The sequence below is a fragment of the Triturus cristatus genome, chromosome 4_1 (assembly GCF_964204655.1).
Source record: "Triturus cristatus chromosome 4_1, aTriCri1.1, whole genome shotgun sequence".
Classification (NCBI taxonomy): domain Eukaryota; kingdom Metazoa; phylum Chordata; class Amphibia; order Caudata; family Salamandridae; genus Triturus; species Triturus cristatus.
In genome coordinates, this window is record NC_140585.1 from 448,245,877 (window position 1) to 448,317,965 (window position 72,089).

Here is a 72,089-nt window from a genome sequence, read left to right on the forward strand (position 1 = left end):
GTCCACTGCTGGGAGTGATAGGCACCCACCCCCATGTCTCTGTCCACTGCTGGGAGTGATAGGCACCCACCCCTCACATGTCTCTGTCCACTGCTGGGAGTGATAGGCACCCACCCCCATGTCTGTGTCCACTGCTGGGAGTGATAGGCACCCGCCCCTCACATGTCTCTGTCCACTGCTGGGAGTGATAGGCACCGACACCTCACATGCCTGTGTCCACTGCTGGGAGTGATAGGCACCCACCCCCATGTCTCTGTCCACTGCTGGGAGTGATAGGCACCCACCCCTCACATGTCTGTGTCCATTGCTGGGAGTGATAGGCACCCACCCCCATGTCTGTGTCCACTGCTGGGAGTGATAGGCATCCACCCCCATGTCTGTGTCCACTGCTGGGAGTGATAGGCACCCACCCCTCACATGTCTGTGTCCACTGCTGGAGTGATAGGCACCCACCCCCATGTCTGTGTCCACTGCTGGGAGTGATAGGCACCCTCCCCCATGTCTGTGTCCACTGCTGGGAGTGATAGGCACCCACCCCCATGTCTTTGTCCACTGCTGGGAGTGATAGGCACCCACCCCTCACATGTCTCTGTCCACCGCTGGGAGTGGTAGGCACCCACCCCCATGTCTGTGTCCACTGCTGGGAGTGATAGGCACCCACCCCCATGTCTGTGTCCACTGCTGGTATTCCTCTGCAGCCACCCCTCACATGTTTGTGTCCACTGCTGGTATTCCTCTGCACCCACCCACCCACCCACTTGCCCCCTTGCTGTGGTACACTGCTGTCCTGGGCATACACCACCCCAAATTTACAGCTGATGTGCTGCACCAAGCGGTAGACCAACATTCGTGGCGTGTGTACGCCTTGTATCCATCATGTAATGGGGCCATAGGGGTACGGGTGGTATGGCCCGTACCCCTGCATTCATAGGGTGTGTACGGTCCGTACACGCGTACCCCTACATCGCCACTGCAATGGTGGTACGGACCGTACCCACACCCCCCAGAGCGTGGGTACAGTCCGTACCACCATTGTAGTGGTGATGTAGGGGTACGCGTGTACGGACCGTACCCACGCTCTGGGGGGTGTGGGTACGGTCCGTACCACCATTGTAGTGGTGATATAGGGGTACACGTGTACGGAGCGTACCCACGCCCCCCAGAGCGTGGGTACGGTCCATACATGCGTACCCCTACATCACCACTACAATGGTGGTACGGACCGTACCCACGCCCCCAGAGTGTGGGTACGGTCCGTGCCACCATTGCAGTGGTGTTATATGGGTACGTGTGTTCGGACCGTACCCACGCTCTGGGGGGCGTGGGTACGGTCCGTACCACCATTGTAGTGGTGACGTAGGTGTACACGTGTACGGACCGTACCCACGCTCTGGGGGGGCGTGGGTACGGTCTGTACCACCATTGTAGTGGTGATGTTGGGGTACGCGTGTACGGACCGTACCCACGCTCTGGGGGGCGTGGGTACGGTCCGTACCACCATTGTAGTGGTGATGTAGGGGTACGCGTGTACGGACCGTACCCACGCTCTGGGGGGCGTGGGTACGGTCCGTACCACCATTGTAGTGGTGATGTAGGGGTACGCGTGTATGGACCGTACCCACGCTCTGGGGGGCATTGGTACGGTCCGTACACGCGTACCCCTATATCACCACTGCAATGGTGTTACGGACCGTACCCACGCTCTGAGGGGCGTGGGTACGTCCCGTACCACCATTGTGGTGGTGACGGGTACGTGTCCACGTCCACTTCTGTTGTGGCGGGACGTGGGATTGGTGGACACGCCCCCAAAGTGACCAGACCATGGAGGTAAATAATGTGCAGGATATATTTGTTTTTTGTGGGGTGTCGGTTATCTTTCCTGCCCCTTGCCCCCCCCCCTTTGCCCCTGGGGGTTGTTCTGACCTTCTGCGGCATCTGCGGTGGTTTCTGTACACAAGGTCGTAGGCTATGAGGGCCGGGATGACACGTAGGATGGGGTCCATGGCTGTCCGTCGCATACCGGTGCTCCTTGTTCGCGTCGTCCTCAATTTCCCGGGAGTTTTTGGCTGCCGTAAACATATTATCCGTGCGGAGTGACGTAGGCACGGATCGTACTTGCTGGTTCGTAAAACGCTGCCTGACTCCGCCCGGACGTCGTGTACGCGCTGTACAGATTCAGATTTGTATGTATTTTTTTGCCGGTCGGTCTTTTGTACGACTCGTACGGAAATGGTATTTCTGTGCGAATCGTACTTGCGAGTTTGTAAGGTGTTTTTCCCGGGTACGAGTCGGATGGAGAAAACGCTCCTTACGACCATTTGTACCTGGGTTTTACAGGATCGGAATCGGCACCTAGATGTCAAGAAAAACATTGAAACAGTAGGGGTAGATAGAGATTTAGAGGCAGGACTAGTAAGTCTTGTAAATGGTGTACCTACCAAGAACAAGAAGATATGGCAGGAGTTAGTAGATGTTACCAAAGTTAAAAAACTTTATATCTGGAACAAAACAATGTTTACTATAGAAATGTGGAAAGCCTGCAAGATATCACACATATGGAGAATCAGACATTTCCATCAACAGGTCAGATTGAGAAGGTGGATCATAGCACAGAAGAAATTTATGAAGTTTATAGAATCTAGCCTTTGCATTCTAAAGAGGTTTTTTGTGAAACCATTGAGCTGTTTCAGTGAAGGAAGCAAAAGGAGCTCCATTAAGTTTGTGAGAAACACGTTTAGAAGCTTAGGGCCTCATGTACGTAGCCGAATACCGGTCGGTAACGGCCGATTTTCAGTAATTATACCGTTACCGACCGGTATTTAGGCTTGTGACATGTAGGGGGCACATTTCTGTATTCGGTAATTTACCGAATCGGTAAAATTACCGAATCGGTAATTTTACCGATTCGGTAAATTCCGAATACAGAAATGCGATGTAGGGGGAGTGTGTGGGTGTTGTTTGGAGTCTGTATTTACCACCAACTAATAGTTGGTGGTAAATAAAGAATGGATGTGTAAAAGCATTTTATAGCGCTTAGAAGTGTGCAATGTGGCAGACATACATGCCCTTAGGGCATGTATGTGTGCCACATGTGCACACATGGCCGAATCAGGGGTGCAACAGGGTGTCAATGTGACACCCTGCCACCCTTGCATGTGCTCCCCCATTACCGAATCGGTATTTACCGATTCGGTAATGAGGCATACCTTCCCATCAATGGGAAGGTATGCCTCATTACCGAATCGGTAAATACCGATTCGGTAATTACCGAATTTTTCCGAATCGGTAATATTTACCGACTCATTACCTACATTGCATTTACCACTTCATAAATACCGAATCGGTATGATTCGGTATTTATGAAGTGGTAAATGCAAGCCCACCTACATGAGGCCCTTAGTGTTTCGCAAATCCTTTTCCTACTGGATTAGGTGGCAGGTATGACAAGCGGCCTCTGCAAATAGCTGCACCTGAGTATGGATGTAGTGGACTTTATTCAGAACACCCTAGATGTTGTCAGTGTTTGTCCATATAGATGTCACCTATTTATTTAAGAGTGACTTTTGTGGCTCTCATATGCTGTGAATCATATTCTAAAAACAGGAGTTAATTTGCATAATATATCAGCAAGAGAACTTTTGGAAAAAGTTCAAGGAAAAGATGAGCACTTGGAATACAATTTATTATCCTAATAGCATGCCAGCGTGGAGCTAATGAATATTGGTATCGGCAGCATGGTGAACTCAAGTGCATGTTGAGGAACCTTAGAGCACCTACTTGGTTCCTAATGCTGAGTTGTGCTGAATATGCTTAGGATGACCTGCTAGAATTCTTACAGGAGGCAAGTTCAAATATAAAAGACATTCATATGAAGACACCAGGAGAATTGTTTTAACTAGACCCTGCAAATGTTTGCAGATATTTTAATCACCGATTTCAAGCAATGATGGCTTTCACCTTGAACACAACAAAACCTCCTCTTGGTGAAGTGATTGATTTCTTTTGGGGTGAAGATTTCCAAGCCAGAGGTGCTCCCCATATTCACATGATATTGTGGGTAAAAGATGCCCCACAATTTGGAACAGACAGTGATGAGTCTGTGTTGTCTTTTATTGAACAGTATGTAACTTGCTCCATCCCAAAGGAGAGTAGTGACAACATTTTAGCAAATGGGAAATTTGACACAATATGTAGTTTTGGATTCCCACGACCTGTCTTCTCACAAGGAAGAGTCAACAGCTTTTTGTCTGCAGTAATACACACACTTACAAGAAAATCACTGAAAAATACATACAACCTAAGAAGAACAGAGGCCGCCAAGTACATTAATGACTACTACTTTGTGATTCTGAAGATGTGGAATGCAAACATGGATGTGCAGTTTGTTGCAGACAACTCAATTGCTGTTGCTTGGTATGTTACATCTCATATAACAAAGTCAGAAAAAACTAAGATGAAAGTGATGTGGGAGGAGATTTCAGCATAAAAGTGTCTTATGAAGAAAGTGTACAGTTTTAGTTTGAAAATACTTTCTCACAGAGAGATAGACCCCTATGAATACGTAGACCGGTTAAGCTCAGCTTGTTTGTTTTCTAAATCTAGAGGCGTTCTATGGGTAAGTTTAGGACTTGCTAAGACTCGTAACAGAGTACTGAAGTATTTTCCTGAAATTCAATATCTTCCAGAATTTATTATTATTATTATTATTATTATTATTATTATTATTATTATTATTATATTATTATTATTATTATTATTATTATTTCTGATTTTGTATAGCGCCTGGTTACACTGTCAGTGTGTCCCCGCGCTGTTAGAAGAGCCAGTTGCTCCGTCAGTAAGACACGACGGGGCTAATCTTTAGGAAAGAGGAGTGTTTTAAGTTTCCTGCGGAAGATGAGCTCCGATGTTTCCACTCTTAAGCTCAAGGGGAGAGAGTTCCATTTATGTGCCGCCAAAGTACGAAAAGATCTACCCCCCATTCTGGCTCTCTTGTGTCTGGGGACAGCGAGGAGGCCTGCTCCTAATGAGCGGAGTTGTCGGGTAGGCGTATAGGGGCAGAGAAGGTTCCGAAGGAAGGCCGGGCCCTTGCCATGCATGATCCTGTGACCAATGCATAGGACCTTAAAGTCGATCCTTTCATTGATCGGAAGCCAGTGTAATATTTGAAGAGATTTTTTTGAGGCGGCTCTTCTGGACAGCCGGAGGACCAGGCGAGCGGCAGCATTCTGGATTGTCTGCAGTCGACGCCGACTAGTGGCATTGGCGCCTAGATACAAGGCATTGCCGTAGTCCAGTCTCGATGTGACAAGAGCATGGACCAGGGGCTACCTTGAGGACTCTGGGAGCAGATCCAGAGTCTTACGGAGTTTCCGTAGAATCGAAAAGCACGTACCAGCGACCCGTCTGGTGTGGTAATCGTAATTAAGCTTTGAGTCCACCCATACTTCAAGGATCTTGACCTGATCTCTAGGGGTAGGGAGAGGCCCCAGGGTTTGTGGCCACCAGGCAGATGACCAGACTGAGGGAGGTTTTCCTACAATCAGCACCTCAGTCTTATCTCCGTTCAGACGGAGGCAGTTCTTCGCCATCCATCCAGCCAGCTCTTGGAGGCATGATGAGAAGTTCGCGGCGGCTTGTTCAGCAGGTTGGGTCAGAGCGACCACCAGCTGAGTGTCGTCTGCGTATGTCACTACTTCCACCCCATAGCGTTCCGCAGTAGTAGCCACGGGGGTGACATATAAATTAAAAAGGGTTGGACTGAGGCTTGATCCCTGAGGCACTCCTTGACCGAGGTCAAAGGTGTCGGAGCGTGCTCCTCCTTGCTCCACCGAGAAGCTACGGTTAGTAAGAAAAGATTCCAGCCATGACCAGGCCGTGCCTGTCACCCCTCCTTTCTTCAGACACTGTAGCAACGTATGATGTGCTACAGTGTCAAAGGCTGCACTGAGGTCCAGGAGCACTAATGCCGCCACATGCCCGGCGTCCACGTGCTTCCTCAGTGCCTCAGTCGAAAAAAGGAGGGCTGATTCTGTGGAGTGGCGGGCCCGGAAGCCCGATTGGTTGGTATGCAAGAGGCCTCTGGACTCTATGTATGCTGAGAGTTGTTGGTTTACCAGCTTTTCCGCCAGTTTTGAGAAGAAGGGTAGGAGCGAAATGGGGCGCAGGTTGCTAAGCTGGGTTGCACTGATATGGGGTTTTTTCTTAAGAGGCAGTACGACTGCTTGTTTCCACCCGTGTGGGACCTTGCCAGTGTTGAAAGAGGTAGACAGTATATGGCCTACATACGGTGCCAGAAGACTCATGGCACTGGCCAGGAATTTGGCAGGGGCAGGATCGTGAGGGGAGCCTGATTTGATTCCTTTAGCAGTGGCTATCAAAAGGTCCTCTGTCGGAACCTGGTATACTGTAAGGCAGTCTTCGGTCTCTGCCTCCCAAATCGCTTCTTCCTGAGAAGGTAGAAGGTTGGAGCCAGTTCTGGCATCATCAGGGAAACTGGTGTAGATGTCGCGTACTTTTTTGTGAAAAAATTCCGCAATGACGTTACAAGATAGTGCTGAGGTATCGGCCTGCTCTAAAGAGAGGGGAGGTGTAGTGATCTCTTTATAGATCCTAAAGAGCTCCTTGGATGAGCAGTTAGCACTATCTATACGGTCAGCGTAGAAGGTCGCTTTGGTTTTCCTGATTTGGAAGTGGTATTTTTTTATGCTAGCTTTGTACACATCTCTTGCCTCTGGTGAATAGTCCTTTCTCCAGGCACGTTCGAGCCTCTTGCAAGCTGCCTTGGTTTCTCTAAGAGCTGTGCCGAACCAAGGTGCAGTTTTAGTTTGCCGCTCCGGGCACTTACTGGCCCAAGGGGCAGTGATGTTTAGGGCTTTAGTGATGTGTCCGTCCAAGGCCATGCAGGCCTTGTCAACATCCACTCCTAAGTCTGTGGGGGAACCATTCAGTAGGAAGTGATATTCAAAAGAATCCATGGAGAAACGGGCCCATTTCCTTTGTTGTTTATTGGCGCTATGGTGGGTTTGTATATGGTGAGTCTTGACTAGGAAGTGAAAGGGGACTAGGAAGTGGTCGGTCCACGGCAAAGGAATGGGTGAGTCCTGTTTCAGATCCTCCAAATTACTAAAAATGGGGTCAAGTTGGTGCCCCTGGCGATGGGTCGGGAGTAGGGAGGCTGAGTCCTACAGAGCAGATATTCTGAAGAGTAACATGCTAGATACATACTACCCAAGAAGAAGCCATCACCTGGAAAGGATGTGTCTTTATGAAATACTTCAACATTATACTTCCAGAAGTAATGTCAGTGAAAACATATATGAAGGAAAATTTACTGTGGCTTGATGTGAAGGATGTTTGGTGAGACCTAACAAAGGAAATGTAATGAACCATTGAAAGGTAAGTTGCCAAACTCCAGACGAAAGAGAGTTTTTCTATTTAGCCTGTTACAGTTGTTTAAGCCATAGTAAACTGAAAATGAGCTACTTGGAGAATTTGACATTTGTGAAAAAAAATAAATCCGTATTTGTAAAGCGTGAACTACTCACCCTTACGGGTCTCAAGGCGCTGGGTCTGTCATGAAAATTAAGTGAGCTATTGTCCAGAGTCACATGGTGCTGAGCTGCCGCCAGAGTCGGGGATCGAACCATGAATACTGTGCTCCAAAGTCAGCTACCCTGGCCGCTGCACCACTCCTCTGCACTCTAACACTCTTTCAATGCTTTGAAAGGCAGCATTGAGTGCTCTGTGTTTCCAGGGTATCTTCAAATGTTGAAAGATGAGATTGAATATAAAGAAATAATTGCTGCTGAGATAGCAAGAGAGAGTTCTCAGAGAAATCAAGGTTCAGCACCTGGAAGTCAAGATCCTCCTGGACAGCCAATCATTGAAAATAAAAAAATATTGCAATAGCTATGAATGAGGTGGCGAATGCAATGCAGCAAGTATGACAGGAAAATCTGGATCTAGAACTATTTATACAGTAATTGAATGCAGATCAGAAAGACATTTTTGAAGAGGTAAAGTAGAACATGGGTTTCTCCATGAGAATGAAAAGTGGGCATGTTCTACATATAAACCAGTTCTATTGTAAAATAGTGGTCAAGCTGGAAATGGAAAAAGCTTCTTGATTAAAGTACTGACAAGTTATCTACAGAAGATAACAGAGTCCAGTTCGTCATGTGTCGTCCCTGCACCAACATGCTTAGCTGCTCATAATGTTAAAGGAGTAACCATCATTGATTGTTAGTGCTGCCTGTTGAACATGACAACAAATTACAATACAACAAATGATCTGGTGATGCTTGTCAAGAAGTGGGAAGAGTATTAAAGAAATCTACTAATTATTGATGAAGTCAGTTTGGTGTCTAACCGAATGCTAGCTTTTATACATTCAAAAATGCAGCAAATACTAAAAACTGACTACAATGTACTTTTTGGAGGAAAACACTTATTAGTCTTTGGAGGCCTGCTGCAACTACCTCCTGTAAAACGACAACCTGTATTCAAGAAACTACTACATAGTGAAACAAGAAATTCACTAGGAAGTATTGGAAATGTGAACATTTGGGAAAACTTTCAATACAAAGAGTTAATCCAAAATATGCGCCAAGCATCAGATCTGCATTTTACATATATGCAAAAGGATATAGGAGTGGGAGTCCTCACCAAAGAGAGAAAGACAGTATTACAAACCAGTCTCATCAACATGTGTTTCCAAGTAATGTTTCAGCAGCTAAAGTAATGTACAATTTTGTTAAGGAAGATATGTTTATTGTTTGTTTGCTGGCAACTCTTGAGGAGTGTTGTAAATTTAATGAACAATTATTGCTACCGGAAGAAAAAAATGATTGTCTAAATTAGAGAAAATTATAAAATGGAACATCAAGGAGTTACAGTGCTACTAACAGAAAAACTGCAATCGAAATTGGATAGTTTAGAAAAGTCTGTGTCGAAAACTGCATGATTAGAAAAACAGTTATATATCTGTAACAATTGCCGGGCAATCTTATGTCGTAATTTAAATGTTGAAGAAGGGCTAGTGAATGGCGCAATGGGTAGAGTTTGTTAATTATCCGAACAGAAATTATGTGTAATACTGAGCCATAACATTTTATGATATTGCTGACGTTAAGCAGATTGGTAGATGTGTTGTACGTTTCCTACTTGTGAAAGACTTGTGTGTCTGACGAAGGCAGTTCCCAGTGTATTTAGCGTATGCAGTAACTATTCATAAATCACAAGGTTTAAGTATAGATACAGGTCTTGTTAATATTGACAGTAGTGTATTCAAAGAAGGAATTCCATATGTTGCTTTGTCGCAAATTAGAAAATTGTCTGGTTTATTTCTGATTGAATTTGATAAGAAGAAAGTAAGTGCTGATGTGTACTGTGTAACAGAGTATAATGGGTTAAGAGCTCAATAGGCACTTCATTTAGGCCAAAATCCAGAATGGCATCAAAAACACAGGCGGTAGAGGCAAACAGTCAGCAGAAACCATGCTAAAGATGCCAAGTCTAACACTTGTTCCCTCCAGTTGAAAAGTGGGGAGAACAACCGACCCTTTTGGGAGTTCTCATCACTAAGGCGGAAGAATCTGGACAGACCATCAGCATTGGCGTGTTCTGTTCCAGAGTAGTGTTCGACTCACTGTAGGGGGAATGGACCACCTCAATAGTTTTAAGTTCTCACCCTCATATGCATCAACCATCTGAGGGACCTGTGCTTTCTCTGAACCCGGGATTGAGTTCCAAACAAGTAGGCTCTTAGCTTCTTCAACACCCAGACCACAGCAACAGCTTCTCTTTTAATTAGTAGCCTCCTACTGATGAAAGCTATGTGTTGGTCCAAGCCCTCGTCGCTCAACTGTGTGAGTACTGCTCCCACACCATGCTCTAAAGCATCTGTCTACACAACTAACTCTTGGGAGAAGTTGGGTGCCTTGAGCATTTGTGCCATGCACATGGCACATTTCAGGGCATCAAAAATAGTCTGCCAGTCATCAGTCCAGATCACTTTTCTTGGCTGCATCCTTGAAGTCAGTTCTGTCACGGGGTAAAAATTGTACCATACCCCTTGACAAACCATCTCTAGTACCCGGTACTCCTGACTGGCTTCCAGGTTTCCTGCGCAAGTTTCCTGAAGAGCTCAGGTCCCTGAAGGCCAGCATGTAGCTGAACACATCTTGGGGGGTCTTACCAGGAGTTTTCTCCCAGCCCTCTTTCACCAGACTGAGAAGCCCTCTCACAGCGTGCCCATACAGTAATTCAAAGGAACTGAACCCTGAACATTTTTGCGGTACCTCTCTGTAGGCAAACAAGAGACATGATGAGAAGACATCCCACTAACATCTCTCAACCAACCCATTTCATTGGGTATGGTAAGGGGTGGGGAATTTGTATATTACCACACACTCCTCCCACAATACCATCATATACCTAGATATGAGGTTTGTATCACGGTCAGAGATTCCACCTCTCTGGGGACCCCACATGGTAAAAGATCCCCATCAATGCATGGCTCACCACAGGGGTCGTGATTGTCCTGAGAGGGACAGTGTCCGGGTAACGGGTGGCATGGTCCACCAAGATATACTTGTCACCTAGGGCTGTTTTGGGTTCCAGGGGCCCCACAAAATCAATGCCCACCTGCTCAAGAAGGAGTGATCACCACAGGAAAGGGTTTGATGGGAGCTTTACACCTCCCTCCAATCTTGCCACTTGCCTGGCAAGTCTGGCAAGTCCTACAATGTGCGTCAGTGCTCTTCCCCATTTGGGGCCGAAAGAAGTGGGTCACAAGCCTGTGAAAGGTCTTGTTGTGCTCCAAAGGTCCTGCCAAAGGCACATCATAAGCTAGACCCAGTAGGAAGGTCCTGAAGCAATAGCATACCACCAGCACATGGGCTGACCCAGGTTCAGCAACCTTAAGCTCACTGTATAGGAGACCATTCTCCTAATAGATCCAATGTGATGTGGTCTGATCACCTGCTGCCGCAAACCCTCAATAGTAGGGCACTCCATCTGCGCCTTCCAGAATTCGTCCCTGATGGGAGCCCCTTCCTGCTACCAATGGGTCAACTCAAGCAGGTCTCCCAATTCAGCCACGTGCTCCACTGTAAGTTCCAGGGCATCCCCCTTAAGGTCTGCCTCCTCTTGGACTATGGGAACGTCTGCTCTTCCTCCTTCTGGCAGGCACCTGGGCCACTGTTTCAGGCTCCAGGTCCTCTTGACTACTGGCTGCCTTTGACTGGGTGGTCACACTGGCCCACTCAGGCAGACCCAGCATCTTCAATTGGGCCTGGCGTTCCACCTCCTTCCAAGGGTAACTCTTCAGGACATTGTCAAGCAGACAGTCAACAGACACATATGGACTAACAACACCCTTCAAAGGAACTGAAACCCCCCTACTCAAAGGGAACCTGAGCCAACTAACACAGGCGCTCAGAGTTGTCTGCAGCAACTACAGGGTAAAGTACATTGGGGATCACATGCTCCTCAGACACCCATTGACACCTGACATATCCCTATCTCCTGATGAGATAAGGGTCATAACAGATGGCTCCCTAACCACACTAGGAAACCAACTCCTCCCCAGCACTACACTAACTAACCCTGATGATTGTGCATCAGTGTGTTCTGGTGGTGCCGTGGGGCACTTGGGATCATTCTTCATGTGACCCTCCTGACCACATGCATAACACTTGCGAGGACCTCAGTTGTCTGGCCTACCCCTAGGGGTCATTGCTTCCTACCACTGGCAGTGCTGGAAATCTTCCCTTTGGGAACTATTTTGGGGCCCTCTACAGAACTCCTTTTGGTTACTCTTGCCCCCCCAATCTTCTACTGGAGACGCTGGCCACCTTTGACTGGGTTTACCAAATACCCCTTGTGGACCATGGTACTCTTCCAGCGGTCAGCCTCCTGAGCAAGCTTCCTGGGGTCAGTCAGCTTACTAGATGCTGGCGCAGCTCTGGAACACAAAGACTACTCAAGTGCTGCCAACCATTCACGTTGTACAACCCCTGGTAATCAGTTACCTTTTTGCCCTTTATCCAACCATCCAGTGGTCTGCATAAAGATTTACACATTCAACCCATGTATTGGATTCACACTTCTTGAAACACCTAAACTTTTCCCAGTACTAATCAGGTGTGAGTCCATACCTTATGCATAAAGCCTCCTTCATATTGGGGTAGGTCAGGGCACCTGCCTCCTCCAAAGTTGTCCGGGTGTTCCTCCCATTGGCCTCAAAGTGTTTCAACAGGCCCACCCTCCAGTTTTTCTCAAGGACCTCATTCGTATGCAGTGCTGGCTCATAAAATACAAACCAAGCATAAATATCCTCCACTTACTGGAAATTCTGAACTAATTCTTTGGGAATGTATACCTCACCCCCTTGCACTGGCTGTGTGATGCCACCATTTGTACTGGCCTTGATGTCCAGTTCTCTCATGCTCAATTCATGTGCCAAAAGCTATTTATTTTCTTCTAAGGCACAAGCGTTCTTGCTCTCCTCTGCCTGTAGCCTCATGAACTCCAACTCATGATCCCTGACCCTTTGTCTTTCCTCCATTTTCTCCGGAGCTAAATTCCTGGAAGAATTATTGCTGCCAGCCGCAGAGGCTGCTCTCCCAACGGGCAAGCACTGGTATCTGAAGCTGTCCTGTGGCACACCACAACCACATCTGCATCATCTGCCTCCCCAGCTTCTCTGGCCTCCCACCAGGCACTCAAGGACTTCAGCAGCTCCAGTTTCCTAGAGGTGTTTTTAATGGGAAATCCAAAGTTTTCACAAAATTGCTTAATCTGATCTACTTTGTAAGTATGCAACATTTCAATGCTAAACTCCAATTCTGCTTCTTCTGCTGGTTTACTAATTAGAGACATGGTGCATGGATACTTCATGGGTCAGAGAAAAAATAGAACCAAAAACACAGTATATGGTTGCGTATTGGCCTACACTAAACTAGTGATGTACACCATTCACTGAGGGTCAAGTACAAATACAAGCTCAATCCTCACCACTGTGGGTCAAGTACAAATACAATTTCAATCCTCACCACTGTCCACCAATGTTAGAACTGAGGTTCTCTAACTGGCAGAGGTATGCACCTCTGTCTAAGTAGGGACCCTTGTTTCTAGTCAGTGTAAGGGGGACACACACCCTAGGTAACCTCTTTTCACCCCCTTGGTAGCTTGGCATGAGCAGATAGGCTTATCCCAAAGGCAATAAAGTATTTGTACTCAAAGCACACAGTAAAACAGTGAAAACACCACAAATGGACACCACATCAGTTTAGAAAAATAAAGTATGTTTATCTAAACCAAAACAATACCAAAACAACAAAAATCGAACATACAGGTAGTACAATAGGCCTTTTAGAACTGTTATCTCAAAAATAAAACTTTTAGAAAACAAATTACCACATAATGACAGGAATAAATCCAAAGTAAGGCGCCGAGCTTGAGGTGCAGTGTGTCGGGCATTGAGTCACACGGACCCTTAAACATACAGTACCTTGGCAAACAAAGTGCATGATGATGCACGGCATTGTGGAGGTTGAGGCCGGCTCCCTAACTGCCAAGTGGGAGGTGAGGTATCGTGTCTGCAAAGAGGCGACGTTTCATAACCAGGACAGGGGAAGTTGGTTGCGTCTGCAGTGAGGCGTCGGTTCCTGTGAGGCAATGCGAATTTGGCAAGTTCGTGGAGTCACCCTCAGCAGTTATCGGTGCCGCGGTAACTGGATGCAGGCGTTGGCGGAGTAAGTGCGTGCACTGGCATTGGGAAGGCCAATAACTGTAGGCATCAGCAGGCATTGAAGGACATCGGAGCTGTGGTGTAGGCCGGGCAGGTGTCATGCACTTCACGAATGGTGCCCCTGGCCTCGGTGCGGGTCGCGGCATCACAACAGCATCACTGATGGCTTCAGAGATTCCTTTTCTTGCTTCTCCTAGGTCTCTTTCAGCTCCCAACAGCAGGAACAACCTCCAGAGGCCCAAAATTGGAATAGGCATCTTCTGGCATGTCAGAACTCCCACCAATGGAGTTCAGGGGAGCTGGTGGTGAAGTCTTTGTGTCTCCGAGACTTCAGAACAGGAGGCCAGCGCACACAAGCTGTTGGAGATTCTTCTTCAAACAGGTTCATCAGCAAAGGTCCAGTCTTTGTCCTATCTTTTTCAGAAGCAGCAACTGCAGGTCAACCCCACACATCGCACGGCAAAGGGGGGTACTCCTCCTCACAGCTCTCCAGCTCTTCTTCTTGGCAAAGGTTCCTCTTAAATCTAACGTTTTTAGATTTAAGGTCTACTACTTATACCCCATTTATCTTTGTTCTTCTTTGTACTAGGGTCATGAGTCCAGTCCAAACCAGTTCTGTCCTCACTGGTGCATTATGACCACAGGGGATGGAGACAGCATTGTGCAAGGAGACAGGTCCTTTTCAGGTACAATGAAAACTCCTACTACTACTCAAAATGTAGCCAAGGTCCATTCAGCTCAGCTTTGAGTCATCCAGTAAGGGCCAGGCACACCTCAACCCCCCCCAATGGCTGCCTACATTGAATGCACATCCCCAACCCCTATCACTCCAAAAACCAGATAGGCAACCCACAACTAGGCAGAGGCACACAGAATGGCTAAACAAGAAAATGCCCACTTTCTAAAATTTGCATTTTCAAACACAGCCTTTCAATGGTGAAAAACAAAATTGGCAGTCTTTCACTATCAGGACATGTCACACACACCAGCACATGTCCTACCTTTCACATATGTACCCTGACCATGGGGGTACCTTGGGCCTACCTGAAGGGGTGCCTTACATGTAAGAAAAGGGAAGGTTAGGGCCTGGCAAGTGGGTGCACTTGCCAGGTCGACATGGCAGTTCAAAACTGCACGCAGACGCTGCAGTGAGAGGTCTGAGTTACATTTACAGAACTACTTATGTGGGTGGCACAACCAGTGCTGCAGGTTCACTAGTTGCAATTGATTTGCAGTCCTTGGGGACACTCAGTGCACTTTACTAGGGACTTACCAGTGAATCAAATATGCCAATCACGGATAACCAATTACAATAACAATTTGTATAGGGAGCACTTTCACTTTGACACTGATTAGCAAGGGCAAAGTGCCTAAAACATCTAAGCAGCAAAAACAAACTCCAGCACAGCATAAAAAATACAGGAGGTAAAGGCAAAAAGTTAGGGCAAACCACGCCAAAGATACCATGTCTTACAGCGACTAATACCCAAGGGTGTCCAGGTGCCCACTCAGGGTCAGAGACCACAGAATCCTGAACATTGGAGTAATAGGCTACAAAGCCAGGTTTTGTGTGCTTTCTGAACACTAACAATTGAGTTTCTTTTTTCAATTCCAGCAGGAGGGAATTTCAGAGTCTGGTGGTTCCCATCAGAAAACTTCTGCCACTCCATGCAGATTTTTTTTACTTAGGCACAATGAGGTTGTGAGCTCAGGCAGACCTCAGCGTCCGAGCTGGAATATAATGCTGAAAGGTGCGTTTAAAGTAGATAGGCCGATACCATGTTCTGCTTTAAAGGTGATACACAGGGCATTAAAGTCAATGTGTTTCTTCACCAGAAGCCAGTGTAACCATCTAAGGGCAGCGGCAGCAGATTTATGCTTGGGGATATCCAGAACCAATTGGGAGGCCACATTTTTTCACAATCTGGCTTTTAGTGAGACACTTCTTCCTGATGTTAACAAATAGGCTGTTACAGTAGTCAACCTTGGAAACAACAAGGACTTTGGTTACTTGTTCTGTGTAGATTATGAGGGATAAAAGGAAAAACCTTTCTAAGAAGTTTCAATGTGAAGAATGCACCTGAGGTGATGGCATTAATGTGGTCCTCAAAACAAAGTTTTGTATCAAAGGTTACTATCAAGTTCTTCACCTTGCTTACTTACAGGTGTAGGGAGAGAGCTGAATTCCAGTGGCCAGAAAGCTGGCCACTGTTCCCAAAGAGAAGGACCTCAGTTTTACTGGATTTGAGTTTCAAGGAATTGGAAGCCATCCAATGCCCAACTTGTAGCAGAAAGTTGTGAAAAAAGCATGGCAGTGTCAGATGGGTTTCTGGCCACTGATAATATATTTTGGCTATCATCAGCATAGAATATAGCCAAGAATCCCAGGTACTGGATCATTTTTCCCAATGGAGCGGCATAAATGTTAAAAAGAGTGATGAGCCCATGGGGACACCGCAAGGGAGTGTGAAGGTAGGTGACTTAAAATCTACCAATGCAACAAATTGTTCACGATCAGCCAGGAATGATTTGAGCAGTGAAAGTGCACAACCCTTGATTCCTATTAGGTTAAGATGTTCTAATAGTGTATTGTGGTTGTGACTGTAATCAGTCTGGACACCAATCCCACAGTTTATGTTGTCTAAATGCGCAGATCGTATATAGATTATAAGAGCTATACAACATTATCAAATGCTGCAGAGAGGTCCAGCAATACCAGTGCTACACTCCCTCCAGTGTCTACTGTCTGCCTGAACTGGTCTAATGTTGTGATCAGTGCCAGTTCATTGCTGTGACCCATACCTATACCCATACTGAGTAGGGTGAAGATGTCCATGCTTCTCAATAAAATCTGAGATTTGTGTGTTCATTGACTTTTCCACCATTTTCGCAGGGAAAGGGAGTATGGAAATGGACAGCAACTGTTTGGATTGGTGTTATCCAGGTTGGTTTTTTTTTTAAAGTGGAGGACTGATACTAACATCCATTGAGTGGAAAAGATACCTGAGGAGAACATTTGGTTAAAGATGGTTAGGAGATGTTTCGTAAATGCATCCAGTGCTAAATTAAATCTTTTGAGGGGGCAAGGGTCAAGGGGGGAACTGGACTTAGTTTTAAGAAGCAATCTTCTGACGCAATCAATGGTGAGGTGTGAAAAAGATGATAAAGTATAGGTGTTAGTCGAATCTACTGCAGTTTCTGGAATATCGTCTACAGTGACCATTGTAGACTTCGAACACTGGGTCAAAGGTTGTCCCAAACAGTGAATGCTTAAGAAGTTACTATAGATTGCATTGATCTTATCCTGGAAGAAAATGTCCAAAGAGTTATAAAACCATTGGCTGATATTTGTGTTTTTGACCTCTGGTGGTTTAGCAAGATTTTTCACTAGGCAAACAGTTCCTTGGATGAGTTTTTTTAGGCTTCTTTAAATGTAGTGTAAAAATCATCTTTTTGTTCCTTGAGAATTAACAATTTATAGATTATCAAAGACTTTCCGTAGAGCCATAGTGAAGTCTTTATTTCCTCTCCAACCAGTGACAAGTTTGTTTTTGAAACCTAAGGCTTTCTAAAAACAAGGGTTGTGAAGGCTTAAAACTCCAGTTTAGATATTTGTTTCTGGTGCTGTACTATTTGCAGATTTATTTATCGATTTATTAAAGGCGATAGCAGCCTCATTTAGGTAATTACAGCTATTACTGTAAAGGCACTCTAGGGGCAGATCAGTTTGTGTGTTGTCACCTGAGAACGGCTAGAGGATGCCATAGGAGGTTTAAGAGTGAACATGACCACATAACGGTCAGACCAAACCAGCGGGGAGAGGGTAAGATCTGGAGGGAGTTATTGTTTGAAAAATCCCCATCCAGTAGGTGGCCTGCCCAGTGTGTAACGCCCATAACGTGTTGAGAGAGACGTATGCTCTCCATTACATCAATAAGATAAGCAGCATCTCCATCTTGGGTGTCTTCTAAATGAATATTATAATCACCAAGAGTAGTAAAATCTGAAGACTAGACATCTAGCCAATTGTGTGCAAAAATGCTGCTCTGGGCCAAGGGGGCCGATATATAAGCGTGCCAATAAACGAGTGGTGGTTACTAAGTTGAATTTTAAAAGACAATGCTTCTGGGACTTAAGGAATATTTGGTTAATGAAGACACCTCTGAGTGTACTCCAGTAGATTATGGCTAGACCACCGCCTCATTTCCCTCCTCGATCTTGTCTAAAACTAGAAAAACCTGCCAGTACAGCTATGGATAGATTTGGGCCAGATGTCTCAACCACCCAGGACTCCATTATAAAAGTAATGTCAATGGCATGTGTTTCAATGAAATCTGAAAACTCAAGCGCGTGCTTGATCAGGAAGAATGCGTTGATTAGTGTGCAGCGAACTGGCTTCACGGGGGAGGTGCTTTTAGAGCAGGCGCTGTTCTCGCTGTGTGAGCTTTGGTTTTTAAATTCAAAAGTTTGAGTTTGCATTATGGAGTGAATGCTATTTCAAGGTTCTTATCGAGGCAGAAAGAAGGGTTAGAGCAGCTCTTACCTGAGAGATTCCAGTTGAGAAGTTGATCTCTAGAATATTGCATCAGAGTTTTGATCTGGGAGGGTGGACTGGCATAGTGCCTGGCGCTGAGCACGGTCCGAGCATGGACGGGCACAGATGTGCTTGCCTTTGGCGCACCTTCGGCGCACCAGCAGCGGTCAGCTGCATGCGTAAGCTGTGTAGACGCGCTGTTGGGGAATTAAATAGCCCTCCATGAAAGGGGCTTGTCTATCACAAGAGCGCTAAGAGCGTGAAAGCAGCCTAAAAACAAGTGGTCAAATGAGATGGGGACAAATCTAGGGTCCAGCCACCCTGCAAACCCCTCAGAGGCTCCCCTGTTGAGGAATGTTACTCGAAACGAAGTAAAAACAAAGAAATAGGTGCGAAATTCAAAAGCATAAAATGAACGAAACCAAAAAATCCCATTGTTTACTAGGAGCCAGGCAACTCCAAACTGGGGCTGAGTGCTTAATGCAAGCTTCCACAAGGAAAACAACAAGTATGCAGAGGATGTCGGTCCCAACGGTGCTCACCTGAGCTGTGTGGACGTGCTATTGGGTGAATTAAATAGCCTTCCATGAAAGGGGTGTGTTGATCACACAATCGTTGACAAGGTGTCCTTTTGGCACCCCCTAACTACTTGAGCAGGTGGGTCAGGGTAGGTTTACCCAGCCCCCTTATGACCTTGTTCCTTTTTTTACCCAACATGGTGATCAGTGCACTCTCTTCTGCAATGGCAGCCACAACTGAAAAGTTTCTGTGACAGTCAGTCAATCAGAATCCAGAGAATGGATTTGTGAAACCACAGGGAGGAGAAAAGTTTCCTATTCCAATGGTGTTGGTCTTGGCCCTTTATACAGGGCCACCCCCAGACTTTTTACCTTCACTCCTCTATTTTTTTTTTGCTGAGTTTGTTTTTGTTGGCTTTATGACTCTGCATGCCAGTGCTAAAGTGCTTGTGTTCTTCCCTTAAACCATGTTAGATTCACTTATAGCCAATCGACATACATAATTTACATGTACGTCTGTAGTAAAGTGGCACAACATGTGCCCAAGGCCTGTTAATTAAATGCTACTAATGGGTCTACAGCACTGATTGTGCCACCCACTCATGTAACCCTTTAAACATGTCTCAGGAATTTCACTGCAGCCGGTGTGTGCAGTTTTAAATTGCCATTTCGTATTGGCAAAGTAACCTTTTGCCAGGCTCAAACCTTCCTTTTTAATACAAACAAGTCACCCCTAGGGTAGACCCTGGACAACCCAGAGGGCAGTGTGCAACGTATTTAAAAAGTAGGACATTTACTTTTATGTTTTACATGTCTTGGTAGTGAAACATTTTTTAATTCATGTTTCACTACTGCAAGGCCCATGTCTCCCATAGGATAACATTGGAATGACCTTATTACATCCTATAAGTGTATTTTGCAAATGGGAACAGGCAACCAGTTCATGTTTGGCATTTATGGAATCAAAATTTTAAATTGTAACTTATGGTATAGTCAGATTTTAATTTGCGACTCTGAAAATACCACTTTTGGAAAGTTGACGTTTTCTTGCCTTAGCCATGTTTTGATTGCAGCCTGTCTCTGGGTCACATGACTTGGTGTAGCTGAAAGTTGGGCTTTGTGTATACCTCCTAGACAGCCACACACAATGGGGAGCTTTGGTTTCACTGAATGGGCCATCACTGTCAGGATGTGGGTAGGAGCTGGGCCAAACCCCACTTACAGTTGAATAGGCTGTGTCCTGTCACCACACAAAGGTCTGCACAACCCCTGTAGCTAGTCTGGAGCCAGGAAGGCAGGGCATCCGTGCACTTCAAAGACATGCCTCTAGAATCTTCTCCCCACATCAAAGGCACAACTGTGTATTTATTGCTAGACCTCAGACACCAAATCTTTAGTACACTTCTGTACCTGTGGATACTCTGCTAGGAAGAAGGGCTACTATGCTTCTAAAAAGACTGCCACTGTGCTGGACTGCTACTCTCCAAGATCTGATGCCCTGCTGTGCTGATCTGCTGCGAGCTTGGCTGGAAGAGAAGAACGGAACCTGCAATTTCATCTTGAACCCAGGACCCCAAAGTGACTGCAAAGTGACTCAAAGGGCTAGTCTGCTGGCCTCCTGATCTTAATCTCAGGGACATAAAAGGCTCCCCAACCAGCTCCTATACCCACAAGGTGTCCCTCAGGTCCTTGATTCTTGGTGTTGCTCAGCAAGCTTAAATCAAGCTTTTGGTCACTCTGTAACTGCAAATAGGCCTGTTCACACCAAGACCACACCACTTGCACAGGAAATCAGCACGAAGCACCGGCAGCCCATCTCTTCGCAATGCAACATCGACTGCTTGCGAGGGACTGCCAACGCAAAGCTCCAGCCTGCCCATCCATGATGCAAGGCCTGCTCTTTGCATCATGCCGACAGCCTCCCACAATGCTTTTCTTGTCCTTCGTGGCCCTCTCTAATGTGAATAGGACTCTTGGAGCAAATCTTTAGGAGGTAAAACTTTGGCGGTACTAAGCTGGGACTGTATCCAACCTGTAGTCCATTGTGGTCAGCCTGAAATTTTGACTTTGGCCTGGTTCAGCATGAACAGATAGCCACAGTTGTTGCTTTGTGATTATAGGTGCCATTTTACACTTTATTCTTTAAAAATTCATAACTGCAGCTCTACTGATTGGATTTTTGTCATTTTGATCTAATTTTATTTATTAACTTTTTCTCTATTATTCTAACCTGGTATGGGATCTTTTTGTGTGGTGTTTTCACTGTTTTACTGTTTGAAGTGTTGCACAAAACTTTACACATTGCCTCTTAGTTAAGCCTCACTGCTCTGTGCCAAGCTAACAGGAGGTTCAGCACAGGTTAATTTGGGGTTTGCTTGTGCCTTGTCCAACTAGCTCCAGAGGAGAGAAACGCTGAGGCTGAAGGAACATGACTGGAGGAGAGTAGGGCCGAGGCTGAGAGGGCCTTAGCCAAGGAAAAACTAGCCATGGAGGCAGAAAAATGAAAAGCTGAGACAGATTGATCCTTGGAAGAAAGAAAAATATTTTTGGCTCATGAACTGAGTCTCAAAGAGCTGGACTTGAAGTCCAAACAGCTGTTAGAGTCCAACAGAAATAGTGGCAGCACAACCACTATGACTAGTGCTGAAGGAGGAGTCCACATACTCAGATATGTGGTTCCTGACTTTGAGTTGCGGATGACATAGACACATGGTTTGAGGCATATGAAGTCACTCTAGAAATGCACAGAATCCCTGAGGAGGATTGGGGAGCTGGCCTCTCAAGGCCTATACCTATGGATGGGAAGGATGCCCTACTTACCATAGAGAAGGGGGACAGGATGAGCTATCAAACCAGAAGAGTGCAGGTTGAGGTTCAGGGACAGTCAGAAACTGTCACACCAGTCCGGAGGGGGTGGGGGGTGTTGTGAGTTACTTGTGTAAGGCAGAGGATGGTTGGGTGAAAGGTAGGTAAATACCTATTATGGGCTGTACAATTTGATCACTTCACCCACTGTTTTTCAGAGCAACAGCAACAGCTGGTTGACCGCAAGATTACCCAGGGAGCTTGCAAAGGAGGCAAGCCTCTGGGTTAGTACCAGTGTTCCAGAGTTCTGAGAAGGCATTGGGAAGTGATCCTAAGGTGGGTGCTTTAGGTCCACCCAACAGACGGCGGAGGTACACAGTGGCACAGGCAGGTCCCAGTATGGTGTGGGAGGGAAGGGTTTCCATGTCCCTTCTAAGCATAGGAGGGGCGATTTTGGTGGGAAAATGCCCAGAGCACCCTATTTCCGGCACCAGAGCTTGGGTTGCTTCTATATAGAGCACAAGCAAGGGGGCCTGGTGTATACCAACGAGACCATCCACTGGTTGGAGCGCCACAGTGTCAGGGGAGCTGGGTGGGGCAGCAAGCTAAGGCACCCTATCAGTTCTATTTTCTTTAGATCCCACTCCATATTGGTGGGTACAGAGGTCTATATGGAGAGGCAGGAGTTGGAAATAGTACACAGTGGGAGGACCAGTGGGTCAGGGGTTGCTAGCTCTGAGAAAAGAAGCACCCCAAGACTGGCCCAGGTTTGGCCACTTCTGACTTGGGGATGCCCCCTGCAGTGTCACAGAGACAGAGACCTGGGTCCGTGCACCAGGCAGACCACTGTATGACACAGACAGCGCATGTCACCCTTGGAAAGAGTGGTGGGTTGTTAGAAATTGGATTTTTGGTAGACTAGGGCGTGGGCCAAAGCCAGGCAAAAACTACCACTCTAGTTAGGATAAGGGAGTTACACTTCTAAAATAACCCCTGCTCACCCCCTTGGTAGCTTGGCACGAGCAGCCAGGCTTATCTTAGAGGTAGTGTGTAAAGCATTTGCACATAACCAACAGTGATACAGTGTACGCACTACAAAAGGACACCACACCAGTTAAAAAAATTATCCAATTTTTTTATACTTAAGACAAGACCAAATATGAAAACAAAATCCACAATACTATACCTAAAAATCTGCTGTTATCAAAATAAGTTTCAAACACAGTTCCTTGATGTCGATAGCTCCGTCCGGGCTATCACGGCTTCGTGAACAACAAATCCAGCAGTTCTGGCTGGTTGCGGGGTCATGGGCCAGCCACGGTGTCGGAAAGACCCGCAAACAGTACCTGTGAGAAATGCAGGGCGTTGAGACCCTTGAAATCACTCGCGTTGCAGGTCGAGCTCCTCTCTGATGGAATCAGGAGTGCTGGCAGGCGTAGGGTGCTGTGGTGCGAAGTGCAGCAGTGTGGCGTGCAGTGCCCCCAGGTCATGGAGCAAGCAGCGGCTCGGTGACAGCATCAGATGGCGTTGTATGTGAGACCAGGGTCACAGTGCGAGATAAAGGCGATGCTCGCCACAGTGCTAGCAGGTCACGGTGCAAGCAGCGGCGTCATTGTTGCTGCAGCGCTGTCGTCCGTCGACGGACTGGAGTCAATGGCGTCAGTGTCGGTAGGCCAAGGCTGCGGTGCGGAATGCGGGCAGTGCATCGTATAGCTTTACGAGCTGTGCCCTCGAATCACGTTGTAAGCAGCGGTGTCAATTTTGGCATGGGGCGACATCGTCAGTGACACCTAGGCTTCGTCGTGAAGCGAGGTGGTGCAGAGTGCGGTGCTCACAGGTCGCAGTGCGAGCAGCGATTCGGCGGTGGCGGCGGATAGCGTCGTCAGTGAGGCCAGGGTTGCGGTGCGGCGTCACGGCGGTGCTCTCTGCGGTGCCAAAGCTTCGGTGTGAAGCGAGGCGGTGCGGAGTGCGGTGCCCACAGGTTGCGGTGCAAGCAGCGGCTCAGTGGCGGCGTCAACAGGCTGCGTTGGTGAGACAAATGTTGCGGTGCGACATTGCGGCGGTGCCCTCTGTAGTGCCTTCAGGACACGGAGTCGGCAGCATCGTCGTAGACGTTGTCGAGTTGGTTTTCTTCTGGTTGCAGCACAAAACACACAGTCCCCAGTGCTGCGGTTAGAAGAACTTGAAGTCTTTGCTGTTCCTGAGACTTCGTGAACAGGGGGCAAGCTCTACCTCAAGCCCTTGGAGAGACTCACAAATTTGGTTGCAGAAAGTCCAGTCCAGGCCTTTCACTGCCCAAGACAGAAGCAGCCACTGCAGGTCAGCCCAGCAAAGCACTCAACAAAGCGGTCGTTCCTCTTCACAGCTTCTCCGGCTCTTCTTCTTGGCAGTCTTCTTGATCCAGATGAGTTCTTAAGTTCAGGGGCCTGGGTCCCAGTATTTGAATCCAAACATCCTTTGATCCTCTAGGCAGAGGGTGTCTGTGCCCAGCCAGAACCAGTTCTGCCTTCTCTGGTGTGAATTCCTGGCAGGAGGTGGAGACAGCATTGTCAGAGGCAGACCAGGCCCTTTGAGGTGCAAGGAAATCTCCTCCCCCTTCCCCCATTGCAGCCCAGGTCTAGTCAGCCCTTTCCTGACCCTACCTAGACTATTTGGAGCCCTCCTGCTCCCTAGCCTTCTATCATCCGAAACCCAGAAAGGCAATCTACATTCCATAGAGGCACGCGGGATGACTGAGCAAGAAAATACTTACTTTCTAAAAGTGGTATTTTCAAACACAGGATGTAAAAATCACCTTCAGTAAAAGATGCATCTTTAGATTCTGAGTTCAGGCGTACTAAACTTAATTTTCTTACCTAATTCCCCGGGCTCTTTATGTTTATAAAATGTTATAAACAAACTTCCCATTCTGTCCTATGGGGAACAGGTAGCCTTGCAATAGTGAAAAACGAAATGGGCTGTAATTCACAATCAGGACATGCCACACACACCAGGGCATGTCCTACATTTCACATACACTGCACCCTGTCCACAGGGGTACCTTGGGCCTACCTTAGGGGTGCCTGATATGTAAACAAAGGGAAGGTGGGGGACTGCCAAGTGTGTGCACTGGCCAAGTCGACATGGCAGTTACAAACTGCACGCAGACTCTGTAATGGCAGGTCTGAGGTACCTTTTCAGGGCTACTCACGTGGGTGGCACAATCAGTGCTGCAGGCCCACGAGTAGCATTTGATTCACAGGCCCTGGCACACTCAGTGCACCTTACTAGGGTCTAACAAGTAAATCAAATATCCAATCATGGAAACACCAATCCATAGCACAATTTACACAGAGAGCATATGCACTTTAGCACTGATTAGCAGTGGTAAAGTGCCCAGAGTCCTAAAACCAACACAAACCGGTCAGGAAAAGACAGGAGGAAGAAGCAAAAAGTTTGGGGATAACCCTGCAAAAAGGGCCATTTCCAACATGAGTTCTCCCTGGAAGTCCTGACTCAACAGGCACCTTTTCAGCATCATGGTACAGACACTGGGCTGAGTGGCAAGTCTCAGAATACCACCCCTGAACTGGTGCAAAACACCCAGGGCTGTCAGCCCCCACCCCACTCTGAGAAACCTCAGAGGTCAGAGAACCTTGGCTAGTCTGGGGCCTGGCTTTTGACACTGACCTCTATTGGTTGCTGCCCTTATGGGCAGAATTGTCTTGGGTTGGGAACAGAAGTCTGATCCATGGGGTGGACTGGGCCACATCACTTTGTTGACCATGGTGGTACTATCTACCTACTGTGATGCATCTGTGAGCAATTTAAAGTTAGGTGCTGCACAGATGGGGTCCACAGATGAGAAAGGTTCCCATGGGTCAGTTCAGTGGTTCAGGAGAGTATAAACAGAGGCATCCAACTGAGATCAGAGAGGCACAGAACTGACAAGTGCACCTGCATTAAAGGGTCTTCGTCCATTTTCTATCGCCTAAGGAGGAAAGCCCCTTGATTATTCTACCCTGGCTTTTGGATGGAGGGGGTTCATTTTGAACTTGGCAGTTTCTGCAGATTCATTTCCATACTTTTTGCCTTCACTCCTCCATTTTTGTTTACTGCATTTGTTTTTATAGGACTTAGGACTCTGCACACTTTACCGCTGCTAACCAATGCTAAAGTGCATGTGCTCTCCTCATTAAACATCTTAGGTTGGCTGATATCCAATCAGCATATTTAACTTCCTTGTAAGTCCCTAGTAAATTGGCACTACATGTGCCTAGGGCCAGTAAATTAAATGCTACTAGTGAGTCTGCGTCACTGATTGTGCTACCTATTTAAGTAGCTCTTTAAACAAGGTCTCAACCCTGCCACTGCAGCCTGTGTGTATGAAGTTTTAAACTGATATTTCGACCTGACAAAGTAAACCCTCAGGCTGGCTCAAACCTTCCATTTTAATACATATAAGTCACCCCTAGGGTAGGCCCTGGACATCCCAGACGGCAGGGTGCAATGTATTTAAAAAGTAGGACATGTTCTTTTACGTTTTACATTTCGTGGTAATGAAAAACTCTTAAATTTGTTTTTCACTACTGCAAGGCCCACCTCTCCTGTAGGATAACATTGGGATTTTCTTATTATATCTTATAAGTGTAATTTCCAAATGGAAACAGGTAATTATTTCATGTTTTGTGTCTCTGGTATCACAACTTAAAAACTTAACTTATGGTGAAGTCGTACTTTAAATTACAATTCAAAAAATGCCACTTTTTGAAAGATTGTATTTTCTTGCCTTAGCCATGTGGTGCCTAAAACCTGTCTATGGCTCACAAGACTGGGTGTGGCTGACAGTTGGGCTTTGAGTAGTCTTCTTAGACAGTCACACACAATGGGCAGCTTTGGTGTGACTGGATGGATCATCACTGGCAGGATGGGTGGGAAGAGCTAGAACCACCCCAGTTATACTTGAATAGTCTGTGTCCTATCTCCACACAAGGAGCTGAATTCCCCTTTAGTTAGTCTGGAGCTAAGGCCAGTAAGGCAGGGCATGTATGCACTTCAAAGGTATGCCTCTACAAGCTTCTCCCCACTCCAAAGGCACAATCGTGTACAAATACTGGACTTCAGACACCAACTCTTCAGTACACTTCTGGACCAGTGGATACTCTTCCAGGAAGAAGGACTGCTGTGCTGCTGCATGGACTGCCACACTACTGAACTGCTGCTTTAAAGTAACTGTTGTCATGTTGTACTGACCTGCTGCATGCAGCCCACTTGCTTTTAGGTGCTATTTTACACTTTATTCTTTAAATATTCATAACTCCAGTTCTACTGATTGGATTTTTGCCGTTTTTGTCTTATTCTAGTTTTTAGATTCTGCTCTATTTGTCTAACCTGGTGTGGGATATTTTGACAATTTTACAGTTTGAAGTGTTGCACAAATACTTTACACATTGCCTTTAAGTTAAGTTTCACTGAAATGTGCCAAGCTAACAGGGGGTTGACCACAGGTTAATTTGAGGTTTGCTTGTGCCTTACACTGACAAGGATTGTGGTTGATGTTTGACCAGGGCTCACACCCCAGTCAACCAACGACCCAATTTCTCACAAAGGGGATGCCTTTAATTGATGAAGTTCATTTGCAAAGTCCATAGACCTATAAAATGTAACCTCCTCATATACCACCGTAGCTTTTTACCTAAAACCTACTGAAAAGATATACACCAAACCAACAAAAGCACAGTCTTTGAATACATTTCCAAATGTGTAGCGAATTTCGTATAGTTTTATTCAGCATTTTTTTCTGTATTGAAAATAAAAAATCCTATTAGAATTAAAAAGGCAAAGGGCATTTTGGGACCCAACACCCATATTTTTCTTGGCTCCTGCTTGATGAATCGGTATAAAGTTTGCCATGAAGAAATAAGTGTGGATGTCCTTGTTTTTAGAATCTTTTGTTTAGATTCGTCAAATGGCACTAAGAGCCTTAAGAAAATAATAAATACCCGTCCAATGGAAACTCTGACCTAACCACTACTACACTGGATCTATCACTAACAATGTTATACAAATACATCAAACTATATAGAAATATTTAATAAATAACTATATAGATATAAATGTGTGTGTTTGATTAAAAAAATCAGAAATGTTAATTTTAGGAATGAATTTTAACATATAAATGAGAAATATAAACATTTAAACAAACACACATGTGTGTAAAGAGAAATTGACATGTGTGTGTGTGTTTGCATGTGTGAGTATATACATATTATCTACTGGCGGTTACCAGTTGATAGTTATAGTTAGGACCGTGTTTCCATAGGAAATCTGAAAATTCTATTTTAAATAACTTTGGGACCGGTTGACGAATCCTCGCGACATTTTCAAAACTAATGGGGCACTCCGCTCAGCTCCTACCCTGAAAGTCTCGGGAGGATTCGTCAAGCGGGGGCCGAGAAAAAAGGGGGGGTCCCAAAACACATTTTCCCCATGCATTTTCCCATAGGACCTTTAGTCGAAGGTACAGCCCGAACGGCTGAACAGAATTACTTGAAATTTGGCAAAGAGGTAGTCCTCAGGTCAGGGAAGTGCCTTTTGCATATATGGAGTCAATCTGTTCAGTAGTTCCTGAGAAAATTGAGTTAAAAGCACATAAATATCTATAGCCGCGCACCGTGCGCGCACCGTGCGCGCACCGTGCGCGCACCGTGTGCGCACCGTGCGCGCACCCTAACGTGCGCGAGCGTAATTCTGATCGGTGGTTAAATGTCAGCCAATGTTCGAATCGGTCGAAATCAGGAAGTGTCGGCCGCCAATTTGTTTGTTTTGAGTGCGAGAGTGAAAAAGGAAGGTGGCGAACGTGAAAAGGGGGCAGGGTAGAGAGTTCCTGACCCCCTAGCCTTTGTCAGGGGGTCCCTGAAGGACCCCGAAGGCAGAAAAAAACATTTACATTTTTTTCAAAAAATTGCGGGCTGCGCGCACGGTGCGCGCACGGTGCATGCACCGTGAAAAACCCTAAAAAATAAAAATCAACTTTTTAATACGTAGTTTATTGTAAAATAAATATATAAAAAATATAATAACACATACATAACTTAGCATTTAAAAAAACGTACAAATTCACTGAAAAACCATAGGTTTCACACATGTTATAGATAGGAATTAGCATTTAAAAAACCTTGCGAATTCATTCAAAAAACCATAGGTTTCACACATGTTATAGTTAGGTGGACATTTCACTCCTAAAAAAACAATGAAATTCCCCCGTTATAGTTAGTTCAGATAACTATAACTCGCGCGACCGCCACTCTATCACAAGGACGATGTCATCAGTGATGTCATGAGTGATGCCACTGACCAAGTCATGAGTGATGTAATATGTGACGTCATGAGCAGTGGATTGCGGGCGCGCGAGTTATAGTTATCTGAACTAACTATAACCGGGGAATTTCATTGTGTGAAAACTATGGTTTTTTAAGTGCATTTGCAAGGTTTTTTAAATGCTAATTCCTAACTATAACGTGTGTGAAACCTATGGTTTTTTCAGTGAATATATATATATATATATATCACCTACTGGCGGTTGCCAGTAGTTAGTTATAGTTAGGACCTATTGTCAATAGGGAAAGTGTTTCCCAATGGCGCCGGATGATGAACCTTTGCAAAATTTTCAAAACTAGTGGGGCGCTCCAGTAAGCTCGTATACTTAAAGTTTGGGGGTGATTCAGCAAGCGGGGGCTGAGTAAAAAAGGGGGGTCCCAAAATGCGTTTTCCCCATGTTATTTCCCATAGGAAAGTTTAGACACGGTTACAGCCAAAACTGCTGAACGGAATTACACTAAATTTAGCAAAAAGGTACTGCTTGGCTCAGAAAGCAAACTTGTTAAAAATGGTGTAAATCCGTTCAGTAGTTTTTGAGAAAATGAAAGAATAAAGATAGTGATATCTATGGCCGCGGTGGATCCGCGCACCCTTCCGATCACGAGCTACATTGTAATTGGGTCTCAACACTCCAAACCTGGAAGTGTTGGCAGCCATCTTGTGCCTCGGTAGAACCAGTAAAACAAAGGCAAAGAACAAGAAAAGGGGGCAGGGTAGAAGCAGGCCCCTAGGCCTGCTCAGGGGGTCTCACAAGGACCCCCAGGGACAAAAAAAGCATCTTTAAAACAAAAATGAAATTGGTCGAACTCACGCTGGGTGAGCGAATCCGGCCGCAAAAATGAAAAAAATGAAGGGCGGACTCCCGCGCTTCGTTATTAATTAGCCCCCGGGTGGGCCAAGTCCTGGGGGCATGTCAAAAAATAATTGCGGGGCCCCAGGGGGATCCCCTTCAGCCCCGGGGACTGCCACCCCCCTGGGGCTTTCTATAAATATTTGCAGAGGGGCACACAGCCCCCTCGTAGCCCAGGGGCTCTGATTTTAAAAAAATACCTGTGTGGGGGGGCCCCCCACAGTCCCCAACGTATTGCATAGGCCCCGGGGGATGGGGTCCCCGGGGCCAATAGAAATTAATTGTAGGAGTCGGGTTTTTTTTTTACAGAAAAATTAGGAGTCATGTAATTAGTGCGGCGCTCAGCGCGACCCCCCTAGTGTGCATGCGAGGGGTACACGACTGCTAGCGCGAAGATCTATGCCGGCTCCCGAAGGTCACGGGGAGCCAGCGGGACCGTGGGGGGATTGGGGCTCCCCCCACGGTCCCCAACGTATTACATAGGGCCCGGGGGATGGGGTCCCCGGGGACAATAGAAATTAATGGTAGAAGCCGGTTTTTTTTTACCAAGCGCGGCCCTCAACGCTGCCCCCTGGTGTGCACACGAGGGGTACGCAACTCCAATTCGCGCTGGGTGCGCGACTCCGATTAAAAATATTTAACAATAATTAATATAAACCTAGGTTATACGTTAGGATATTGGGTGGCTCTAAAAAGAGCCATTGTGTTTATTGGGAGATTTTTGTAGCTACATGTAAGTGCCGATGCAGAGTCTTAAGTTGTTGAGAAGGACTCTGTTTCCCTTATCTGTGAAATGTACACCATCAGTCCTGTAGATGCCATACATATTAAAACGTAGATTGTTGTTGTATATAGACCCCATACTATGGTCTCTGAGATAAGCAGAAACAGCTTTATCAACATTTTTTCTAGCTTTCTCAATCTGTGGACAAAATTGATAGGACCCCTTCCATTTCTGTCTTTGGCATATGTTAGAGTACACAAAGGCAGTTTGGGGGAAAAGCAACATCAATTCTGCAAAGGTGTCCTTCATTAGCATTTCCAGACCTACCCCAGTCAATGTTCCTAGGTCATTGCCACCACAGTGCACAATCATGAGGTCAGGTGGTTGGAGATGCAAAAAGGATTTAACCAATGGCATCAATTGGTGCCACTTAAATCCTCTTTGTCCAATCCATTTAATGTCTACATTTTGCAAAGCTAGGTCTTTGTCAATACCTATGCTTTCAGCATACCTTTTGCACCAAAATACATATCTGTGTACAATAATCCACACAGAAAGCATCTTGAAGGGATTTCTGTTGGTAATCAGAAGATGTCTGCAGCTGAGGTAGGCAGGTGGAAGAATAAAATTTATCTAAAATGGTGGACAAGATGCTGTTTTTAAGAAAGTAGAGATTTGATTGGCTGTTTAAGAACACTCTACATTGAAATATAGGGTGCATTTTGGAAAGGTACAGAAGAAAGGATAAGGGCAAGCATTGCAAAGCCAACCACACCTGCTGTTGTCATTTGCAACATTATGTGGTGAACTTGTGACCTGGCAGTAAGTTGTATGTTGCATGACCTGTTGCTATGGAAACTGACATTAAGGACAAGGGGCGAAGATGTCAGTTGGAAATTATTATTCTCTATGACCAATGGAAATTCTTTTTTCAATTTGAAAAACAATGGGAAGCAATGCCATTTGTTGCTTATGTTTATATGTATGGAAAAATAGAGGGAAAGTTTGCCAATATTGGTTCAACCTTGCAGAGTGTGTTGATCTACATTCTCTGTGTGAACATCCTGACTGAGTGTGTGAGATTTTGCATTCAACACATTTTTTAAATAGGTGAATTACATATTTTTTAGGTTTATTTAAAAAAGATTTGACAATTTTATGAAACTGTGTGTTTGCAATATATTATTAAATGCAGAGATGTATATTGGGATTATTTTTATTGTACTTTGTTTAAAAAACAGTATGTACAGTAATATATATATATATTTAAGTGTGTTGAAAGATATAGTTGAATGAAGGCTCTTATTTACTGTTCATTGGTTAAATATGTACTAAGAAGGTGTAGTTTCTAAAATATTCATATAAGGTGTAGTGTATTATGCATGATTATTTCTTCTGTGTAAAAAGGTATAGTTTAAAAATATTGTATTATTATAGATAGTTTGGAAAAAGCAGGTACAATTGTGCTGTTTGCAAGATGATCATATAAGGTGTTAATAACTATGATTCTGTTATTAGTTTGTACAGATTGGGCAGTTATAAAAATCCTCATAAAAAAAGTGTTCTTTATTACTCTTCTTTATTAAGTCTGTTGAGAGGTACAGTTTGATGATATTGCATATTTCTAGAATTAATGGACAATATGTAGCTCAAAAGAAAGTCAGTACATTTCATTCTTTCTGGTATGTAGTACTTATTTCCTTAAGTACATAGTATGTCATGAGTCATGTATTTGTTTAAATTGTATTTACATACTTGTATGTATATTCATTGAATTAATGAGAGTTACCTGATACATTAGAGGACTGCAAAGGTAGTGAAAATGTGATTTTATAACTGAATGAGAACTGATTTTGTGGTTCTAGAATGTCTAATTTCGTAGTTAGTATGTAAGTATGTAAGTAAATGTGCACAATCTATGCGGTCCCCTAACCCCCTGCACACTACTGATTCACTCCTGCAAAAATCCATGCAGTAGCAATGCAGATCAGCAATCACACTGTCACTCCCTGTCCACTCCTCCTATCATCTCGACAGAACCATGTCCGTATCTACTCTCTGTGCCAAAACACAAGCACTTAAAACTCACCCTCCTGTCAACTACCAGAACTCTCTCTATTCAGTCACTGTCCATACAGCTGTACAATGCCTCAGGCATTAAGACACGCAGTGCTACACTCAAATGTGCGCAATGTATGCAGGCCCCTAACCCCCACCAGAGTACTGATTCACCCTTGCAATAAGCCAGGTAGTATTCATTTGGTGCCCCAATCAGACTCGGACTCTCTATTCACTCCTGCAATCATCCTGACAGAAGCATCTTCTTATCTAATCTCTGTGCCAACACACAAGCACTTACATACTCTCCCTGCTGTCAACTGCCAGCACTCTAACTATCCACTCAGTATCCATGCACTTGTAGAATGACTCAGGCATTAAGACACCCAGTGCTACAGTGAAATGCACGTAATCTATGCAGGCCACTAACCCCCAGCAGACTACTGATTCACCCTTGCAATAAGCCAGATAGTATGTATGCAGTGCCCCAATCAGACTGTCACTCTCTGTCCACTCCTGCAATCATCCTGACAGAAGCATGTCCTTATCTAATCTCTGTGCCAACACACAAACACTTATAAAGTCTCCATGCTGTCAACTACCACCACTCTAACTATCCACTCAGTATCCATGCACTTGTAGAACGACTCTGGCATTAAGACAAGCAGTGCTACAGTAAAATCTGCATAATCTATGCAGGCCTCTAACCCCCAGCAGAGTACTGATTCACCCTTGCAATAAGCCAGGTAGTATTCATGTAGTGCCTCAATCAGACTGTCACTCTCTGTCCACTCCTGCAATCATCCTGACAAAAGGATGTCCTTATCTAATCTCTGTGCTGACACACAAGCACTTATAAAGTCTCCCTGCTGCCCACTACCAGCACTCTAATTATCCACTCAGTATTCATGCACTTGTAGAATGACTCACTTACCAGCGAATTCAGCGCGATGTCGGCTCGATCGTGGCGCGACCCCGGAAACACGTGCGTGGAGAGTTTACGCACAGTATGCGCCTACATCGTGAATTTCATAACTTTACTTTCGACAAAATTATATTACAAATAATACTTTAAAAATAATTTATAATTAATTTTAGACGAACACTCACACGAAAAGTTTTATTTATAATTAACAAATTCCGGCAAAGTTGCGACCCCAGCGCAGATTTTCAAAATGGCTACTGTAATGCGCGTAGCCATCGTGTAGGATGTGCAAAGGGTGCGCGACTATTGTGCAATACAAAAAAAATGAATGTAGTTTTCCAAACTAAAGATTATTCACCATTTTTAAATGTATATATATTCACTGAAAAAAACATAGGCAATGCACTGCTGATGACGCCATATATTATATCACTCATGACATGGTCAGTGACATCACTGATGGCATCACTGATAATATCTCAAATGACATTTATTTATTTATTTATTTCTGACATTTATTGAGCGCGAACGAATACCCGTAGGCGTCCCGGCGCTAGATTATAGCAGCTATCTTTCCCCAAGATATGGATAGCATCGGAGGATCTTGGTCAATGTTACTGGTTAAACAGCCAAGTTTTCAGTTTCTTCCGAAACAGGGAAAGTGAGGGGCTGGTTCTAATATGTTGTGGCAAAGTATTCCACATCTTGGGAGCCGCAACTGAAAAACGGCGGTCACCCCAATAGACTGTTTTGGAACGTGGAACCACTAATTGGTTGAGAGTTGTGGATCGAAGCTGTCTAGCCGGTCTATAGAGTACAAGCTGGTCCTTAAGAGGGCATGGTCCTTGATCATGAAGTGCCTTGTAAAGTATACAAAGTGATTTAAACTTGATCCTGTTTTGGATCGTCAACCAATGGTATGTCCTGATAGTATCAGAAATGGGTGCAAACTTAGGTGCTCGAGACAGCAGACGTGCTGCTGCATTCTGTATTGTCTGCAATATTTTAGTTACTCTAATTTGGGCATTTAAAAAGAGTGCATTGCAGTAGTCTAAGGATGAAAGTACTAAGGAACTGACCAAAGTTTTAGCAGCAGCATCTGGTAGGAAAGGAATGATTTTCCTTATCATTCTAAGTTTATGATGGGCTGTAGCTGCTACTTTGTTTGCGTGTGCCATGAAATTAAGATGATGATCGAAAATTACTCCCAGATTCCTGACCTTAAGGGTCGGGCTAGGAGGGGTACCGAAGGCTGGTGGCCACCAGGATACAGGCCAAATCGGAGAGAGGGATCCAAAGATGACCACCTCCGTTTTATCGGAGTTTAGCTTCAGGCAATTACCTGTCATCCACTCTCCAATCGCCCTCATTCCAATTTGGAAGCGCTCTGCCACTTCCAGCCCGTCACCTTTAATGACCATCACCAGTTGCGTGTCATCTGCATATGAGGTTAGGCTCATCCCGTATGCTTTGATGACCCGTGCAAGGTCCGACACATAGATGTTAAATAGTGTCTTGAGAAACCCCACAGGGAAGTGACATCTTGGCCGATTGATATGGCCCCAGTGTGACCACCTGCGTTCTATCGGCCAGGAAGGAAGAGAGCAAGTCTCTCGCAGTGTAGTGGATGCCCATCCTTCCGACATGGTCCATCAGGATCTTGTGATCGACCGTGTCGAAAGCTGCCGAGAGATCCAACAATACAAGTAATGCTGTCCCTCCTTGGTCACGGATAAGGGCGGTTTCCGTACCGTGATACTTACGGTAGCCAAACTGTGTGTCGTCCAGTAGCTGATGTTTCTCTATATGCTCTGATAGCTGCTGGTTCATGGCTTTTTCTGCCACTTTAGCTAGGAAAGGGAGGCTTGCTATGGCCTATAATTCTTGAGTTCCTCCTTATCTAAACTGGGTTTTTTCAGCAGGGGTTTGACCAGTGTGGTTTTTAGGGAATCTGGATAAGTCCCAGAACTCAATATTGTATTGCAGACATGAGTGATGATCGGAACAGTGGTGTCCATCACCATAGAGAGAACTGAGGAAGGGCAAGGATCCAGAGCCGATCCCGTTTTAATTGACGTAATAATGTTTTTTGTTTGATCAGTAGTTAGAGCCCTAAAACTGGACAGGATGTTTCCTGAGGAAGTGTAAGAGGGAGAGGCTCTGGTGATGTTAATTTTTGAAGTAAAGGCTTGGTATATATCATTAACCTTGGAGAAAAAGAATTCTGACAATGTGTCACAGAATGATTGTGACGGGGATGGATTTAGATCTGGTGCATTACCAGATAAGGTTTTAGTAATGTCATATAGTTGCCTACTAGAATTTTTGGCATTTTCAATTTGTTCCGAAAAAAAAGTTTTTTTGGCTGCAACAATCATTAGTTTTGTAAGTGGCCAAAGATTCTTTATATTTGATCTTGCTCTCGGTGTCGTAGGTTGTACGCCATTGCCTTTCCCTATTCCTACTTAATTGTTTTTGGGTTCTTAATTCCTCTGTGTACCACGGAGCGGTCGGTGTGCTTCTATTCCTAGAGTGGTGTTTAGTAGGTACTAGGTGATTTGTGGCATCACCAAGCCATTCATGTAATTGACGAGTGGCGGTATTGGGTTCGTTGGATAGATCTGGGCAAGTTTTGTCCAGTAATATTTTTAATTCAGTTTGGTTTAAATTCTTCCATACATAAAAAAGCCTGGCTTAGTAGATGTAACCTTCTTCCTCAGTGATTCCTTGATAGTCAGTCCGCTAAATATGGCAAAATGATCCGTCCATGGCATGGGTAGAATGTTTAATATATGCAAGCCCTCTACGTTTGAAAAAATGCCATCCAGCGTATGTCCTGCCTGGTGAGTGGAAGAGGTAACCAGTTGTCTGAGGCCCATTATTTCTAAGTCTGATGTAAGGGCGGCGGTATCCCTATCATTGGCTTGTTCTAAGTAGAAATTCATGTCACCCATAATTGTCGTAGACTCTTCCGTGGCTATCGATTCGATAATCGCGTTTAAGTTGGTCAAAAAAGCTGCTCTTGTCCCAGGGGGTCGGTATAGGAGGACTCCCTTAAAGTTAAAAAGGGCTGTGAACTTTATATTAAAGTGCATGGCTTCACATGATGTAACAGGAATAGATGACGTTCGGACCTCGAACCGATCTCTTGTTATAATGGCCAGACCCCCTCCCTTTTTGCTAACCCTGTCCTGTCGATATGCCTTGTAGCCGGAAGGGACTGCAATTACTAGATCGGGGGCTGATGCCTCGTCAGTACATGTTTCAGCGAGTAGGCTGACTTGTGATGTAAGGGAGCCGGAGCAGGGGTCTTGGCCCTGTGCGCGGGCCAGGCGCGGACGGGCGCAGACGGGCTTGGCTTTGGCGCGCCCGCTGCGCCCGCCCGCTGCACGGACGGGTGTTCATGCCCTTATATCCGGTGTGAGGAGGGTGGGAGGCGGCCAGCAGCTGCAGCGCTACCCGTCCCTCACCCAAGATGGCCGAACCCCTTCTCCCCAAGCGCCAGGAACTGGAAATGCGTGCTGGGAATCGGGCTCGATGGGGCGGAAATACGTGCAGGTAGTTATTACATTCAACTAAACATGCACCAATGCAGTAACAGTTTTAAAAATAAACTCAATATTTTAAAATGTGAGCAGAGCAAAGCCCCCGGCTTCCGCCTCAGGGGAGAGACAACTGAGAAGTCAGCGCGCAGCGCTGTTCGCTTGATTAAGTACTCTGGGAGGGCGGGAGGGGGCCAGCAGCTGCAGCGCTACCCATCCCTCACCCAAGATGGCCGAACCCCTTATTCCCAAGCGCCAGGAACTGGAAATGCGCGCTGGGAATCGGGCTCGATGGGGCGGAAATACGTGCAGGTAGTTATTACATTCAACTAAACATGCACCAAATGCAGTAACAGTTTTAAAAATAAACTCAATATTTTAAAATGTGAGCAGAGCAAAGCCCCCGGCTTCCGCCTCAGGGGAGAGACAACTGAGAACATCATCCAGTGACTGTGTGTTTCTGTAAAGTTTAAATATGTTTAATATATATAGGGGAAAGGCGTATTGAAGAATGAGTGGGTGTATAAGTGTCTGAATGGATGATTTAGTAGGTGCGTGACTGACTCTATAAGTGAGTGATTAAACGTATCTTACTGAATGCATGGGTTAGTGACTAAACTGTGTGAATGTCTGTATCCGTCTGTCTGTTGGTGTGTAAGCGGCTGCATGGGTTTGTGAATAGCTACATGAGTGTCTATATGGGTTAGTGATTGGTTGTCTGAGTGTCTGTATGGGTGCCTGAGTGTTTGTGTGGGTGTTGTGCGTGTGACTCTGTGCATAGATGTGTGAGTGGGTGATTCACTGGGTGCATGGTTTCAAGAGTGCATCTGTGATGGACTGTATTGGTGGGTGAGTGTGTGTATGGGTGAGTTAGTGAATGAATGTATATCTCAGTGGTACATGTGTGAGTAAATACATATGTGAAAGGCAGTATATATGTGTGTTGGAGTATATAAATTGCTTTAAGTGAGAATGTGTGATTGTGAGAGTGGCTGTGTGGATGAGTGTGTGCTTGTATCAGTGATTGTATAAGAGCATAAGAACGTGCTAGTATTTGTATGAGTGAGTGAGCTGGTGTGTGTATAACTGTATAGGTGAGTAAATGGCAGTGTGATTAATTATTTGCATGACTGACTAGGTGTGTGAGTACCTCTATGGATGAGTGGTGGTGTGTTAGTGTCTATATAGGTGTATAAATGCATATCATAGTCCTGTACTGAGTGACCATACGTATGAGTGACTGTACGGGTGAGTGAGTGGATGTGTGTGTAAACCTTAGAATCAGTGAGTGTGTATGTAGTTATTGCTATTGGAGTGTCTATGGTTTTGAGAATGGCAGCCTGTAATTTAGAGTGGGTGTATCAAAGGTTATATTAGGGTGTGAGAAGATGCATCAAATTATCACATGAATGATGTCATCAGTGATGTCATTTGAGATGTCATCAGTGATATCATCAGTGATGTCACTGACCATGTCATGAGTGATGTAATATGTGACGTCATCAACAGTGCATTGCGGGGGCGCGAGTTATAGTTAGTTGAACTAACTATAACGGGGGAATTTCACGGGTTTTGTATGAGAGAAATGTCCAACTAACTATAACTTTCCGTAAAATCTATGGTTTTTTCAGTGAAAATATACATATATATATATATATATATATATATATATATATATATATATTACCTACTGGCGGTCGCCAGTAGGTAGTTATAGTTAGGACCACGTTTCCATAGGAAATCCGCAACATTCTATTTTGAATAACTTTGGCGCCGGTCGACGAATCCTCGCGAATTTTTCAAAATAGGTGGGGCGCTACGCTCCGCTCCTACCCTAAAAGTCTCGGGGGGATTCGTCAAGCGGGGGCTGAGATAAAAGGGGGGTCCCAAAACGCGTTTTTCCCATGCATTTTTCCATAGGACCTTTAGACAGGGCTACAGCCCGAACGGCTGAACAGAATTACTAGAAATTTGGCAGAGAGGTAGTCCTCAGGTCAAGGAAGTGCCTTTTGTAGGTTTGGTGTAAATCTGTTCAGTAGATTCTGAGAAAATAGCCTTTAAATCAATATATATATCTGAGCCAGCTTACGGTGCGCTTACGGTACGCTTACCGTACGCGTACGGTGGCGTGCGCGAGCGCGATTCTGATTGGCTCTTAGATCTTAGTAAACATTCGAATCGGTCGAAACCAGGAAGCGGCGGCCGCCATTTCGTGTGTTTCACTCAGAAAAAAAAGAGTGATAACAAGAAAAGGGGGCAAGGAGGAGAGTTACAGACCCCCTAACATTTGTAAGGGGGTCAAAGAAGGACAGAAAAGTACAAAGAAAACATTTATTGATTTTAAAAAAAATCACGGGGTACGCGTACGGTAAGCGTACGGTAAAAAAAAAAAAAAAAAAAGAAATGAAAATCAGATTTAAGTGTTTAGATATTAGGGGGCTCTAAAAAGAGCCGTTGTGTTTATGAAGTGATTTTTTAGTGGTACCTACAAGTAAGTACCGATGCAGAGTCTAAGGTTCAAGAGGAAGACTCTGTTCCCTTCATCATTGAAGTGCACACCATCTCCTCTATAAATGTCTTGCATGTCATAACGCAAGTTGTTATGGTAAATGGAACCCATACCATAGTCACGGAGGAAAGCAGAAACAGATTTGTTGACGTGCTTTCTTGCTTTGTCAATCTGCGGACAGAAATGATTGGACCAGTTCCATTTTTGCCTTTGGCATATGTTAGAAAACACAAAGGCAGTTTTAGGGAAAAGTGAAAACAGTTGTGCAAAGGTGTCCTTCATAAGCATTTCCAGACCTACCCCAGTCAAAGTGCCTAGGTCATTGCCACCACAGTGCACTATTATGAGGTCAGGGTGTTGGATGTGCATGAAGGATTTCACCAATGGCATCAATTGGTGCCACTTTAACCCTCTCTGACCAATCCATTTAATGTCTACATTTGGCAAAGCAAGGTCTCTCACCATACCTGTTTTCTCTGCAAACTTTTCACTCCAGAAGACATAGCTGTGCCCTACAATCCACACTGTGAACATCTTCAAAGGAGAACTGGATGCACTCAGGAGGTGTAATTCAGTAGAATGGCAATATGAAAAGAAAGACAGTTTGGAAATGGAGGCATACATATTTTTTTCATAAAAAAAAGAACTGATTGGCTGTTTCATACCATTCTAGAATAAAAACTAGGCTGTATGTGTAAATTAATAGAAGCATGTTTTGTATTGGTACAGAAAAATGTGTTACCAAAGAACAGTACTATGGATTTGCTGTTAGGTTTGAAAAGTCAAGCACTCTTGCTCTGTGGAATTGAAACATTGTTTGGCGAACTTCTGACCTGACTCCACACAGCAGTGTTCCATGAGCTGTTGCTATGGTAGCAGGCAGAAGTCAAGTTGGGGGAAGGGTACTAGGCAGAAGTCAAGTTGGGGGAAGGGTACTTTTGGAAAAGGGTTGGTTTTCAACCAATAGAAATGTGTGATTACATTTGAAAAAAAGGGGCAAGCACTGAGATTTGAAACTAACATGTATATGTGTGGAAAAAGAGAGGGAAAGTTTGCCATTATCTGGTTCTGCTGAGAGGAGAGAGGTGTAAAGAACAGAGATCCTGGCTCTGATAATCTGCTGTTTGAGTGCCACATTTCTTTCACAACTAACTAATTTTAAAGGTGAGTTTAGAGTTTGAGAGGGGATGTAGATGGTAAATTAAGAAATGAATAATAGAAATGCAATTCTTTTTGTAGAAGTTGTGTTTATTATTTTCTATTTTGGGAGAAATTTAAATGTGAGGAACAAGTAAAATATTATGGACTATGTTTTCACAATAAATTAAGGTGTACTGGTATAATAAAAGAATAGTTTAAGGGTTTGAGGTTGGACTCAGTAATGCAAATACATTCAGCATCACTAAGGCTGGTTGCCCTTGCTGGAGTGTAGGCAGACATCCAGGTTACAAATGGTGCTGGTCTGAAAAAGCAGTTTGGACATGTGCTTTTTAAAAAATCTGAAAAGTGGATTCATAATGTGTCAGTCTGTAAAAGTGTTTATCACTTGCCAAAAAAAAGAGCAGTAAGTGTGCTTTCAAATTGGCAAAGAAATTTCGTTTTGTGACTAATGTGAAAACATGACTCTGTGTGCAAATAGGAATTACAGGCAGAGATTTATTGCGTATTGCTCTGGTGATTTCACAGTTGCATTAGATGGAAAGGGGGAGCCATTTTTTGGTGCAGAAGCTGACTCTTAGCACACACCCAGCTGCTTACCATGTGGAATCATGCACAGTATTCACAAGCGAGTGGGGTTTGAGGTTTCAGTCAGTAATGCAAATACATTCAGCATCACTAAGGCTGGTTGCCCTTGCTGGAGTGTAGGCAGACACCCAGGTTACAAATGGTGGTGGTCTGAAAAAGCAGTTTGGACATGTGCTTTTTAAAAAATCTGAAAAGTGGATTCATAATGTGTCAGTCTGTAAAAGTGTTTATCACTTGCCAAAAAAAAGAGCAGTAAGTGTGCTTTCAAATTGGCAAAGAAATTTCGTTTTGTGACTAATGTGAAAACATGACTCTGTGTGCAAATAGGAATTACAGGCAGAGATTTATTGCGTATTGCTCTGGTGATTTCACAGTTGCATTAGATGGAAAGGGGGAGCCATTTTTTGGTGCAGAAGCTGACTCTTAGCACACAGCCAGCTACTTACCATGTGGAATCATGCACAGTATTCACAAGTGAGTGGGGTTTGAGGTTTCAGTCAGTAATGCAAATACATTCTGCATCACTAAGGCTGGTTGCCCTTGCTGGAGTGTAGGCAGACACCCAGGTTACAAATGGTGCTGGTCTGAAAAAGCAGTTTGGACATGTGCTTTTTAAAAAATCTGAAAAGTGGATTCATAATGTGTCAGTCTGTAAAAGTGTTTATCACTTGCCAAAAAAAAGAGCAGTAAGTGTGCTTTCAAATTGGCAAAGAAATTTCGTTTTGTGACTAATGTGAAAACATGACTCTGTGTGCAAATAGGAATTACAGGCAGAGATTTATTGCGTATTGCTCTGGTGATTTCACAGTTGCATTAGATGGAAAGGGGGAGCCATTTTTTGGTGCAGAAGCTGACTCTTAGCACACAGCCAGCTACTTACCATGTGGAATCATGCACAGTATTCACAAGCGAGTGGGGTTTGAGGTTTCAGTCAGTAATGCAAATACATTCCGCATCACTAAGGCTGGTTGCCCTTGCTGGAGTGTAGGCAGACATCCAGGTTACAAATGGTGCTGGTCTGAAAAAGCAGTTTGGACATGTGCTTTTTAAAAAATCTGAAAAGTGGATTCATAATGTGTCAGTCTGTAAAAGTGTTTATCACTTGCCAAAAAAAAGAGCAGTAAGTGTGCTTTCAAATTGGCAAAGAAATTTCGTTTTGTGACTAATGTGAAAACATGACTCTGTGTGCAAATAGGAATTACAGGCAGAGATTTATTGCGTATTGCTCTGGTGATTTCACAGTTGCATTAGATGGAAAGGGGGAGCCATTTTTTGGTGCAGAAGCTCACTCTTAGCACACAGGTAGCTGCTTACCATGTGGAATCATGCACAGTATTCACAAGCGAGTGGGGTTTGAGGTTTCAGTCAGTAATGCAAATACATTCAGCATCACTAAGGCTGGTTGCCCTTGCTGGAGTGTAGGCAGACACCCAGGTTACAAATGGTGCTGGTCTGAAAAAGCAGTTTGGACATGTGCTTTTTAAAAAATCTGAAAAGTGGATTCATAATGTGTCAGTCTGTAAAAGTGTTTATCACTTGCCAAAAAAAAGAGCAGTAAGTGTGCTTTCAAATTGGCAAAGAAATTTCGTTTTGTGACTAATGTGAAAACATGACTCTGTGTGCAAATAGGAATTACAGGCAGAGATTTATTGCGTATTGCTCTGGTGATTTCACAGTTGCATTAGATGGAAAGGGGGAGCCATTTTTTGGTGCAGAAGCTGACTCTTAGCACACAGGTAGCTGCTTACCATGTGGAATCATGCACAGTATTCACAAGCGAGTGGGGTTTGAGGTTTCAGTCAGTAATGCAAATACATTCAGCATCACTAAGGCTGGTTGCCCTTGCTGGAGTGTAGGCAGACACCCAGGTTACAAATGGTGCTGGTCTGAAAAAGCAGTTTGGACTTGTGCTTTTTAAAAAATCTGAAAAGTGGATTCATAATGTGTCAGTCTGTAAAAGTGTTTATCACTTGCCAAAAAAAAGAGCAGTAAGTGTGCTTTCAAATTGGCAAAGAAATTTCGTTTTGTGACTAATGTGAAAACATGACTCTGTGTGCAAATAGGAATTACAGGCAGAGATTTATTGCGTATTGCTCTGGTGATTTCACAGTTGCATTAGATGGAAAGGGGGAGCCATTTTTTGGTGCAGAAGCTGACTCTTAGCACACAGCCAGCTACTTACCATGTGGAATCATGCACAGTATTCACAAGCGAGTGGGGTTTGAGGTTTCAGTCAGTAATGCAAATACATTCAGCATCACTAAGGCTGGTTGCCCTTGCTGGAGTGTAGGCAGACACCCAGGTTACAAATGGTGCTGGTCTGAAAAAGCAGTTTGGACATGTGCTTTTTAAAAAATCTGAAAAGTGGATTCATAATGTGTCAGTCTGTAAAAGTGTTTATCACTTGCCAAAAAAAGATCAGTAAGTGTGCTTTCAAATTGGCAAAGAAATTTCGTTTTGTGACTAATGTGAAAACATGACTCTGTGTGCAAATAGGAATTACAGGCAGAGATTTATTGCGTATTGCTCTGGTGATTTCACAGTTGCATTAGATGGAAAGGGGGAGCCATTTTTTGGTGCAGAAGCTGACTCTTAGCACACAGGTAGCTGCTTACCATGTGGAATCATGCACAGTATTCACAAGCGAGTGGGGTTTGAGGTTTCAGTCAGTAATGCAAATACATTCAGCATCACTAAGGCTGGTTGCCCTTGCTGGAGTGTAGGCAGACACCCAGGTTACAAATGGTGCTGGTCTGAAAAAGCAGTTTGGACATGTGCTTTTTAAAAAATCTGAAAAGTGGATTCATAATGTGTCAGTCTGTAAAAGTGTTTATCACTTGCCAAAAAAAAGAGCAGTAAGTGTGCTTTCAAATTGGCAAAGAAATTTCGTTTTGTGACTAATGTGAAAACATGACTCTGTGTGCAAATAGGAATTACAGGCAGAGATTTATTGCGTATTGCTCTGGTGATTTCACAGTTGCATTTGATGGAAAGGGGGAGCCATTTTTTGGTGCAGAAGCTGACTCTTAGCACACAGCCAGCTACTTACCATGTGGAATCATGCACAGTATTCACAAGCGAGTGGGGTTTGAGGTTTCAGTCAGTAATGCAAATACATTCAGCATCACTAAGGCTGGTTGCCCTTGCTGGAGTGTAGGCAGACACCCAGGTTACAAATGGTGCTGGTCTGAAAAAGCAGTTTGGACATGTGCTTTTTAAAAAATATGAAAAGTGGATTCATAATGTGTCAGTCTGTAAAAGTGTTTATCACTTGCCAAAAAAAAGAGCAGTAAGTGTGCTTTCAAATTGGCAAAGAAATTTCGTTTTGTGACTAATGTGAAAACATGACTCTGTGTGCAAATAGGAATTACAGACAGAGATTTATTGCGTATTGCTCTGGTGATTTCACAGTTGCATTAGATGGAAAGGGGGAGCCATTTTTTGGTGCAGAAGCAGACTCTTAGCACACAGCCAGCTACTTACCATGTGGAATCATGCACAGTATTCACAAGCGAGTGGGGTTTGAGGTTTCAGTCAGTAATGCAAACACATTCAGCATCACTAAGGCTGGTTGCCCTTGCTGGAGTGTAGGCAGACACCCAGGTTACAAATGGTGCTGGTCTGAAAAAGCAGTTTGGACATGTGCTTTTTAAAAAATCTGAAAAGTGGATTCATAATGTGTCAGTCTGTAAAAGTGTTTATCACTTGCCAAAAAAAAGAGCAGTAAGTGTGCTTTCAAATTGGCAAAGAAATTTCGTTTTGTGACTAATGTGAAAACATGAATGTGTGCAAATAGGAATTACAGGCAGAGATTTATTGCGTATTGCTCTGGTGATTTCACAGTTGCATTAGATGGAAAGGGGGAGCCATTTTTTGGTGCAGAAGCTGACTCTTAGCACACAGGTAGCTGCTTACCATGTGGAATCATGCACAGTATTCACAAGCGAGTGGGGTTTGAGGTTGGACTCAGTAATGCAAATACATTCAGCATCACTAAGGCTGGTTGCCCTTGCTGGAGTGTAGGCAGACACCCAGGTTACAAATGGTGCTGGTCTGAAAAAGCAGTTTGGACATGTGCTTTTTAAAAAATCTGAAAAGTGGATTCATAATGTGTCAGTCTGTAAAAGTGTTTATCACTTGCCAAAAAAAAGAGCAGTAAGTGTGCTTTCAAATTGGCAAAGAAATTTCGTTTTGTGACTAATGTGAAAACATGACTCTGTGTGCAAATAGGAATTACAGGCAGAGATTTATTGCGTATTGCTCTGGTGATTTCACAGTTGCATTAGATGGAAAGGGGGAGCCATTTTTTGGTGCAGAAGCTGACTCTTAGCACACACCCAGCTGCTTACCATGTGGAATCATGCACAGTATTCACAAGCGAGTGGGGTTTGAGGTTTCAGTCAGTAATGCAAATACATTCAGCATCACTAAGGCTGGTTGCCCTTGCTGGAGTGTAGGCAGACACCCAGGTTACAAATGGTGATGGTCTGAAAAAGCAGTTTGGACATGTGCTTTTTAAAAAATCTGAAAAGTGGATTCATAATGTGTCAGTCTGTAAAAGTGTTTATCACTTGCCAAAAAAAGATCAGTAAGTGTGCTTTCAAATTGGCAAAGAAATTTCGTTTTGTGACTAATGTGAAAACATGACTCTGTGTGCAAATAGGAATTACAGGCAGAGATTTATTGCGTATTGCTCTGGTGATTTCACAGTTGCATTAGATGGAAAGGGGGAGCCATTTTTTGGTGCAGAAGCTGACTCTTAGCACACAGGTAGCTGCTTACCATGTGGAATCATGCACAGTATTCACAAGCGAGTGGGGTTTGAGGTTGGACTCAGTAATGCAAATACATTCAGCATCACTAAGGCTGGTTGCCCTTGCTGGAGTGTAGGCAGACACCCAGGTTACAAATGGTGCTGGTCTGAAAAAGCAGTTTGGACATGTGCTTTTTAAAAAATCTGAAAAGTGGATTCATAATGTGTCAGTCTGTAAAAGTGTTTATCACTTGCCAAAAAAAAGAGCAGTAAGTGTGCTTTCAAATTGGCAAAGAAATTTCGTTTTGTGACTAATGTGAAAACATGACTCTGTGTGCAAATAGGAATTACAGGCAGAGATTTATTGCGTATTGCTCTGGTGATTTCACAGTTGCATTAGATGGAAAGGGGGAGCCATTTTTTGGTGCAGAAGCTGACTCTTAGCACACACCCAGCTGCTTACCATGTGGAATCATGCACAGTATTCACAAGCGAGTGGGGTTTGAGGTTTCAGTCAGTAATGCAAATACATTCAGCATCACTAAGGCTGGTTGCCCTTGCTGGAGTGTAGGCAGACACCCAGGTTACAAATGGTGATGGTCTGAAAAAGCAGTTTGGACATGTGCTTTTTAAAAAATCTGAAAAGTGGATTCATAATGTGTCAGTCTGTAAAAGTGTTTATCACTTGCCAAAAAAAAGAGCAGTAAGTGTGCTTTCAAATTGGCAAAGAAATTTCGTTTTGTGACTAATGTGAGAACAAATGTAGTAATATATTTAAATAAAATAAAGGAATTTTTTTTTAGTTTTTTTCAGGTATTGCTGAAGAGCAGTGAACAAAATTTAAGATGCCTACAAAATCCAGAGTAAAAAAAGACCACAAAAAAAACCTATATTTGAAGACAACTGGAGGACCTAAGTTAGTTGAAGATGCTCATGTTGGGAAGAAGAAAAAATCTTCTGGTAAACAAACAAAAGATTTTCTAAGGAACATATTCAAAAAAAGGAAAAATGTACAAAATGTCTGTACTGGAAAGAATGATTTCAATCGAAAAGGACAGGAAAAAATTGAGAATTTAGTTAATGCAAATATACCTTCTGCAACTAAAAAGATAAACTTAAACAGAAAAACAGTGTTTAAAGAGATACGTAGAAAAATGTTTCAGAGGAGAGTTATGTCCAATTTGGTAAAGGATGTGAAGAAATATAAGCAAAAGGCAAAGTTTTATAAGAGAAAAAAAGAAATTGAAGCCATTGCAGCAAAGGCATTAGAATTAAAAAGGAAACTATTCATTTTAATTTTGAATAGGATGCGTACATTAGACAAAATGGTTAATGTACTGAAATCACATAGCAAAAGGAAAAGAGTAGTGAACAGAACAAACTTTTGTAAAGTGTTTTTAGGAAAATGGATGCATAGTTCAAGTAGTGAACCTTTTTTTAATGAAGAGAATTATTTTCAAAGTAATAGTTTGCTGCATGCAGTTGACACCAGAGGTCGTGCTTATGAAGTGAAAAATGGTTGCATAATGGAGAAGGAGATAATGGTTCCAAGAGATGAGGTACAAGTGATGGCGGATGAGGCTATGGGGAGACGTCCTAAAGCCCCAGTGTACACTTGGAATTGTAGTAGTATTTGCACTGTGCGTCAGGAATCTATTGATAAATTTCGTGAGTTTCTAAGAGAATATAGCAAAAAAAGTGTGAAACAGAAGATTAAGGTGCTTCAAAGTCTAGATCCATGCAGAGTGAGAGAGAATACTGGTTTGCAGGGTCATTCTCTGGCTTGTCTATCTAGAAAAGTGTGTAATAGTGTTTTCCATCATTTTAGGATGCTGGCTGTTCATCATACTGAAATGAGAAAGTTTGTGAGACGGTTGTATTTTGCTAAAAGTCCAGCAATAAAGTTAGATGAATTGAATAGGGCTCTGTTCCGTGGAACGGTATCAGATGTAGAGAAGGTTGTTGATGAAATTCAGTTTTGTTACTTTGGTCCTGAACAAAACAGTGCAGAGAAGGACACAGTAAATGAGGAAGAAGTGGAAGAAAATGTAGAACCCTCTGTAAGTAAGACATTTAATGATCACATAACAAAATTTGCAATAATCTCTAATGAAAGACCAAATATTACTTGTATTTGTTGCCGCAGAACTCATTATAGAAAACAAACCAGGTATGTTGATCTCTACAGAAAGAGTGAAAATGAAGATAATTATAAGTGGAAGGATTTTGCCACATATATATTTCTTGAAAATTGTTTTGAATTGGGTGAAGATCAGCGTATTTGTAAATACTGTTACAACAAGTTAGAGGAAAATAGAATGCCGACCAGAGCTGTACATAATAATTTAGAATTGGATGCTATTCCTGCTGAACTTTCTGAATTAAATACATATGAGTCTATACTCATTCAATGTGTTCATCCGTTCCAGACCATAGTACGTATGGAGCCCAAAACTGGTAAATTACCTCCTTCAGATTTACTGAGAGGTTTAAAAGGTAGAGTGGTGTATTTGCCCTTGGATTTGAAAAAAAATATGGAAACTATTGATGCGGATACTTTGGAAACTGAACCATTAATTATTCTGGTTAATGATGTACCTACAAAGAATAAGAAGATTTGGCAGGAGCTGGTAGATGTACGGAAAGTACAAAGAGCAAATTTGTATTTGAAAAGGAATAACAAATGGTATGAATCAATTTATATAGAAGAAGAAGAAGAAGAAGATTTACAAGAAGACACAGAAACACCAACTGGACAAATTGAAAAAGTGGACAAGTCAAAGGAAGAAGAAATTTATGAACATTTGAGCATACATCCTCTTCATTCAAAAGAAGTTATGGGAGACAATATTGATCTGTTTCAGATGAAGAAAGCAAAAGGAACTCCCGTGAGTGTATGGGAGGAGAGCTTGGAAGCTCGATGTTTTTCCCAGCTGTTTCCTAAAGGAAAAGGAGGACGATACGATGAACGTCCAGAACAGATTCCAGCTTCTGAGTATCGGACTACAAGACTATATGCTGAAGATCCCAGATTTCGACAAAGTATTCCTTATTTGTTCCATCTTTTATTTGAAAGCGACTTGTCTGCACTGTCTTATGCAGTAAATCACATTTTAAAAAGTGGAGTACATTTACAAAATGTGTCTGCTAAGGATTTTATGGAGAAAGTGCAGCACCGAGATGATCATTTGGAAACACAACTGATCAATCTGATGGCTTGTCAGCGTGGGACAAATGAATATTGGTACCGACGCCATGGTGAATTAAAATGCATGTTACGGAATTTAGGAACTCCAACATGGTTCCTTACCCTAAGCTGTGCCGAGTACGCTTGGGATGATTTACTGGATTTTCTACGAGAGGCAAATTCAAACATTAAAAACATCGAATACAAGACAGCAGGAGAACTGTGCTCATTGGATCCGGTTAATGTTTGCAGATATTTCAATCATAGATTTGAGGCTATGATGTCCTTCATCTGCAATAAAAAAAATCCACCTCTAGGAGAAGTAGTGGATTTCTTTTGGAGAAAAGAGTACCAGGCAAGAGGTGCTCCTCATATTCATATGCTGTTGTGGATCAAGGATGCCCCAAAGTTTGGAACAGATACTGATGAAGCAGTGTTCTCTTACATTGAAGAATATGCAACATGTGCTATACCAAAAAGCACAGAAGAGAAAAAGTTAACGGAGCAAGTTTTACGTTTCCAAAGTCATCGGTGTGGAAAATACTGTCGACGGAAATACAAGAGCAAAGATAAATACTACACTAAATGTCGATTTGGATTTCCTAGACCTGTTCTTTCAAATGGAAGAGTTAACAGTTTTATGTCATCTGTGAGACATACTATCACAAGAAAATCACCTAAGAATACCTACAACCTTAAAAGAAAAGAAGAATCAAAAAATATAAATGACTACAACCCAGTGATTTTATCCATGTGGAACGCTAACATGGATATACAGTATGTAGCTGACAATTCCATTGCTGTTGCTCGATATGTAACGTCTTACATTACGAAATCAGAAAAAACAGAATTGAAGGAAATGTGGGAAGAGATTTCTCACGAGAAAACTGTCAGTAAGAAGCTGTACAGTTTCAGTTTGAAGATGTTATCGCATCGAGAAATTGGATCCTACGAATGTTCAGATAGGTTATCTTCTGCAAGTCTCTACTCGAAATCAAGAAGAATAATTTGGGCAAGTTTAGGCCTTGCAGCAATGAGAAATCGGGTACTGAAATCTGTTGGAGAAATTGAATATTTAGCAGAGAATGACCCAGAAAGTACAGATATTTTGAAATCAAACATGTTGGACACATATTACCCAAAGAGAAGTCATCATCTGGAGAACATGTGTCTCTATGAAGTGCTGCAGAACTACATTTATTCACGGAAAGCCGCAGAAGACACCAACAATGGAAAATATAAAGTCATTGGTGAGGAAGGATGTTTGGTGAAGCAAACAAAAGGAAGTTTGATAAATCACCGGAAGCTGAGTTGCGACACTACTGACAAAAAGGAATTTTACTACTTGGCTCTTTTACAGCTGTTTAAACCATGGCGTACAGAGGATGAACTACTGGGAGAATTTCAAAGCTATGAAGATTCTTTTAATGCTTGCAAAGACAGCATACAATGCAATACATTCACAACTTATCTGCAAATGTTAAATGAAGAAATTGAACAGGAAACTACAATTGCAGCAGAAATAGCTAGAGACAGTTCTCAGGACAGCCAAAGTTCAGGAACACTCAGTCAAGATCCCCTAGGACAACCAATCGTTGAAAATGAAGCATCAATAGCCATGAATGAAGTGGAAACGGCTATGAATCAAGCTCAAGGAGAATTTATAGACTTACAAAATTTGGAAAGGCAACTGAACGAAGAGCAGCAACAAATTTATGAAGAGATCAGAAACAAAATTGATCACGGATTTCTACATGAAAAAAAAGAGTGCTCATGCACATCATTTCATCCAATCAGGATGTATGTAAGCGGACAAGCTGGAACTGGAAAAAGTTTCCTAATAAAAGTCATCAGAAGCTACCTACAGCAAAAAACGGATTCTACTTTGTCTTGTGTGGTTACTGCTCCAACTGGGTTAGCAGCATATAACATAAAAGGAATCACTTTACATCGTTTGCTAATGTTACCAGTGGAGCATGAGAACAAAATACAATACAACAAGCTAACTGGAGAAGCATGCTTGGAAGTTTCAAGAGTATTGAAGAAGATGCAAGTTCTCATTATTGATGAGGTGAGCATGGTATCGAACTTAATGCTTGCCTTTGTGCATTTAAGAATGCAGCAAATTCTGAAGTCAGACTATGACGTGTTATTTGGAGGAAAACACGTCATAGTTTTTGGAGATCTTTTGCAATTTACTCCAGTTAAAGGACAACCAGTGTTTAATACTGTGACACATGAAGACACGAAGAAGTCATTGGGAAGCATCGGTAATACAAATATTTGTTCCTTCTTTGAGTACAAGGAACTTACAACTAATATGAGGCAAGCAAACGATGAAGAATATGGAAGTATTCTGAAAGATATCAGGATTGGACTACTCACAGAAGCTGGCAAAAAAGCATTACAGACTCGGCTGCTACATAATTTATTTCCAAAGGAAGAAATAGTTGCAGAGAAGATATACAAGAACATTGCAGAAAACAAAAGTGTCATCTGCTTAATGCCAACTCTACGTGAATGCTCAATATTCAATGAGGAGCTTTTGAAATTGGAAAAGGAAGATATCAGGAAATTGGAAGCAGTGGACAAAATTGAGGATGGAAGAATTACTGTCACATTAACAGGCACACTGAAAAATAAATTGGATTCACTAGAGAAGAAGATTTCCAAAACAGCTGGATTAGAAAAAAATCTATATGTTTGCATGAACTGTAGAGTATTTTTAAGGAGAAATTTGGATGTTGAAAAAGGTTTAGTTAATGGAGCTATGGGAAGAGTTGTGGGTTTTATTAATTATCAGAAAAAAGATGGAATTGAATGTTTAAAAATAAAATTTGATCAGATAGAAGAAGTTAAAGACATTTGTCGTTGTACAGTTCGTTTCATGCTTGTGAAAGACTTATATGTACGTAGGAAGCAGTTTCCGTTTTCGCTAGCATATGCTGTAACTATTCACAAGTCTCAAGGATTGACTGTAGATTGTGCATTTGCGAACATTGGTTCAACTGTGTTCAAAGAAGGTATGGCATATGTTGCTTTGTCACGAGTGAAAACATTATCAGGTTTATTCATGATAGACTTTGATGATTCAAAAGTTAGTGCTGATACAAATTGTGTAAAGGAGTATAATAGATTAAGAAGAAGCTATGCTCCTCATTTAGGTCAGTATCCTGTGTTGGAGAAACGTGTAGTTTCTCGTAAAAGGAGAAATGAGAATATCTGTAATGAAGATGTAGAGAGGAGGAAAAAAAAGAGGAGTGATGTAATTGCAAGCAAAAAGAATACGGAAAATGAAGAACAGGTTGTAGGATGTTATTTTGAAAATAGCTCTGGTGTCAACTGCTACGCTAATGTAGTGCTAAATGTTGCATTTTATCTGGAAAGTTTGCAAGAGCAGATAATAGTAAATCAGGGAAAAAGATTCTGTACTGTGCTGAGTCTCCTTTTTGAAAAGCTGAGTAATGATAAAACTCAAATAGAAAGTGCTACTGAAATTAGAAAAGTTTTAGATGTATGTTCAGGACGAACACAGTTTTCTCAAAATGTACAGCAAGACGCACAGGAATTCTTGATTTATTTTCTTCAGGTACTGGAAGAAGAAGGGGTTAACATTGAAAATTTATTTGGTCTCTCTTATAAATGGGAACATAGTTGTGAAAACTGTTATAATATATGTGGCTCTAATGTTGATTCTGAAAGGTTTATTTATTTAACATTGCCAGAGAGTAAAACAGTCACTTTTGCTAAATTAGTTAAAGATGCTAATCATAGCATGCAATGCGGTGAGTGTAAATCTGACATGTTTTCAACATTAATTTTAAAGGAATACAGACAGTATGTAATTTTAATGATGCAACGATGTAGAGCTGATGGTTCAAAATTGGATACTTTAATAAAAAAGTTTACAGGACAGCAATTATCAATTTCAGGAAAAACTTTTGTAACAGTTGCAATAATTTTCCATGATGGACCTACTGTAACTTCTGGTCATTACACAGTTTATCTTAAATGTGAAAAAGGCTGGACACTGTGTAATGATTCCCAATTGATTTTTAAGCAACGTTTGCCTTTTGATTTAGCAAATTCCTATCTAATCTTCCTGAAACCTAAATTTTAGAGAGATTTGACAACATCTGGACAAAACAATTTTACCATTTTATTGGATTACCATTTGGAATTTACAAATAAAAAGATTTAACAAATTATCATTTGGCCTAATGGAAAGGTAACCAATTGTAATGTGGATTTTTTCCATTTTTTAAGGAAACTTTGGAAAACCAAAAATTTAGAAAAAATCGGTAACATCTGCATAATTTAAATTTTGGAATGTTATTGGATTGCCATTGGAAATTTTTTCTAAAAAGATTTTTAAAATTACTATTTGGCCATTCGGAAAAGTAAACAATTCTATTGTGGACTTATTTAATTATTAATTAATCTTTCGGAAACCAAAATGTTACAGAGAATCGGTGACATCTGTACAATTTAAACTTTTGTTTTTTATTGGATTACCATTGGAAATTAAACAAAAAAAGAATTTTAAAATTACGTTTTGGCCTAAAGGAAATGGAACCAGATGTATTGTGGAGTTATTTGACATATATTATTGTGATTATACTTCTGAAACAAAAATATCAGACGGTATTTTAAAGAAATAAGTATTGATATTAGATGATATTTTTTAAGAATATTATGCATTTCTATAAAGTTATGTTTATGCAAAAAGAGATTGTGGGCTTTTTTAAAAACAATCTTTGAGATTGTTAATTTTTTTTTGCCTGCTGTTAAATGATGAATGCAATTGCTTTCACAATTTATAGTGAAATGCAATATTTTCTGAAAACAGCAAAAAAAAGGCAAAAATATTTTTTGAAAAATATGTAAATATGTGTACTGTAATATTAAATGTTTTCTTAAATATTAATACTTTTTTCTTTTTTTTCAGATTGAGATAGAAAATTTTCGAAAACTAGAACCATTTTAAAAGCAATTAAAAAAAAATTAAATGAATAAATCTTTTTTTGAGTGGGTATGGTAAGTCAATAATGTCATGGTCCCTTTTTTCCACTTCTCTACAATCACATTTGCAGTTTTTAATTGTAGTCTCTCAAGGACCTTGTAATGTGATAATTGATTTTTAGTGTTTTAAAAAAAAAAAAAAAATTACGCGTACCGTACGCGTACGGTAAAAAAAAAAAAAAAAAGTTTTTAAAAACATATATAAAAAATAGATGAAAGGTAAGGTTGGCTCTTAAAAGAGCCGTTGTGTTCATGCAGGGACAGAGGAAAGAAAGAATGGGAATATTAGACGGTACGACAAGTGTGCTGATCTATTTTATTGTTCACCAGGGACATACTGGTCTGCCTATAAGTAATTAGATCGTGACAATTGGCGCACCGTACTTCAACCCTCGCAAACCGAGGGTTAATTTCCAGAGGACCAGAAAAAGGAGATGCTCCCCCCACAGATGAAGGGCTCACCTGACCTGCAGAAGAAGGACTCGGCTCTGCAGATGATGGTCCAGGCTGAGCTGCTGTGGATGTGCTTGGTTGACTTACTGAAGGGTTACCTTCAGTAAGTCGAGCATGTGTCCTTCTGTGTACATCCTTAAGGTGTCTCATCATGGTGTGATTGCCAAAGGAATACTTCCTGTCAGGATTACCTCTTGAAAGTACACGCTTACACAGCTTGCAAGTCACTAAGGGTGCATTTACCTTTTGCTGGCCTTCTGGAAAAGTAAAATACTCCCATACGTAAGAGGTCTTTTGTTTCCTCGCTCTCTGCCTCAAGGTAGTGCTGCTAGCCTCACTCTCAGAAGAGCTCTGCTGTTCTTCCATCGTATCACAAAGACAACCCAGCTCCTTCTCCTAAGGGATCACAAGCAGAAATGAGGGGAATGGGTGTGGTGTAGGAGAGTTCTAGAACTGAAAGTAGTTTCAACCAATCAAAAGTTGTGTTTCATGATCACATGACCTACCGTACGCTTACGGCAAAAGTACGCATGCGCGTAAAAAAGACACGCGCTTGCGCGCATGCGCATAACAGTCACTCCCCGACACTTCCGCGTAACGTGCGCGTGTAGCGTACACGCGTACGTGCCCCACGCGGAGTACGCGCGGCTACGCAAATTGCGTAACTATACGCAAACAGCGTAGATAAATTCCGAACATTGCGTAAACCGTACGCTTACCGTAAGCTTACGGTACGCGTACTAAAAAAAAATAAAAAAAAAGGAAAAAATGTATTGCTAATAAATTTTACCTATTTATTTTATAAAATATGTTAAAAAAACATATTGTAGAATTTTAAAAATTTAACCATAGTCTTTAAAAAAGGATAGAAAATTAAAATAAAAATATGTAAAAAAAAAAAGAAGAAAAAAAAAAAATAGCATTTAAAAAACCTTGCGAATTCACTGAAAAAACCATGGGTTTCACACACGTTATAGTTAGGAATTAGCATTTAAAAAACCTTGGAAATTCACTGAAAAAACCATGGGTTTCACACACGTTATAGTTAGGAATTAGCATTTAAAAAACCTTAGAAATTCAATGAAAAAACCAAAGGTTTCACACATGTTATAGTTAGCTGGACATTTCACTCGTAAAAAACCAATGAAATTCCCCCGTTATAGTTAGTTCAGCTAACTATAACTCGCGCGCCCGCAATGCACTACTGATGACGTCACATATTACATCACTCATGACATGGTCAGTGACATCACTCATGACATCACTGATGACATCTCAAATGACATCACTGATGACATTATCCTTGTGACAGAGTGGTAGACCTCCTCTCACCCTAATATAACCTTTGATACAAACATTCAAAAATAGAGACTAAACTTTTCAAAACAATGGACATACCAATAACAGTTACAACAACCTATTCAGTAATTCTAAGATCCACATACACATCCACTCATCCACCAACAATCCTATACAGTCACTCATACATGTACTCACACATCATATGTACTCATACACCTAAACATCCTGTAACACAATCCCACTCATCCATAGAGTTACTCACACATAGTCACTCATGCTAATAAAGAATCCAACATCCATTTACTTGCATATACAGTTATACACACACCAGCACACTTACTTTTACAGAAACTTACACATACTTAGTCTTTTAAACAATCACTTATAGAAACACATACTTATTCATACAGGAACTCTTTCAATCTCTCACTCTCACATATACTCACTTAAATACACCAATAGTCACATATACTAGTTTAAAACATATGTAGTTACTCATAAAGACACTATTGAGACAGTCATTCACTCACTAACACACCCATAAACACACTCATCCACCCATACAGTCCTGCACACATGCTGTCTTCAACACATACAAACAGTGAGTCACTCATTCATGCACCTATGCACTACGTAATACCCCCCACCGAACCATGCAGACACTCAGACTGATACTCAAAAAACCAACTATTAACCTATATAGACACTCATGTAGCTACTCACCAACCCATGCAGCCACTTATATACAAAGTGAGAGACTGATACAGGTATTTACACATTTAAACATTACTCACTAAGCCATGTATTCAAAAAGATACACTTAATCAGTCAGTTATACAATCAATTTTTCAGAAACAAATCATCAATTTAGACACTTATATATCCATTTATTCTTCCATCGACCTTGAGATATACATATATAAAACATATTTAATTTTCAGAAAAACACACATTCACTGGATGATGTCATCAGTGATGTCATTTGAGATGTCATCAGTGATGTCATGAGTGATGTCACTGACCATGTCATGAGTGATGTAATATGTGACGTCATCAGTAGTGCATTGCGGGCACGCGAGTTATAGTTAGCTGAACTAACTATAACGGGGGAATTTCATTGGTTTTTTACGAGTGAAATGTCCAGCTAACTATAACATGTGTGAAACCTTTGGTTTTTTCATTGAATATATATATATATATATGCAAGTGGGTGCACTTTGCCAGTCAACATGGCAGAACCAGACTGCACATAGGCTCTGCAATGGCAGGCCTAAGACACACTTTACAGGCTGTTTTGGTGGGTGGCACATCCAGTGCTGCATGCCCACTAGCAGCATTTGATTTACAAGCCCTGGGCACCCATGGTGCACTGTACTAGGGTCTGACCAGTAAATCAATTAATCCAATCATGGAGTCACTAATCCATACATCAATTTACAATAGAGAGCATATGCATTTTAGCAAGGAGTCAGCAGTGGTAAAGTACCCAGAGTCATAAAACAGCCAACAACAAGTCAGAAAAAATGCAGGAGGAAGGCAAAAAGTTCAGGGATGACCCTGCAAAAAGTGCCAAGTCCAACATACACACACACACACACATTGTTTAAAGTGGTGGAGTTATACACGAGGATTGTAATGAGATTTTAACTTACAATAAAAAAACATAGAAATTCAATGAAAAATCATTACCACGTTTAAAAACGAAAGAAACACACTGAAATTCACCAGTTAAACATAACTGACATAAGTATAACTTGTTCTGCCATATATTTCAGAAGTCATCAGTGATGTAACATGTAAGGCCATAAGCAATGCATTACAGAGGTGCAAATTATACCTATGTCAGTTGTGTATAGTTTTTATTTCAGTATTTATGGGGTTATAAACGCCTCTAATAGGTTAATCTACATCCAAGGCCCAGCTCAACGATGCATGCTGAAAAAAGCATGCCAGTGCAAATCAGAGTGTTTTCGGACACCATCAGCACTAGAAATATAGTTTTATGAAAATCAGTAATTTTCCCCAGGATTTTTACAGAGATGTTGGCTCCTTTCTGTTGCCAAACACACTATGTGGAAATAAACAGATTAGCGGAATCATCACAGATCTCAGAATTCTGTTACTGGACTAATCGGAATTAAGAGGCCACACATAATGAAGGCCCCTGTGGGTGCAATACATTTCTGTTAAAAAATACATTGATATCGACTTGTGCTGCTAAAAGGATGCAACTACAACTCCTCCTTTATACTTCTTCAATGATCAGAAAGGCAGAGGGCCAGTTTTGTTATAGATGAGATGCAACCTGTGCATCAAAAACAGGGTTCCATTTCAAATATACAGTAGCTATTCTAAGCAATAATAAAATTAGGTCAAGTGACAGAAGAGAGCAGATAGATATGGAAAATAGACATGAAGAACAGTTCTTACAAAAAGACCAAGAAAATGCTGTCTGTCATCATGCAACATGTTCCACAAAACTTTATCTACCAGTCAACTCATCCTCTTGAATGACAATAGCTCTTTTTCACATTGAACTTTATGCTCAGCACTGTAAATTGTAAGTGCCACTACTACTCTATTTAATGATTCTTTACTGACCTCAGCTCATATGGATGGAAGGCCGAACTGATTTTGCCAGAATTCACTCTGCAGATATCTGAGGCAAGTGTTTAACTCATTAATCTATGTACCCTGCCTATTAGCTTAATGATGTCTCACTTACTTTGGATGAAACATAATGAGCTTTTGCACACATAGGTACTGAAGAGATGACCTAAGGGAGGAGTAGGTGTGGATGCTTATTAACTATAATAGCGTCAACTATTTTTTAATAGTGTCCTTGGTCAGGTGATATGATGTAGAAATTTGAGACATGAAGGGGAGATTTCATAAATATTAAATCACCACATCCTTGAAGCTATAGACTGAAATAATGATGCTTCTAAATGTGTTTGAGGACCTACAAAGTGTATAGCAATGGTTAAGAAAATCCATACCTCACTTTACCAACTAACTTGTCATATTTTACCTGCATTTTTGTAAATTGCATGTTTCCAAAGAGACAAATACTCCCAAGTCTTGGTGGAAGATTTTATTATGTGTTCTATATGTATACTTAGTAGCATTGTATGAGTTCATTATAACATATACAGTATGCAGTAGTTTGTAATAGTAGAAGGTATAGGTGTCATGATTGAAGACAGTGTTATATAAAATGTGTTCACGAGGTGGACGGGTATTATAGTACACTACTTGATGGAGACAGGTCGTGAGTTCTTCTGTGGAATAAATCTCATTTTTGCCATAACTCTTGGTTTCTGGTGTTTATTTCTACATCGTATGCAACATAAACTTGGCGACAAGCAATGGTGGACTTAAGGACCTGCCAACAGGAGTCACACCTGCTTACCTGCGTATCTGCTTTCCTGTTTGTGTCAATCATTAGTACATCATAATGATAGGCACACCTGTCTCTTTGCTTTTCAAGTGTTAAAAGATTATACAGCACTTTTTCTGCTACTAGTACTGGTATTTACTTTTCTGGTATTTATTTATTGTGCTATTATTTATTTTACTAATTTTCTTTCTATTTATATTGAAGTCTTCCAACAATGTAGTGCAATCCTCACCATTCCTGCAAACTCTTGGAAAACTGTGGCTGAGAACAAGGCTGTGATTATATCAGCTATTGTGAAAAGAGTAAGATCAAGTAGAGTACTGAGAAGGGAACTGAAAGAAAGGGCTACAGATGTGGCTCTAAATTCCATTTATTGAATAATGTTTCACGTCCAGCTCATGGCAAAAAGTGTGGTAACTGCAAAAACATAGGTCATTCTCATTTTCAGGCTGTGTGTAGTGCTAGCAAAATTAAATCTAGAGTCAATCAGGTGTGTGCGGAAGAAAATCAGTTGTGCAAGGATATTGACAATGTATTATTGACAGTTGATGTGAACATACTGTAGTGCACTCAGAGAAAGTATAAAGGTCCATTATGCGAAGTAATGATGGGCACTGTAGACCTTGGGATTATGGGCAATTCAGGCTCTCCTTTCTCAATACTCTCTGATGTTACCTATGATAAATTATGGTCTAAACAATTGTTGAGACAAACGGATGTCAACCAAAAAGCCTTTGGAGAATTTGATATCATAATGAAGTGTTTTTTTCCTGATGTTCTCAAATTCAATGACAGGGAGGTTATGACTAAGATATATGTCACAGAAAAAAGGGAGAGATATAATGGGTTGGCAAGATCAAGCTAATTTGGGCATTATTTTTAGTGCTGGGCATGAAGAGCCCATTGTTTGGGGAGATTTTCCAAATATTGTCTCCGTTTGAGACAGTTAAAAAAAGTAGGGTTGGTGTAAGGATTTGAGCATATAATTAAACTTAAATGCCATACCTGTTATGCAAAACTTTAGACCTGTATCATTGTCAGTCAAAGAAGATCTTAGGAATTTGTTGCAAAAAATGTGGGATCAGAGTATTATAACACCTGTTGATACTTCTGAGTGGGTTTCGGCTGCCTTTATAGCCTGTAAAAAATCTGGGGGTATATGTGCCGATCTCAGAGTACTGAATAGTAATATCCTCATTGACTGCCATGATATTCTGAGGATACATGACTTGTTGGCAAATTTGGGTAATAGTAGGTATGTTTCTACTGTTGACCTATGTTCTGCCTATCATCAGAAACCATTGTCAAAAGAGTCACAGCCTCTAACAATGTTTACAACATCTTTTGGAGCATTTATGTATTTGCGGATGCCCTTTGGACTGGCATCCATGGCAAGTGTATTTCAACATTTTATGGATGAGTTGTTTGGTGGTGAGAGCAGCATACAGGCTTTTCAAGACAATATATATTTTATTCATACTGAAAGTACGAAGGAACATTTTGAACGTCTGAGCCTTGTGTTAAGCACATTGGTGAAGCATGTTGTGACTGTAAATAAAGAAAAACGTAATTTTCTTGCCACTCAGGTAGATTACCTTGGGATAATATCTCTTCCTTAGGTATCAAACCCAAAACTTCACTTGTGAAGGCCATTACTGATGCTCCTGTAATAAAGATAAGGATTCTTGAAGGGTATTTCTGGGGTTGAGTGAGTACTATGCCAGATTCGTACAAGGCTATGCTCCTGTTGTTCAACCGCTGAGAGCACCATTAAAAAAATGTTTTAATATGTGTGGTTGGAAGTTGAACAAAATGCGTTTGGGAGAGCCAAAGAGTTAATGGTTGATGCTCCCCCTATTAAACCTTTTGTACATGCAGAGAAATGTGTAATTACAGTGGATGCAACTTCCAGGGGACTGGGTGCAGTTCTTAGTCAATGTGTGGATGGATGAAAATGAACAATTTCCTTTAAATCTAGAGAAATTAATTCTGCTGAAAAGAAGTACAGCACTATTGAACGTGAAGTGCTGGTGTGTTCATGGGCTTCAGAAAAGTTCAAAATGTATGTTTGAAGAACGAGGTTTGATTTAGCCGCAGTCCTCAAGCCCTAAATTTATATGTTAAGGGATAGTTGCTCGAATAAGGCGTGTTCTAGGTTGATTAGACTTGTCAAGTTTGCGGGAGTTTAATTTTGATATTAAATATGTACCAGGAGGAAAGAACATCAGTGAGTATTGCCTTTCACGAATGCCTGTAAGATTAGATGACAGTGAATCAGAGTTTTTAAAGAAGTATGAATGAGCCATGTCTATTGTGGATGCAGCGGGACAGTTTGTAATTACTCCAGAAGAGTGGGAGGATTGTTTCTAAAATGTGATAAGTGTTTTCGCAAAGTTAAAGAGTATCTCATATCTGGATGGCCATGTGACAGAAGTCTAGATTTGGAATTTAAATCTTTTGAAGAAGTGGTTCCTACAGCAGAACGTGTGAAGTTATAATATCAAGCCACATAGTACCATGGGCTCCATTTGTGTTGCTGAGTGGGAGGAAACCTATTTCAAGTCTCAATCCTGAGTGATAAGTGTGGCATTTTTGGTGGTAATTTGGATTTCAAAGATGTGTGTGAGTGGTTAAGGAGTAAACAAAATATGGTTAAAATGAATTTTGACAAAGTAAAGCATGTTAAGGAGAAGGATGTTTTATCTGGGGATTGTGGATTGGTTAAGAAACCCATGAAAGTTATGAAAAGTGAATCTAAATTTTCCAGCCCTTACAAAGAGTTTCCAGATGAGTTGTTTTTTTTAAATAAGAAGGTTGGTGGCATAAAAATGCTATTGTTTCTCTAAGTGAGGGTCAAGGTGATATTATTCATAATAATCTCAAAGACTGTTTGGACTGTGATCCTGATGGTAGTAAGAGCAATTGGTTTCATCTGAATGTGTTGAAGGGTGGAGTTTGTGGTGCACAAGTGGAATTGAGAGGAGAAACAGGACAAGGTGAGGGTGTTGTGATTCCTAGGGAATGTGATGGTGATGCTAAAAGAAGTGCAAGAGTAAAGTCCATTTCTATCCGGTTCAGAGATTATGCCATGTAATATATTATGCATTTTCATACAAAATGTTGCATTTGTTCACTATTTATATCTTTCATTTTTTTGTGTTTTATAAAAAGGGAGATGGTATACTATATGTATACTTAGGAGCATTGTAGGGTTTCTTCATAACTTGTAAAGTATGCTGTAGAATGTAATAGTAGAATGTATAGGTGTCATAGTTGCTGACAGCGTTATATGGAATGCGTTCACGTGGTGGACGGGTATTCTGGGAGACTTCTTGATGGAGACAGGTGTGGGTTCTTCTTTGGAATAAACCTCGAGTTCTTGCCATAACTCTTGGTTCCTGGTGTTTATTTCTACATCGTATGCAACAGTATGGAAGGTCTATAAAGCTCACATGGAATTGGTTTCCATATATAATGAAATGGTGTTTATATTAAAATTGTCCTAAAATTCTGTAAATGTCCCTTTGGTATTTGATGTGGGTTACTTGATCACAGAGGCTTGCCTATGAGCAATCCTGTGAGTGGTGATGGATGATTGGCAATAGTTAACTTCAGATTCATGCAAAATGAACATCTGGTTTGCTTTTGAATGTCCTCTTACATTCATGGACCTCAATTCAGCACAATTCCAGGGGTAACAGAAGTGACATCATTCAAATTTTCAGCCCCTGATAACATCACACAAATTGACATCACAGCTGATTTTAACCCTGACAATATCACAGAATGTGGTGTCACATGAACCTTTCCGTAATGACATTAGGACTGCCATACCACTGAAGTAATACAGGCATCTGCAATGCAATAGGTCTTGCATTTATGCAAGTTTGAGCTACTGCCATTGTAAATGCCTTTTATTTATGTTTTGGTTTTTAAAACTTAAATTAAAGGCATTGTCATTTACAATGCCAATAGCTTAAACTCTCGCAAATGCGAGACCTAGTGTATTCCAAATGCTTGAAGGCATTGCTGAGTTTCCCCCTTCTGTCTCCCTTGGCCCCTGAAGAGCTCCCCATTTGCTATGTGTTAAATAAACAAGCTGGTGGTCATAACTGTGCACGAGAGACCCTCCTGCCCTACTGCAGTAAGAGAAACTCATTAAAGAAAATAGTGCTTGCAGACTAAAAAAGATGTACCGTGTAACAACCGAAGTAAAAGGGCCAGTCCGCATGGGAGGTCACAAATGAAGACAAGGTGGTACTAAGGAGGGACTAACAAGCCCAATAATGAATTAGAAGTCAGCTTTTACCAAGGACAATGATACAAGCCAATGACAAATAGGGGCAGAAAGTGGGAAGGGCTTCAAGTACATACTCCAATACAGCATGGCTTGCAGAGCAGCACATGCGCTGCCCAGGCTCGAAGTAAAAATATATACATATAAATGAAAGATGAAACACTTAAGGGCCTGATTACATGTACAGGCGGGCCACGGAATTATGCGTCAATGGAGGGCCAAATTAAGCAGCAGCATTAAGTAAATTATGCAGCAAGAAAAGGCAAATTATGTGGTGTAATGCTGCACATTTTTATGAAAGTATTACATCAGTATTTATTCATTTTTACACTTGTTAAGACTGTCTGGGCATTGGTTGCACTTCATTAGTTCCAGTTTAACACTCAAATATAGCAAATCTCAACAGAAAGGTGACCAGTCAAGCTTTGAAATGGGTCTTCCACTGCAAGGCAACACATGTTGATGCACTATTAGTAACTGTTGAACCCTTTGAGCTAGACATTATAATTTTTTTTGTTTGATAAAATCTGCATTTCATGCAGCAGGTGGTGGATTATGTGGCAAATATGTCAAATCTGTAATTATGCAAAAAACGCTGTGGCTGCACTTTGGCATATTTCCCGTGGCCCTGAGTATAGGTGATATTTATCGCACCTAATAAATAACGATCCCACTGGGTATGTTATTTATCATGTGTGATAAATTGTACCTATTACGAGTTTCTGGGCAATAACTTGCAGATTATTATGTTTAGCGCATCAAAATCCACAGCATATGATAAATACCATATGATTTTTCCCTGTTAAATTTTTGTAGGATTGACCTGCTGAAATTTAACCGACGCTGAGGTATTTAAAACATTGGATGCATTAAATAGAACTCTACTTGTATTTCTGACCCTTGCATAAACAGGTTTATGCGCAGTTCGGAAAAACAATTGCCCGACTTGTAATCGAAGTCCGAAGTGTAGAATTATAAAAATAACCTACCACGTTGCTAAGCAAATAGATATCAAGTTTTGTACAGGTTAACTGAGGTGGCCGTCATGATACGTGGTGGGAACAGCCATTCTATGTGTGCTGCCTTGATATGTCAGGTCACATATTCAAATACAGCCAGTTCCAGTTTAGGATGACCAACCGTCTGTAAATTTCACGGACAGGCCGACATTTGGACCTCACATCTGTTGTCCGTGAGGATCCCTTTTACGGACGCCTTTTGTCTTCAATTATGGCCATTACAGGGAGCAGCACTCCTCCCCTGCGAGAGGCCTCTTCTCCCTGATGGTTCCACCTTGCACTCCTCCTTGAGCACAAGAGCAGCCCCACCACGCCCATTGTCATTCTGCATGCCGGCTAATTGCCACATACAGAATGGCAATAGGGCAGTCTGGGCTGTTGAAGCATGTGGTGGCCTCCTCCTGCCTTAGTGTACATAGCAGAACATTCTGTGAGATGGATAAATGGTAAAACGCCCATGTTGCAATGTGAGAACACAGTTTATATACAGAAGACTGTGAAACAAGTTAAAAAGAACAGGTTATAGTTCTTTTAGTGTCTCATCATTTTAGAACTGAGACATTTCAATATTATATTCAACAAAGCCATGGTTGCTGCTTTTTTATTTTAAGCAACTAATAACCATTGAAAGTCAATAGCCCTGGCTTGTTGTTGGTGTAATGATACTTTCTGTATTATATATTTGGATGCAATGACAGAAACAACATAATACCATTCAGGCGAAACACTATGCTAAGTACAGATTTTTATCCTAGGTGTTTTAATCCACGCCCTTAATTACATCGAACGCCCCCTTTGAAGAGACCCCCCCAGTTTTTTTACCCCACTTAAAGCCCTGGAAACAACACCATGTCACCTCACGTCTTGGCACTGTGCATCATGCATGACTCATGACTTCTAAGTTTTCAGATTGCCTATGTGCAGGGGCATAGTGAACCCTCCTCCACCCCTTGCTTTAGGAACTACAGCTAGGTGAAGTTCTTGATGGGCCTCTTCTGTTTGCAGACAAAGGCTCAGCTCTTAATGTGAAAATGTGGGTGAGTAAATAGGTAAAAGAATGTGTGAATGACTGGATGGATTAGTGAAAGGATGAATGGATGAATGAAAGGGTGATTAGATAGATAATGAAGGAAATGATGGATGGATAAGTGAGTGAGTGAGTGGAAGGATGGATGAGCAAAAGGGTAAATAGATGGATGTATGGGTAAAAGGGTGGATGGGTGAGTCAAAGGATGGATGGATGAGTGAAAGGGTAGATGATGGGCGAGTGAATGGGCGGACGGATGAGTGAAAGGATGGATGGATTGATAAGTGAAAGGGTGAATGGATGAAAGAATGAGTGAAAGGGTGGATGTAAGGATTGATGAGTGAGTGAAAGGGGGTAGATGGACAAAAGGAGGGATAGATGAGTGAAGAAGTGAAAGGGTGAATGGATAAGAGAACGGATAGATGGATGAGTGAAAGGATGGATGAGTAATTGGGTCAATGGATGGACTCATGAATGGATGAGTAGATGGGTGGGTGGAAGGATGGATGGATAAGTGAAAGGGGATGGAGAGAGAAAGGGAGGTTGAATGACTGAAAGGGTGAATGGATGGAAGGATAAGTGGCTGGGTGGATGAATGAGTAACTGAAAGGATGGCTAGATGGATGAAAGGGTAAATGGCTGGATGAGTGAATAGATGGATTGAGTGGATGGATGAGTGTACAGATAGGATGGGGTGAAAGGGTGGATGGATGAATAATGGATGGATGAGTGAAAGGGTGGATGCAGGGAGGGATGAGTGAAATGATGGATGGAAGGATACATGGTGGATAGGTTTGCAAATGGTTGAATATGTTTGGATATAGATGGGCACATGGATGGAAGGACAGAATAAATGGAGAAAGACTGAATGATAGATAAAATAATGATTTTACCTTGTAGTACCCACTGTCTTAAGTAACATTTCCTATACATTAACTTTCATGTTTATATGAGTCATTATCTCTTTATAATGTGTGTGTGATGTAACACACTCCGACACCCTGCCCTAAATACTTGGGATGAGTAACACTATAAAAGAAATTAAATCACATGAGAGAAGGTCTATGTGAAGATGAGGGGCACCATTGGAGGGTGGTAGCAAGGCCGGACTGGCCAGACCGGGCATCTGGTGTTTCCCTGGGAGGCTGGAAAGGGGGATGGTTTTGTTACTGGGGGCTGGCACTGCAAAGTTCCTTGTATATCCAGTAGTTTTCACTCAACAATAAAAGCGGCCTCACTTATATTCAGGTGTGGTTCATCATTGTCTAGTGACTAATGTACCTGCAGGAGCGAGATGAGAGTTTTGAATCATTAAAGGTAGCAAGCCGCGGGCATACTGAAAAACTGTGCATGATTGTCTCAACCTAATATAAACTTATTTTCCCTTGTACTTAAGTGGTTGTCTATTTACTTACTTATATACTATTGCGCGACCTCCTCTGACGTGTCTGTAAAACATATCTTTTGTCCCAAAGTTTTGTCCTGAATTTTGAACTCCTGTCCTGAATTTTTGTCCTGAATTTTAAACCTTTGTCCTGAATTTTCACACTCACCGTCCTGAATTTGCACCCATGCCAGTTGGTCACTCTACAGCCAACATGTGCAAGACAGTAAGCACACTCTGAAGTATAGTTTTAAAATGTCAACTCACTGTCTCACTTGTTTGGACAAAATGCCAACATATCTAGGGGCTGGTCCACATGCCAAAGCACAGCTGCTAATGCCCAAAAGTAGCTTCAGGTAGTCAGGGGCAGCCAAGGGACAAATACACCACCCAATGCCGAGACAAAATGTTCAGTGCCTCAACAAACAAGCAGCTGAATGGCTGGCCGGAAGTTATGCTGCTGCAAGCTTAGCCATCCAGGTCAGCCTACTTTGCTTAACTGGTTTCCAGTATGTGGTGCTGCAATAGGCTGGTGATTGAACTTCTTTGATGCGTCCAGAAGTGGCAGTAAGCTAAGCCCAAGGGAGCTATTGCACCGCTCTATGAGATTTCAAAACCACCTCATTTGCTATATAGCCTCTTGCAGGTGAGCCTTCTTTTGGAACTTGACAATGGAGCTCATATATTTTCTCACCTGTTAACGCCCTCATATGTTTCCTCAATTAGCATGCACTGCTTACTGCGCTATGTACTTTTCTGCCCCCTCCTTGTAAGACATTATTATTGACTTCATATATACTGCCTATGGAATTGGTTGTTTTTGCCCAGCTGCTTTCATCAAGAGATACAACTGACGCTGTGCCTCATAATTTTTTCTCTGCTTTCTACATCATGCTCCCCTATTGGCGGATGGACTAAGCCTCACTTTTCTTGCTCTGAGTGCTCCCTCTACTGGTTAGTCATCGTCTGCCAGGGCATGGTGATGGCCACGTCTGAGTCTGGTTAGCGGGCATTGACTTTTTTTTTTCCCTCGCTGTTGTGCTGGCAGGGTCAGGTTTAATAAAAACTCTTCTCTTTGCAAAGACCTTCATAACCGCCTGTGAGATTCAACCAGCTGTCTCTATAAGCCATATCTCTTGAAGCCACATTATTTCAATTTCTTCTCTTATATGGAGTCCTCTTCGGGCCAGAAAACTACTTCAGCAAATATGTCTTCTTCTTGCAAGGAATCCAGTCTTGCTGCTCCTCCCAAACATCATAAGAAGGAACCCAACTCGCCTACCAAGTCACCTCTTCCCATAACAATGGAGGATCTTATGGGAGAGATAAAGTTGCTTAAGCCTTTCGTCAATGAAACTAATGCTACCCTTCAGAGGTTGGATGAAAAATGGTCCAATTTAGACTCCAGAATGTCTGCTGTAGAACAGAGGATCAGCGATACCGAGGACCTGATACCTCAAGTCGCAGCTATGTCCAAAGAGATTGCTCTCCTTAAGACACAAACTGAGGACTTGGAAAATCTTAACAGATGCAACAATCTTCGAATTTACAGTATTCCGGAAGGAGAGGAGGGGTCAGACATGCTCGCTTTCTTAAAAATACATATTCCTAAGATTGTGGGTCTCAAAGATGGCACTAATCTTCACTTGCAGCACGCTCATCGCATTGGACCTAAAATCGGAGGTGCATCCTCATCGTCAACGAATCTTCCCAGAGGAATAATTGTTTTATTCCTGGAATACACTGAGCTGTTAATGGTCCTCTCTGCAGCAAAGTCAAGGAAGCAGATGTTATGGTCTGGTCAAAAAGTTTTTCTCTCTCAGGATGTGGCTCGAGCCACAGGAGCCCGTCGTAAGAAATTTCTTTCCCTTCGTCCTGCTGTTCGCTCCATGACTGCCAGATACGGCTTAGTCCATCCTTGCTTCTTTAAGCTTACATAAAAAGAGAAGTACTACTCTTTCGATCGTCCTGAAGACTTAAGACAGATCATATCTCGTCATAAAGGAGACAATATGGATTTTGGAGAGCCTTGATTAACCTTGTTGACTTTGGCTTCCGCTTTGTATTCTGTAGTCAATGTTTATATTATCATTGTTTAATGTTGTTTATCTTTTATGATGATATCGATTAAGATTAATTTGCTATTCTCTCCGACCATTACAGTTCGTTAACCTTCTCAAAAGCTTTTTCATGTTGTGGTTCCTCTTGGTTTCTCTCTTTTTCCACAGATGTCTCTCTTCCTGTGCTGACCCAATTCCCTGATGTTTCCCTCCTCCCCGCCTTTCTAACTCACTCCTTATGTTTCTGGTTACCCCTCATGTTTGGTAAGTGCCCATTAATTCATTTGCTTCCTTGGTAGCTATTGTTTGCCTGTGTAGCGTTCACTGCTCTTTATCTATTTCGTGTTTGCCCTCTCAATTGGTTATCTTATACCACGCTCCTTCTGTCTTATGTATTCCCTTTCTACCTAGTGGTTTCGGTTGTTCTCGGATGTCTGTGTTTTATCTGCCGTCTGTTTCCCTCGCGTCTTCCCGCCTCTCCATGTTACTTTCCTTACTCTGGACACTTATTCTGTTCCTCTTGACTGAAGTCTCCTTGCTTCCTGTCAACTGTTCTTTTTCTATCACCTACTTCTTCTTCTTTCTCTATCCCCTTTTCATTTTCTGGTTATGTATCTTCTTTTTCCAGTGTATCCTCATTATTTCCTATTCCTATCTTCTTCCACACAATCCTTATCGCTTTCCTTTTTCATATTCCTTTTTATGATTACTTGTTTGATTTTCAATATATTAATCCTAATGTTTTTGGTTGTTTGCACTTTGACTGTATATTTTTTATTGAATTTTGAAATATTTTTATTGGTATTAATGCCATTTTTGCCTGGCAATGACTGACAATATTCTAATTAACTCATGGAATGTCAAGGGATTATGCAACCCAGTTAAAAAACAACAGGTAGTTACCCATCTTTCCAAACTCCAATGTAAAATTGCTATGTTACAAGAAGCTCATCTTACTGACAATGATGGTAATTCTCTTAAAAAACAATGGGCAGGTCATGTCTATAATTCCCCATCTAAAGATAGGAAAAATGGAGTGGTCATACTTTTTCATAAATCCTTATCCCTCACCATAGAAAAGGAGGAGAAGGATGAAGATGGACGTTGGCTTTTCCTTCATACTCTTATTAATGGATCCCATGTTCCCCTGCTTAACATTTACAGCCCTACAGGCGTTGACCCATGTCACACATTCTCCATATATGCTCTGACTCTAATCTCATAGTGGGTGGAGACTGTAATCAGGTTATGGACCCTTTTACAGATCGGAAATCCTCTTCGAGATATATTCCTAACTAAATGTAAAAAACTTTTGCTGGGACTATTCATGCAAGGGGTTTGGTTGATGCCTGGAGAATATATAATCCTGATAGTTTAGAATATACATTTTATTCCCCCACAAATAACTCTACCTCTAGAATTGACTATATTTTCTTAAGCCCACATCTTCTACCTAATCTACTGCATGCAGAGATTGGTTCCATCCTCATATCTGATCATGCTCCTGTCTTAATTAGCTTAGATCTTCCTTCCTTACACTCTAAATCTCATCGCTGGCGCTTTAATAATTACCTTCTTAAAGATTCATCTTTTCTTGGACGCTTTAAAGATTTTGTATCCAAATTTTTTCTCCTTAATGCTAGTCCAGATATGCCCTTCCATACTGTCTGGGATGCCTTCAAGACAACTGCCAGAGGTTTTATTATAGATTATGTAGCTAATAAAAGAAAACAGTATTGTAAGAAATCCACTGCCCTGCTCTCTTCCATTAAAGTATTGGAACATGCATATTTTTCTTCTAAAAAATGCCGACACCCTCAAGCCTTTGATCCAGGAAAAACTTGACTTTAGTAAGAAATCTACGGAAGAAGCCTCGGGAACACTATTAAAAATTAGCTCTAAATTCTACTGTGGTCGCAATCGAGCAGGTAAACTATTGGTGAATTACCTAAAGGTTAAATCCCAAAAATCCAGAATAGTCAAAATTATAGACGATCATGACATTCCTCGTTTTAAAGGTGAAGAAATATTGAATTATTTTACGGATTTTTATAAGACCCTTTATACTCCTGAATCTTTTCCTTCGGATACAGATCTGGATTCTTTCTTTAATTCACTACCTCCCCGTTCTTCCACTCCTCCTGATTGTTCTATTTTGGAAAAAGACATATCTCTTTCTGAGATCAAGTCTGCTTTGTCCATGTTAGCTAGAGATAAGGTCCCTGGCCCCAATGGTCTCACTGCAGAGTTCTATTTTTGTTTTTCTACCATTCTTCTACCCCATCCTTTATCTCTCTTTCAATGTTTCGCTCTTAATGGTGAGGCTCGGGGCTCTTTTCTTGAGGCTATGATTTGTTTAATTCCTAAAAAAATATAAAGATCCGTCCAGGTGTGCCAACTATCATCCCATATCTTTGATCAATCTTGATTGCAAGTTATTTTTCACGGTGTTAGCCCTTCGTATTAATCAGGTACTTCCTGATATGATTTGTTCAGAGCAAACTGGATTTGTTAAGGGAAGGACCGTTGATGACAATTCCAGAACTTTTCTAAATATTATACATCTCGCATCTAAAAGCTCCTCTCTTATTTAAGGGTGGGCGTAGTTCGCCAAGTAGCACTTCACGAAGCTACGCAAAGTGCAGTTCGCACTACGCGAGCTTCGCGTAGCACTTCGCGAACTGCGTAGTAACATGTTCGCACTGTGCAAGATGTTGTTTTCAATGATTGCACAGTGCGGACAAGCAACCGGCACTGTGCAATCATTGAAAATGGCATCTTGCACAGTGCGAGCTGTAGTTTTCTGCTGCTCGAGGAGATTTGTACTCAAGCGGCAGCTTTCTCAATGCGAACTGGTAG